At 45.1% G+C, this 72,089-nt stretch overlaps 1 long non-coding RNA gene across 1 annotated transcript; it reads right to left on the bottom strand.

Annotated features, from left to right (window-relative positions):
* Positions 1-31,137: 31,137 nt before the first annotated feature.
* LOC142818617 (uncharacterized) lies at positions 31,138-45,186 on the bottom strand. Its single transcript, XR_012896171.2, has 3 exons — positions 45,000-45,186; positions 42,501-42,582; positions 31,138-36,906 (listed from the first exon to the last, which is right to left on the bottom strand). It is a non-coding gene; the product is annotated as an uncharacterized LOC142818617 (long non-coding RNA).
* Between the last annotated feature and the right edge of the window lie 26,903 nt (positions 45,187-72,089).

Raw genomic sequence — 72,089 nt, 5'->3', positions numbered from 1 at the left:
CTTGTACCTATATTCGCTAGCAATGACTTACTTGGGCTTTTAGCATTGAACATCCCTCCCTGGAAGGCTGCCAGCTTGTGCTGTGTTCCTCTTTGCTCATCAATCTTTTTACCAAAACACTGTGATATATACTGATCAGCGTCCCCACGGGCTCCCAAGACAGCGGACAAATTACCAGATTATTTGTGAATTTTAGTTATCCAATGGGAATTCAATGCTTTGACTGTAAATGTGAAATCAGCTACTTCCTGCAACTTCAAAACAGTGAGCTGTTAACAAGTCAGGTAAATTAAACAGCAGACTCACTCCACTAACAGGCAAAGCTGTCAGTAGAAGACAGATGTGTGCAATCAGCGTGGAGTTCAGACTGACTCTGCAGGATCCAAACTCTCGTTTCACTGATTCAAGGAAGAAATCAAGAAGTAGCTGTAAACCTGGTGGCTAGGAAAAACTAGGGGATGAGGGATTGTTTCCAGAGGCTTGAAAGAGCTGCATACTGACGGCATGTACTTTCCTGGTTATTCACTGTAATACATGAAAAAACTCTATGGCCTTTGCCTAAACCTAATAAAAAAAAGACCTGAGCAGAGCCATAAATACAGTACAGGTGCTGCATAATCCTAAACAGGCAGCACAGTTCTGTAATCCTGGATGTATCTCCATGATACCAGCCAGTCTCAGAGGCATTGCGTAATGTTAGGCACCTGGCACAAGTGTGGGTCAATGCCAGGGATGCAGCACAATCATATGGGATCATCTGCACAACATACACAACCCACCCACAGTGACTGTTCAGAAACATGTGCATCCGAATATAGAGCTGTCGAAACACACAGGCACCAGATTTACTCAGCAAAAGAGGTGATTCAGAGTCACTTTATGAAGTGCTGTTAGGGACCTCACTTTTCGCTGGGAAGACTGGTACCAAAATCTCTCTCTGTTCTGGAGTCGGCACTTGAAACCCCATGCGAGTTTTTACTCAGTCCTTACGCAAAGAATTCTAGACCTGTATGTTAATCTTCTGTTCTGTAGAAGTTACACTGGCTTAAAACAAAACGGGCTTAAAACAACACACTACGACCACGATTTCAGTATTTGGAAGATCAAAGCTGCCATGGTCGATCTTCTGGGGATTGATTTATCGGGTCTAGTGAAGACCTGCTAAATCAAACTCAGTGGGAGCCCCTGTCGGCACCAGTACTCCTGCTCCTCATGAGGAGTAAGGGAAGCCGACAGAAGTGTTTGCTTCTGTCTACCTTCCATTGTGTAGATGGCATGGAACCTTGATTTAAGATTTAACCTTGATTTAAGGTAGCTGGAATTGCTTACCTTAATTCGACCTTCTGCTGTAGTGTAGACCAGGCCTATGTAGGTCACAATGAAGCAGATAAGAAGGGCAATGCCATTAATCAAAGCATGGATCAGGGATCTAATGCAGCCTGCTGTACTGGGAGAAACCATCTATCCCCCTCTCCCCTCCCCCCCCCAAAAAGAAGAAGAAGAAATTTGCACAATACATCAAAAATGGTTAAAATGTCTTTGCTTCCTGGAATCACATACATTTGGGATCCATTATGTAAACACAAAACCCTGAGTGCCAATCACCAGACGAGGGAGAATACAGCTACACTTGTGAATTTATTATGGATATTTTAAATACAGTAGATCCTTAACATGCTATATACATACAATTAATAAGGCTGGATTGCACTGTAATCCTGACAATGTAAAATGCACATTTATATACCCAAAAGCAAATAAGCAGATTTTAAAAGAGCCTCCCTATGTCTTAATATATGAAACACGAGATTCAAGTTTCTTAAGACAAATTCCTGACATGAGTTAATTCCTTCTGCACTGTTTGCTTCACCTCCACCAAAAATTAATATTGATCTTCTGTTTGGTAGAACCAAGTATATTCATTGTGCCTACAGAACTTTTTTCCACTGACTGGCTTGAGGTAGCTAGACAGGGTCATGCAAGCATGTCATTCCACTTGCCTGGAAGAAATAATCTCTTGTTAAAATATTTTGGGGGTGAGCAGGTAGGGAATTAAAATTTGTAGCTTTAAATGTTTTGCCCAAAAACGCTTACTGAAAAGTCTCAGAGGAGGCTTTTGAGTTGTGATTTTTTTAAATGCTTAGGAGTCCTTTAGATAAATGTCATATGTTTTATTGTTTTGACACTTCTGCAATGATAAATATTGTTACTGAAAGTCAGGAAGAACAGATGGATGTCTGCTTTTGTGAATTTCATAAAATCTCAAGCTAATTAAGGGACTGTTAAAAACAAATACGGAGATTCTGCATTATAATCTCTGACTTGTTACAATGGGGCACATTCGGCAGTCCATAGATGAGTAAAATTCCCAATGAAGTCAGTGGGCGTTTTGCTTGAACAAGAGAGACAAAATTTTGGCCAGTATATTGTAAAGTGGTTTCCTGATTTCATTTTTAGTGGAAATGACATAGTGAATGAAATTCTGATTAATTTAGACCTGGCATATCTAAGCTATGCTGTACATGCTCTTTGCAAACAAGCATATGCAAAACCATGCAAACAATAGTGTGCTATGATTTCAAAGCAGTTTTGCAACATATTCAACATTAATGTTTGAACTTGTAGATCTCCAGATGACTGATTAATAATTCACTACTATTATAATATGTTACGGTGGAAAGTAAACTTAGAACTAGAGAGGGACATGAGCCACAACTTCTCCAAAACTGCTGAAAATGCCTTTGTCAGTAAGTGTGTATCTAAACTACACCCTTCTACCAACAGAGGGATGTAGATTAGGCACATCGCTATTGCAAATGAAGCAGGGCTTTAAATATCCTGCACTTCATTTGAATAGAAATGGCTGCCACTTTTTTGCTGACGCAGCACTTTGCCGGCAAAAAGCAGCGGTCTAGATGGGGATCGGTCGACAAGGAAAGCCTTTTCTGACCGATCCTGTAAACCTCGTTGCACAAGACATAAGGGATAGGTCAGAAAAGGCTTTCCATGTTGACTGATCCCCGTCTAGACTGCTGCTTTTTGCCGGCAAAGTGCCGCGGTGGCAAAAAGCGGCAGCCATTTCTATTCAAATGAAGTGCGGGATATTTAAATCCCCGCTTCATTTGCAATAGCGATGTGCCTAATCTACATCCCTCTGTCGGCAGAGGGGTGTAGTTTAGACACACCCCAAGTGATCAGAGCATGGTCATGGGTCACTTTCCCTTGTAAATTTCCGGCTAGGCCTCCTTGAATCTCCCTTCTAATCAATGGTGCAAAAAGAAACCGAATGGAGCCAGAAGAGAAGAACGTCAGAACTATGAATGACAATACAGGTTGAAACTCTAGTCTGGCACTCTCTGGTATGGCAACATCTGTGGTCTGGCATGATTTTAGTTAGCTGGATGTTCACTTATCATGGGTGTGGCCAAGTTTCCCACAGTCCCATAAAGTTGGTTTACAGCCACCAGTCCTGGCTCTCAGAATTGGGTGCTGTTATTTAGCTCTAATTTACCCCTAAATGTCCTCTAAGAGCTCAGTAAGCAGTGGAAATGTTGATAATGTTGCTAGACAATATTGACCACCGGTGGTCCTACAAATTCTCTGGCTTGGCACAGTTGGGACCTGACTAGACTAGAGAAGTTGCTGGACTAGAGAAGTTCAACTTGTATTGTATATGATGCCAATAAAGAGAGAAGGGGAGCAGGATGAAAGGGCATAGTTATTTTAGGAGTGGACTTGTGCCGTCCATCTCAGGACCCAACAGGAAATAGTGTAGACGGTTGACAATCCATGCAGATGTCTGGAGAAATGCAAAATATTCCCCTGGCTCTTGGGGATCTGCAAGTTTGCATCCTCTGCAAGCTCCTCATGCCTTCTCAGCAAGCATGATATGTTCAAGGGGCATATCTTTCCCCTTCCTTGAATCATTTGTGGGAGGGGAATATCTAGCTTTTAATGACTAAGGACCCCCATAGATCAAGTCTTATCCTGAAAAAGGTCCAGTAGTAAAAGCTATTTTGGGTGTAACACTTTCTGTATTGCCATTTCTCTCAGTTTATTTACCAGGAACTGTGAATGAGGTCACTGACATGATGACAAATAGACAGCAAGTAAATTCTTTATCCGTATGGGATTCCGAGCCCTTCAAAGCTGGGAGCCACTAGGACTGGGAAAGTGCAAGTCCCTGTGTTCAACTCAGTGTGTGTCTCTGTGGGTAATGAGGGGGAGGGGAGAAGACTCCCCTGTTTACTGCACCTGGTTGTCTTTAACTGTAACCGCCACAACATCAGTAAAAAGTTACAGACTGGCAAGAAATCAATTGGTTCTAGAAATAAAGATTAAAAAACACTGGTGAACTCCAAGGGCTGGTGGGAAGGAGGGTTTTGTTTACCCTTTGAGTTTCCCACCATTAGCCAGAGGAGCTGCCGGTTGTTTTCCTTCCCGCAGCTTGAACTCATCTGTTTGTCTTCATCTGTATTTGCAAACAGGAGCCTGCATCCAGCTTTCTCTCCACTTTATCTTCAGCAGTAGCAAGAGGAGCAGAAAATAGAGCTGCGTCATCCCACCCTGTGACATGAGGGATGGGAAACAGCTGAGCCAGGAAGGCCCTGATCTCCCAGGGATGCCCAGGTTAAACATGCCCGGCATGGCTCCAGCCAGCAGCTACCCTATGCGCTCTCATACGCTTCCTGGCGTTGTGTATTATGTTCTAAATAGACTTATACCTTTGCTTACAGACATAACCCAGGTAAGTATGCAGCTACAGACATTTTTAAAATGCTAATTGCTTCTTAGAGCAATGGATTTATACAGAATCTTGATACTCTGTGGTGTAGTATGAGCATTTTCCAGGATCACCATGAGATGAACTTTGGTCACTTTAGGATTAGGGAGAGAAATAATGCTGAGAGAGGGTGGTGGAGGGTCATTGTAGAAGGGGACAGCCAGCAAGATTGAATGACAGGCAGCAGATCCCCAGAACCCCCTTCAGAGTCCTGACCCACAGTTTGAGAACCACTGCCACAGAGGACCTGATCTATCCGCCTTTGAGGCCAATGGCAGTCTTTCAGGTGACTTGACTGGGCCTTTAGAGAAGTGTAAACTCTCTTCACTAATCTTTAATTGTTTCATATTCATCTCATCATTAGATTGAAGGTTTCCATGTACCACCATTACTACTTGTTTAAAAATCCCATTTATATTTTCCACCATACAGTCCCTTTTTTTTAACCCAGCATGCTAATATTTCTTTCCACTGAAACTGATTAATGAACAAAATCTCAGGAATATTCCAGTTATTCACTTACCCTGAGCAATTACAATGCAAAGAACAGCGTGTGGACCCCAGTTTGGCATGCAAATAGCCATATTATGCAATTAGTAGACATGCAATTAATTGGAATGTCAAATGGAACTGGGCTGAGACTGTAAATAAAAGGTGTATGCAGAGAAAAGATTTAAGTGGAATGCATTTCGTAGGTGTCTAGAGTGAGCAAAGATTCTGTTTCTGAATAAGATATCTCACTCCTTAAATCAGACATGAATGAAACATTACAATGTAATATACCAAGTAATCAAACCACTGCAAGGAAGAATATAGGTCTACTTCTGCTCCTAGCCTCAATGTGGCCAATTCTTGTGACAGTGGTGTGTTTTTTTTAAGGTCCCAGTTCTTTTAGACAAGTGAATTTCTGACAATCTCAGCTTCCATTTTGAAAACCAGTCCATTTCTATCCCTCTTGGTTGGGGAGAAAAGCTTGAAGAGGTGACCAAAAGGTTCAAAACCCAGAGAAATAATTTATTAAAAAAAAACCCTCTTGTGATTTTGGGGGGGCTGACTCCAGATTTCAGGATGTTGGGATTGGCAATACTGTGTCCGAAACCTCAGCTTCAAAAGGAGCAGGACTAGGCTCTAAATCAGTTTAAAATTAACACAAAAATATTTCTGAAATAGGCTTGTTGCTTTAGGTGCACAGCGGGGGAAAGACGCTTTGCCTCAGGTGGGGAGGGGCGGTAGGATGCCACTCTGAAAGCTGCTGCAGCTGAGGGTGAGGGAAATGACAGCTAGGCCAGAGCTCTGTTCCTTGCCTTGGCTGGTGTCGACTAGGGATGTAATAGTATACTCAATTAACCGATTGACCGATAAGCAAAAGCTTATCAGTTAATGCTGTAGACGACACGCATTTCCCTGCCCATTCTTTGCCAGTAAATTTTTTAGCAGACTGGCCAGCTGCCCAGCTGCCCGGCTCAGTCCCAGCTTGCACTGGGTCCTGGACCTAACCCCACTATGGCTCTGAATTTAAAGTGTATTAGGAGCCAGGTGGACAGGCAGCCCAGCTCAGTTCTGGCTCCTGCCAGGTCTGGGAGCTCAGAGATCTCCCCCACGCTTCTCCCTGGACAGGGGCTGCTGGGGACTATAGAATAGTCAACCACCCGATAAGAATTCACGAGGTTAATCGACTATTCGATTAACCGATATTTAACATCCCTAGTGTGGATCTGGCCCTGTAAACATAACAAAGCAGTAGATCACAAACAGTGGTCCAGGCAGCAGTTGCTGGTAGTCCCTGGAAAACTAACTGGCCACATGATGCTGACTTTCCTCCTTGTTCCCAGACACTGAATTCCATGAAAATATTTCCATGTGAGTGTCCATGTGAGCACGCTCTGTAGTTATTCTGAGGAGAATACTCAGTCACAAAGGGGACAGGAAATGGGGTGTGCTGTTGCTTATTAAGGCCAGGAGTACTTTTATTTATATGTTATATAGCAGCTGGACCACAGTATTAGCTACAACCAGCAACCCAGAGCAGCTGCAGCTGCTCCCCCAGGCAGTCAGCGCAATAGTGCATGGGAGGAGATGTATTCCTAGGATAATCTCTCCCCTAGCGTGACAACAGAACGATGACAAAATGTGTGCATCCCTCTACTAAAGCAATAATAAATTAACAAACAGGCAGTCACTTGTTCTTGTTCTTCTGAGAATGTAGCTTCAAGGCCATGAAATTAATAGAGAGCAGGTTTACAACAAACAAAAGGAAGTTTTTCTTCACTCAGCTCACAGTCAACCTGTGGAACTCCTTGCCAAAGGATGTGGTGAAGACTAGGACTTAAACAAAAAAGAGCTAGATAGATAAAAGGAGTTCAGGTCCATCAATGGCTATTAGTTAGGGTGGGCAGGAATGGTGTCCCTAGCCTCTGTTTGTCTGGAAATGGGTGATAGAGGGATCTCTTTATGATTACTGTGACGGATCTAGTTCTGGGCATGAACGCATAACCCCCTCCGCGGGGTCACGGCCCAGCGAGCCCACCCATCTGGTTCTTATGGATTCAATATTTTGATGGGTGCAAGCTCCCGATGCCCTCCCTGGGGGGGGGCCAAGCAGGGCCCAGTGAACCCGGAGCTCCCAGTTCACCTCCCGGGTGCCTCAGTCCTTCCCCATGGTTCTTGAGGTGACGGGGCCTCCCATCTGCCTCTTACTCCCTTTTCTCCTGTGTTGTGCTGCATGGAGTAATCCAGGGAGTTAGGGGGACCCGGGCCCACCCTCTCCGCCGGGTCCCAGCCCGGAGCCCTAAGGGTTTGGGTGCTGACCCTCACCCGGCTGATGGGGTCCCACCCCGTAACGCGTCAGCCCACGGGCACCAGAGTGACCCTGCCCCGGGCGGCTTCCTAGCCGCCCTTGAGCCCAGGCCAGTGATCCTTACCTCTTCGTCGGGGTTACGCAGGATGCTGCTCCGCCGCTTTCCCAGGGTCCCATCTCTCTGTCTCCACCGGGGGGGAGGAATGGTCTCCCTGGCATCCTCCTCCTTGCCCTGGCTCCGGGGCGGCTTTTGAACCTCCCGCCGGGGGTCACGCCATCTCCCCCGTCCCCGTCCCCGGCGTTACCGGCGTCCCTACGTCGGGATGCGGGGGGGACGGAGTTTCATCACGGCATCCTTTGCCGGGGCCGCGCACGTCCAGCCCAGCCCGCCAGCCAGCCCTATTCCCCGCAGCCGCGGGGCTCCACTCCTCACGGTGTTCAGTGGGCGCATCTTCCTGGTGGTGCAGCGGCGAGGCAGCCCCTCCCAGGCACTCTGCCGGAGCAGGGGCCGCTGCCCGCCCCATTCTAGTGCAGGCCGCTGCCAACCCATCACAATTACCTGTTATGGTTCCTCCTTCTAGGGCAGCTGGGATTGTCCACTGTCGGCAGACAGGATACTGGGCTAGATTTGGTCTAGCCAGTATGGCCGTTCTTATGAGAACTTTATAAACTGAAAGATTCCTTCAAAATTTATATTCATTTTGCTAAGATACAAAAACCTCAAGTGATTTCTCTTGATTCAGTACGAAGAGAAGAAATCGCAGACACATCCATGATCTTAGTTAGGCTTCCTATTCCCAGGCCTCCCAACCGGATGGGGGGAGGTGAACATAAGAGCGGCCCTACTGGGTCAGACCAAAGGTCCATCTAGCCCAGTAGCCTGTCTGCCGACAGTGGCCGATGCCAGATGCCCCAGAGGGAGGGAACGCAACAGGGAATCCTCACGTGATCCCTCTCCTGTCACCCATGGTGAAGGAGGCAAAGGAGGCAACTGCCCCATAGCCTGGCAAGTCAAATGGTTCTGGAGCTGTTGGCCACTGCCATTGCTGCTACTGTGGCAGCGAAGGCATTCGGCACTCCAGGCCCTATTAATCACTGCTGGAACTCTAGGCAGCGCACTCCAGATGGTGCTAAAGGACTGGCAAAGAAGGCTAGCCTGCAGCTCCACCCCTTCCACGCAACTGCAGCCCCGCCCCTTCCACCCGAGGCCCCGCCCCTTTGGGGAGCATGGAGTCACTCCTCTCCCCCCCCACCTTGCCCAGGAGTCAAGCAAGTCTGTTGGCCTGATCGTGCTTCCACTAAAGTTAATGGACGTTCTTTTCCTCAGATTTTTTTTTAGATATTTAAATTTAGTCAATAAACTTTTCGGGTTTGATTTTATTCTGTAGAATGATTTCAGATATTTGAAATTTGAAGTGTGGTATTGAACAGCAATTGGTCAGATAAGTCACATGGTATTGTTTCTATTTCCTAGCTGGATGAAAGCACCAACATCTCCAGCAAACAAACATACTCTCATGCCTGAATCATACATACTTGTGTGTGTGACTTCTGAAATGGGTTTCCTATGTGAGTTTGGGCTAGTAAAGTTCAATCATTCAAATGTGGGTGGGAACTATGGAGTGGACATCAGCCTGGTGAAGCTAGTTAATTAAAAAATTAAAATAGATGTTTGGAAAAAATAGCTCTATCTACTATATATTTGAGAGTTTGTGCATCTATGTCCGTCCATCCAGCTGTTTGTCTGTTTGTTCAAGAACTCCTCATAAACGGTAAGAGCTAGGACCACCACATTTGGTAGGCAGCTTCCTCTTATCATAATTTAGAGGAAGATCAGGGTTTGGTTGTTCCAGGACAATGGAATGTGATTATTTCCCATCAAATGGAAAAGGAGGGATATGATAGCAGGGACAGTTATACTCACAAATGACCACAGGGGGGCACCCCAGCCCCAGGGAGCAGCCACTGGCTGGCAGCATGGCCCTCTGCCACGCCAGCCTGCCCTAGGACAAAGCTGCTGCCAGGGAGAAGCCAGCGAGCAGGCCATATGGCCCCAGCCACCACTCCAGGCCACCCCCTGCCATTGCTCCGGGCCAGCCCCAAGGAGCAGCCACCAGCTGCCCCCAACCCCTACCCTTAGTCCCCCCTGATTCCTTTTCCCCCATGCCTCAGCCTCCTGCCCTAAGCCCCCCCACACCGCTAAACCCTTGCCCTGACTCCTGCACTCCCCAGCCTCCTGCCCTGAAGGATCCAAATAATTCTGGGTAAGTCTTCTAGTTTGCTGTAATTTAGCAAGCAAGATATCTTTATAGGCTTCATATTTTAGCTTATTCCTTCCCCCTGCCCCATATTTACATGTACCAGAGGAAATGTTTACAAGGAGAGATTCTTTACAAATCTTTTTTGTAAAACAGTCTCTGCATTCTACCTCTCTGAGATGCTGTAGAAAAAATGATGATCTTTTAGGACCTGACTCAATGTCCATTGAAATCAATAGCCTCTGTCTGACTTTTGATAGGCTTGGGATTTGACTCAAGTCCTTAGTGTAGGTTTATATTATATACATTTTATTTGTACACGCATAATACTCAGCCTTGAAAAACTATTAGGAAAATTTAACAGCCTAAGACAAAAATCTGCTTGCTCACTCTTCACAACGATGATTGATGATAATGGGAAAAAATGAGTGCTATAATGATAATTTACTCGCCTGTCAACAAAAATTAGTCATCCCGGGTAAGCAGAATTTTTCAGGCAGATATATATGTGTGTGTTTATATGTATATACATATACTATACACAGCTATAACTGTGGGTAGGTGTGTATGTGTGTGTGTGTGTGTTTACTCACAGAGAAATGGATTAGATGTGCAGTGTAGTGTTAACACAATGAAAGGTGGAATTTCCATATTCTGTATTGTATACATTCATGCTGAATAATTAAATTATTAAATTATACCGGCAAAAATATATATATTTACTTTTTATCAGAAGAAATTAGAACATTGCCATTCTATCTGCTTATAAAGATATACCTCCTAACTGCCAATACGTCCCATACAAACATATGTCCCTAACATGTAAGAACATATAAGGCATGTCTACACAGCAGGGCAAAAGTCGAATTAAGCTACACAACTTCAGCTACGTCAATTGCATAGCTGAAGTCAAAATAGAGTAATTCAGCTTTTGGCGCTGTCTACACAGCAAGAAGTAGAAGGAAGTACACTTTTCCTTCGCCTTCCCTTACTCCTTGTGAAATGAGGGTTATAAGAGTCAGAGTAAGAAGTCCTCCAGCTCACCATTATTTCAAAATAATGGCTTGCTGTGTAGATGCGCTCTTTGTTATTTTGGAATAATGTCAGTTATTCCAAAATAACGCTGCTGTGTAGACACACACATAAAACATCTCAAACTATTTTAAATAATGCCTCATTTTACACTGTAGGCTAAAGCAATATATTTTAAACACATGATATTTGTCTGTTTCAGCCAAGGATTGTTTGTTATAAGAAATGGGTCTGTTTTGGTAATATTCCAATGCATTCCATATGCTGGCATATATTTTAAATATATGTGCAATGTATTTGATCAAATATTTATTTTTGCCACCTGGCTTGCAGAGGTTTCTGATATTGAGCATTTGGGTTCCTCTCTGCTGGTCTGGGTTGTTTTGGGAGGGGGGCTGGTGATGGGGGGAGGGGAATTTCTAATACAATTGCAGGCAGCACTATCAGGTGATTAATGAAAAACCTGAATCTCCCCTCGTATTTGAAACGAGCATCACAGAGATAGAGTGAACAAGACTATCCAAAGATTTGTTTCTTTACATAAATCAAATTCTTTTCCAATCCTTCAATAGAACACATTAAAATATGCCTCTCTCTCTTTTTCTCGCTGCAGCATTTCCCTGGATTGCCTGCGAGAGGAGTGTAGACCCTCGGGAATTGTTTAGCAGCGATTCACTGGGTCAGTGTATTAGAACAGACTCAAGTCTATCAGCCAGATGGTGACTTCAGAAAAAAATTGACACACCATTTCAAACTGATTTCACGCAAACCCTCCTGAGGGGAGCCAGTGGGAATCCAACAATCAGATCTGTTGTGAATAAATATTACAAAATTGCCAATTACAAAAGGGATGTTTAAAATGTTTGACTGATTCAGAACCCATTCGCTTTTGCCTTATACTGTGATGACAGAGCCTCTCAATATCAATGACTTATCGTTTTCCTTGTACCAGTCAAACCTCCCTTTTTAATTCTTTAGCAGCGGAAGTTACTGTGCTCCTTCTCAGAGCACTTAGAGTTAGAAAGGGACTGAGATATGAGTTAGTGCCTGATTAATACCATTCAGGACATGAGGGCTGCTATAGATAGGGGTGAAAAATAAGTATTGGGCTTACTGGGCATTTGGTCTGAACACTATTAAAAATCTATATTGGGCAAGATTCATTGTTGGTAAATACAAACAGCAGAGGATCATGTGGACTTTGGGTGAAATGAGTAAATGGACTATAATTTCAGAGAGTGGCTGTATACCATTATAACATTTTGTAATTCATTTTGAGGAGACACTGCCTTTTGCATCACGACGTAAAGTGCTTTTAGTCCCTTGCTATGTGTGTTGACCATTTAGCTGGGTCACTTTCTCATCATCTGATGGTACCCAGCTAAAATTCTCTCTTCCTTTTGGCCTTTCTCCCCCCAGCAGCATCCTTTTCTCCAAATACTCTCCATTCCTCTTTCACAAACAACCCAAATTTTCCCAACATTTCCATGCAGACGGGTTCTTTCCATTTTACTGCAATACGCACCTGTCCATTCCTTTCATCACCCGCGATATTCACAATATATATTATAGTAGCAATCCACAGCAGTGTTAAGATTTGAAACCAGTGCTTGCATCAGCCTGACCTTTCTGGTTACTGACATACATTCTTTTCCAATTGGTCTTCAATTTCACACGAGCTAATGGACCATTGTGAATCTCCTCTGAACAGCAATGCAACAGCCACCATGGAGACCAGACCACAGAAACGTTCACCAGTCATCCTCTCCAGTTTCCTCTTATACTAAACAGGATTTCTTCCTTCCCAAATGTGGTCACGAATTGTATATGTTTCTTTAGAAGTGTGTATGATAAATATAGGCCCATACCATTTCAGAGGTAATTTGTCACTGTTATGGCTTTTAGCGTCCTTATGCCCACAACAGTGCCAGTTTCAACATTCATTTTTCAGTCCAAAATGCTAGATCAGGAGACATACTACACACTTCAATTTTTTTTAAAAATTAAAAAAATGGAGTCAACTAAAATGGTTCCCTTTGTCAACAGAATTTTTATGAGAATGCCAGAATTTTTTTTACATGTATGAAGATGAATTGCATAAATTAACAGCATTACTAGTTACTGTATACAACTTTTCTCTCACACTAGAATATGTTGTACCTTCATGTTATCTTACTATATATTTTAGAAATGTGCATCTGCCTATCTGTCTGTCCGTCTGAGTCGGTTTGTTCAAGAACTCCTAAACGGTAAGCGTTTCTTCTTCTCATAACTTAAAGCAAGGTCGGGGCTTGGTCGTGCCAGGACAATGAAATGTGCCTGGAATTCGATTGTTTCTCATAAAATGGAAAGGGAGGGGTCTGGCAGGTGGGACTGTTAGACTGCAGAATGACCACAGTGGGACAGGAAAGGGCCAGCAATAGGAACCAGGACAACTATAACCCCATTGGGCCAGCAGGGGGTAGGGCTGGAGAAAGAGACGCCTATCTACTATATATTTTAGAGCGTTTATCTGTTGGTGTGTCTGTTTGTCTGTGTGTCTATCTGTCCCCCAGTCAGGGGACATACACTCCTTCCCAAGCTATGCCCGCTTCAGCTACAGTGACCAGGGACAGATGCTTCTCATCTAACCCCAACCTGCTGCACTGAGAGAGGGTGGGGGCTGTCTTCTCTCCCCAGGGCAGCCTGCATACTGAGCCCTTCATCCCCAGCCCCAACACAGAATAATGATTTAAATCTGGGGTGGGAAACCTTTTTGGGTAGAGGGCCACTGGACCACAGAAAAATCAGTCAAGGGCTGGAGGCTGTAGGAAGGGAGTGTGGGCGGGGGGGAGCTGAAGAGCCAGCATGGGCTCCCCAGTGCTGAGTGTCCGTAAGACTCGTGAGCCAGATCCAGGCAACCCAGGGGCTACATCCGACCCCCGGGCCTTATGTTCCTCACCTCTGATTTAAATGAAGTTTACAAAAACTTATGTGAATGAAGGGCCAATGTTCTAGCGATCAGTATAGCACCTAAGTATGTGTTTGAACACTTTCCATAAACACATACCCCAGTTCCCAAGGCCTAGCTGTTCAGTTTCCAGGTCTGAATTCCACACTCAGAATGACTCCTCACCGAGTGTTTGGTGAATATTCAATGACGTAGTTAAATGGATTTTGTTTCCCTCAGTAAGAGGAGTTTCAGATGCAAAAGAAGGGAGGAGTTTCAGATGTTTACACAGGTCTTTTGGGGGGCCTTAGGTATACAACAGTCTGAAACAGTTTAAGACCATTCCCAAAGAGGAGGGAGACATAAGGGTCTATTTCTCTGTACTGAAGGGATGTCAGGCAACTAAGCATCTGTGTAACACCTGTGATCCTTGTCCAGCTTGTCTCTAAATATCAGCTGTCAGCCAGAGCTCCCAAATGCTGCAATGTAGCTCCTCACCCAAGCAGACCATCATAATCAGGACTAGCTTGGGTCACTCTGGTTCATGAGAATCCCTTGTTACAGCTCTTCTCACCTTCGGAGTTTGTGCTGACCTTCCCAAGCGCTCTCTTACTCACTGACTTTTTTGTTTAATGTTTCTCACAGCCTTAACCTGGGAACAGCATCCCTGACCCTTGGATACCCCCAGCCAGGGCTCTGCCTCTTGGTGAACAACCTGAAACTTTATCTCTCCGCAGCATGCAGAGACCCGTGGGAGAGTCACATGCTGCGCAATGGCAATGTCATGGTGTGCAGTGCAGAACAGTGCCTGAGACCTGGCCGTTGGGTTAGTAATCTATCCAGCTCTCAAGGCATCAGCTTTACCTTACCTCCCTCTCTGCTCTTTCCCCTTCGCTGTATCCTAATTGCTTTCACAGGAGAACCCAGCAGCCAACTGTTCCTTGAAATCAATCAAATAACTGTGTAGCAAAAATGTCATAATTTATAGACCGTTTTCTTCACTCAAAGTTGAGGTTCATCTCTAAATTGACCTGGTCCTCTCTGAATGTGGCTGTGTGACCCCAGATGTCCCTTCATACCCTTCCCAGTTGATAGAGAAACTGTGCTGTGATACCTGAGCTCCGCCATCAATCTTCCTCAAAGATCCTCCTCACACAGGCCTTTCAACGACTTCTCAAATTCAAGAGCTCCCCTCCTCCTTCCCCCCCACCCTGTAAGGTCTCTCAAAGGCCATCTTGCATCCCGCATAGATCCAGTTAAGCTTCACTTCAGATGGTGGTAGATCTGCTAATCTGTGAAACTGTCTGCATGGAAGATGTGAGCAAATAGAGTTTGGAAAATAAATTGACTTGCATGGTCGTTATTTCCAGGAGCCTCTGGAGATCTGAGGTATGAACCCTAATGACAAAGGTCATTAATAATTCTAAACAAGATATCCACTCACTATTCCCCAGCCAAATCAGGGATTCCTTGAAGTCACATTACTTGAGAGAGGTCTCACTTGAGATACAGGAGGCATTTTCATCTTTAAAGACAAACTCCCGTCAGGAGTTTCATTAATAGAGAAGGACTTGTGCTGCAAGCTGGGTGGGGACCTAAGCATTCAGGGATATTTGGTCTGGTTCTTGGGAACTGCTTAATGATTCCCATTAATCGTAGGCCATCCACTGGTGAAACCAGACAGGGGAGCTAGTATAATCTAGTAGAAGGAGCACTAGCCTATGAGGCAAAAGATGGAGGATCTAGTCTGAGGTGAATGGCAGATTCTTATGTGATTGTAGACAAATTCACTTCACCTCTGTTCATCCTCCCACTCTTTAAATGGCTGAGTTGTGCAAGAGCTCAGACTAGATGACCACAATGGTCCCATCTAACCTTAAAATCAAAAATATATGCACCTGGGCAAACTAAGGAGTAGATGGATGTAAAGTTCTACTGAAACTTGGATTTGTTTCTGCCTGTCTTCCATGTTGCACAGGTGGGAGTGACAACACCAGAGGCAGGGCAGCAGGAAATCAGGCTCAATCATTGAGTTTTCTTCCCACTCATTTTTGCCACTAACTGTACCCTGAGCGTGCCAAATTGTCCACCCTAAGACAATGGATTAGAGCAGCAGCTCAACTAGAGTTTGAACACCTGAATTCCTGCACCTCCGTACACACCATAGATGGGATTTTCAAAAGCAACAATCCCTTAGAATCAACAGAGCTTGAGCTTCTAAATCCCTTAGGTGCTTTAGGACGATCCTCACCCTCATGATTATGTGGATTGTCCACCTTCCCAACATGCCAAGAACTGTAACAGGCAGATCTGTGAAAGGGCAACAAAGAATTAAAAACTCCCTTATTATTGACAACTCCCATAAAAGGTTGAGACTGTAGAAATGTCTTTCCCAATCACAGCAATCTGAGAACCCTTTTTGTCAGACAATTTATCTGCCAGCACCCTCCTTGGTTTTCTGAGGGCTTTCTGTTTGTTTGTTTGTTTGTTTGTATAATAAGATTTATTCTGTATGGTAGATTATCCCTTAGTCAGAGTCAATGCTGACAGAAATGTTAGTCATTTGGGCTCTGCTTCACCTGCTGAGAAGAACTGAATTTGCAGAAAGGGACGAGGCTTTTTATGATTTCATTACAGAGCCAAATCAGATAAGAATAATTATCCTCTCCTGGGATATTAGGCTGCACCTCACCAGGATGGGCAGCTGACAGCTGTTTTATTGGTTGACTCACTTGGGTCTGGAAATCAAGGATTAATTGTTCATGTGTCGTGGTGGCTCCAAGAATAACAAGCAAAAGGTTCTTTCTGGAGATTCAAGACAATGTATTTTCAATTGTGATTACAAACACGATTTCATTGCATAGGGAGAATTTTACAAATTAATAAAATCAAGAAAGTTAAAAATCCAGGGTTAAAGGTTGTTGTGCATTTCAAATCTGGAGCTTTTTAACACAAACAAGTGTTGGGGGAAAATTTTCTCCTTCCTTCAAAATCCAGTTTGTCAGAGAACTTTTATTCTAGCATTTATAATGAACAGATATGGCTGCTTCTGATCTCTCCAGAGTAACAGATCTCCTAGAATCACAACTGGAAGGGAACCGAGAGTCATCAAGTCCAGTCTCCTGCCCTCATGACAGGACCAAGTACCATCTAGACCAGTGTTTCTCAACCAGTGGTACGAGTACCCTTAGGGGTACTCGAGAGAAGTCTGGGGGGTACGTCAACACAACTGAAATTTGGAGAAAACTGAATTTTTGTTTTAAGTTTTATGGCATTTAATTATTTTTGTACTTTTTACACCCAAATATTTCATCGCCCACCTGGCAACGATTAAGTTGTTTAAACAAATGTGTTGCAATGGTAGAAAAAAAAAATGGTGTGTCTGAAAACTGTAGGCACTGGGGGGTACTTTATAAAAAAAAGGTTAAGAAACACTGCTCTTGACCATCCTGCCTAGCTTCTCGCAAAGGTGTGCATGAGATGCCAGCTGAGCCCTTTCCTTTTCATATGGCAGACAGAGGAAGTTAAAAATTGGCCTGGCACCAGGAGTACTTATACAATAGCACACAACAACATGGACGACCAGACCCTGCTAAGCAGCATCGCTGCACATGCTAGGTTAAAGTTTAAGCACACTGGACAGGTTAGAATAGCCGTGATGGCTACTTGTCAGTACCATAGAGAAGCTGAGGTCTTTGTGTGCAAAGTAGGGAACTTGGACAACCAGATAAAATTCCCACCTGCATTAGTGAGAGCCTCTGCCCACTTATGCCAGGGCTAAATTTGTCCCCTAGGAAATGACCCTGAGGCTTTCCAGCAGTTAAGGTCCGCAGTGCTGATCTGTCAGAGGAGGAGGTGATGAGGATGCAGTAGCGTGTCACAAAGGGTCTGACGAGAATTGATATGTAAGACCTGATCATTATGAGTTTGCCAGCCCGGTGTCATTTCACGGCTGGGCTGGCTCTTTGCAGTGTATGATACCCATCAATGCAAAAATGGAAATTATGATAAATGGGGGTGGTTAGATACATCTCACAGACTGATTGCAGCAGCTCGCTGTTGATTGAGAAACAGCACCCGCCATCAGCAATGATGGGAGAATTCATGATTCAGAAAGTGTGACTTAATATAATTTTCCATGGGATCAAAAATGATGCATTGAGGAGCATGTATACCAACAGAGGCATTTAAGAAAGTAGTTGCCAAACTGAACTTTACTAAGGCAATGATGTAGCTTCAATACAACTACTTTGCATTTTTGGGCCAGGACCCTACGAAAGACTCAAACATAAACCCGGTGTAGTTCGGTCACACTTACAATAACTGAAAAAAGAGGAGGAAGAGGAGACGATGAAACTAAGGCAAGTTAGAAAGGCTGAGAAAGAAAAGAACCTGGAACAAAGCAGAGACCTTAGTTCTACAAAATCTCAAATGCAATAACAAGATTTAGGAGAATGAAGGTTTCACTTTTCAGGATGTATGAAATATGATATTCTGTCTACACTAAGGCAAATTGATTGATCTAAGGTACTTAAATACCCCTCCCTGTACTGAAATAGCCTAGCATCTTAGAGCTCTTCATGTAAGAGCTATTGTCCCCTTTTGGGAAATTTGAGGGACAGAGTGGTTAAGTTACTTGCTCCTTTTAATTTCAGAAAGGGGAACTACACAAAAATGAGGAGGTTAGTTAAACAGAAATTAAAAGGTACAGTGCCAAAAGTAAAATCCTTGCAAACTTCATGGAAACTTTTCAAAGATACCATAATAGAGGCCAAACATAAATGTATACCCCAAATTTAAAAACACAGTAAGAGAACCAGAAAAATACCACAGTGGCTTAACAACCAAGTAAAAGAAGCAATGACAGATAAAAAGGCATCATTTAAAAAGTGGAAGTTAAATCCTAGTGAGAAAATAGAAAGGAGCATAAACTCTGTCAAATTAAGTGTAAAAATATAATAAGAAAAATCAAAAAGGAATTTGAAGAACAGCTAGCCAAAAACTCAAAACTAATTTACTAGAGTTCTTTGAAGAGGTCAACAAGCATGTGGACAAGGGAATCCAGTGGATATGATGGACTTAGATTTCCAGAAAGCTTTGACTAGGTCCCTCACCAAAGGCTTTTAAGTAAAGTAAGTTATCATGGGATAAGAGAGAAGGTCTTCTCATGGATTGATAACTGGATAAAAGAAAGGAAACAAACAAAATAAATGGTCAGTTTTCAGAATGGAAAGAGGTAACTAGTGGTGTCCCCCAAGGGCCTGTGCAGGGACCAATCCTATTCAACCTATTTATAAATGATTTGGAGAAAGAGGTAAACAGTGAGATGGCAAAATTTGCAGATGATACTAAACTGCTCAAGATAGTTCAGACCAAAGCATACAGTGAAGAACTTCAAAAGAATATCACAAAACTAGGTGATTGGACAACAAAATGGCAAATGAATTTTAATACTGATAAATACAAAGTACAGGCAGTCCCCGACTTACGCGGATCCGACTTACGTCGGATCTGCACTTACGAACGGGGCTTTCTCGCCCCGGAGGTCGAGGTGGCGGATTGCTACCTGCGAGCTCCGGGGTGAGAAAGCCCCATTCGTAAGCTGCTCCGGTGCCCCTGGTCTGCTGGAGACCGTCTCCAGCAGACCAGGGGCACCGGGCGGGTTCCCGCGCTTCTGAGGCTTTGCCAGAGCAAAGCCTCAGAAGCACGGGGAACCGCCGCTGCTGCCGCTTGAGACCCGGTGCCTGTGGTCTGCTGGGGACCGTCCCCTGCAGACCACAGGCACCCGGACTGAAGCCGCAGCCACGGGGGGGTCCCGCGCCTCTGAGGCTTTGCCAGAGCAAAGCCTCAGAGGCGCGGCACCCCGCTGCCGCCGCAGCTCTGCTCCCCGTGTCCCTGGTCTGTTGGGGGGGGCGCAGCTAGTGTGCCCCCCCCAGCAGACCAGGCTTTTGTTTTGGACCCTGGGGCAGAGCAGATGGGGTGCTGCTGGGTTGGTCCAGTAGCACCGAGGAGCGGCGCTACTGGAGCAACCCAGCAGCACCCCAGCTGCTCTGCCCCAGGCGTCCCCAAGTCAGCTTCTGCTGAAACTGACCAGCGCTGACTACAGGAAGCCCGAGGCAGAGTTGCTGTGCCCCGGGCTTCCTGGAATCAGCTGCTGATCAGTTTCAGCAGCAGCTGACTTGGGGACGCCTGGGATTCTTAAGTTGATTCTGTATGTAAGTCAGAACTGGCGGTCAGTTTCAGCAGCGGCTGAATCTGGACGCCAGTTCCGACTTACATACAGATTCAACTTAAGAACAAACCTACAGTCCCTATCTTGTACATAACCCGGGGACTCCCTGTAATAAGCTTTGGAAGAAATAATCCTAACTATACATACAAATGATGGGGACTAATTTAGCTATAACTACTCAAGAGAGAGATCTTGGAGTCATTGTGGATAGTTCACTGAAAACATCCATTCAATGTGCAGCGGCAGTCAAAACAGCAAACAGAGTGTTAGGAATCATTAAAAAGGGGATAGAGAATAAGACAGAGACTATCTTATTGCCTCTGTATAAATCCATGGTACGGCCACATTTTGAATACTGCATACAAATGTGGTTGTCTCATCTCAAAAAAGATATATTGGCATTGGAAAAGGTTTAGAAAAGGGCAACAAAAATGATTGGGGGTTTGGAACGGGTCCCATATGAAGAAAGATTAAAAAGACTTGGACTTTTCAGGTTAGAAAAGAGGTGACTAAGGGGGAATATGATAGAAGTCTATAAAATCATGACTGGTGTGGAAAAAGTGAATAAGGAAAAGTTATTTACTTGGGGTACGTCTACACTACAGCGCTAGTTCGAACTAACTTAGTTCGAATTAGTTAATTCGAACTAAGCTAGTTCGAACTAACGCATCTAGAACTAAAAACTAGTTCGAACTAGCGTTTTGCTAGTTCGAACTAGTAAGTCCACATTGAGTGGACTCTGAACAGGGCTTAATGATGGCCGGAAGCAGTGCCGGCAGGGCATAAAAGGAGGACTTAGAGCATGGAGATACTGTCTCAGGCTAGCCGAGGGCTGCGCTTAAAGGGTCCCGACCCCCACCCCGGACACACAGTTCTAAGGGGTGCCCCGCTTGCAAAGAAGTTCTGGCTTGGAGTGCCCTGAGTGCCCACACTGGGCACATCACACCACTCGGCCATCAGCCCGGCTGCACTTGCCGCAGGCTGCCATCTGGGGAGAGGGAGTAATTGGGGGGCTGCAGGAGAGCTTCCACCCCCAGAAGCCCGCAGAGCCAGCCCAGTCCTCCCCATCGGGGGCTCGTACCCCATTCCTCCCTCACCTCCTTCCACTTGCCCTTCCCTAGCCCCCCTTCTTATTGATGTACAAAATAAAGATAACGTTTCTTCCAACATTGACTCTGTCTTTATTGAAAAAAACTGGGGGAGACTGGGAAAAGGAGGTGGGAGAGGGGAAGAGAAAGGCTGGGAGAGGGGAGGGCAACTAACATGATCAGGGGTTGGGAACAGGTCCCAGATGAAGAGAGGCTACAGAGACTGGGACTGTTCAGCTTAGAAAAGAGGAGACGGAGGGGGGACAGGATAGAGGTCTCTAAAAGCAGGGGTTGGGTGGAGAGGGTGCATTCAGAAAAGTTCTTCATGAGTTCCCATAAAGAAGGACTAGAGGACACCAAAGGAAAGGAATGGGTAGCAGGCTTCAAACTAGTAAGAGAAAGTTGTTGTTCTTGACAAAGCAAATAGTTAACCTGTGGAACTCCTTGCTGCAGGAGGCTGTGAAGGCTAGAACTAGAACAGAGTTGAAAGGGAAGTGAGATCAAGTGATGGAGGTTGGGTCCATGGAGTCCTATTAGCCAGAGGGTAGGAGTGGTGTCCCTGCCCAAAGTTTGTGGAAGGCTGGAGAGGGATGGCACGAGACAAATGGCTTGGTCATTGTCTTCGGTCCATCCCCTCCAGGGTCCCTAGGGTTGGCCGCTGTTGGCAGACAGGCTACTGGGCTAGATGGACCTTTGGTCTGACCCAGGACGGCCATTGTAAGCTCAGGGCTCAGTGTCGGGGGTCTCAGTGGACCCCCTTGATTTTCATGCACACCTGGTCCTGGGTGGCCAGGCTGGCAGCTCTCCTGCCCTAGCTGGCCACTTTCCTGTGCCTAGTGCGGAGATCGTGGACGAGGTCCACGATGTCCGCACTAGCCCAGGAAGGTGCCCGCCTCTTGCGGTCCAGGGCAAGCTCCCGGGAGCCGCCAGCCTGGTCCCGGCAAGAGGGGGTGGGCTGGGGGGCATCGGGTGGGTGGCTCTGTGCCGTGCCAGGTGCAGGGTCTGCTAGCTGGGTGCTGGCAGGCTTGCACCTGGCACGGGCACCGTAGCCAGCCCGTGCCCCTTTAAGGGGTCCGGGGCCGGGAGGGGGGCATAGAGTTTCCCTGGTGTTGGCCAGAGTGGCCACCAGGGAAACCTGGGGAGGGCTAGCCTCCCACTAGTTCGAACTAAAGGGCTACACAGCCCTTAGTTCGAACTAGCTAGTTCGAACTAGGCGTTAGTCCTCGTAAAATGAGGTTTACCTAGTTCGAACTAAGCGCTCCGCTAGTTCGATTCAAATTCGAACTAGCGAAGCGCTAGTGTAGCGCATAGGAAAGTTAGTTCGAACTAACGTCCGTTAGTTCGAACTAACTTTCTAGTGTAGACATACCCTTGTTCCCATAACATAAGAACTAGGGGTCACCAAATGAAATTTAATAGGTAGCAGGTTTAAAACAAACAAAAGGAAGTTTTTCTTCACACAATACACTGTCAACCTGTGGAACTCTTTGCCAGAGGATGTTGTGAAGACCAGGATTTTAACAGGGTTCAAAAAAGAACAAGATAAGCTGATGGAGGTTAGGTCTATCAATGGCTTTTAGCCAGGATGGGTAGGAATGGTGTCCCTAGCCTCTGTTTGTCTGTAAATGGGTGACAGTAAAGAGATCACATGAGGATTACCTATTGTGTTCCCTCCTTCTGGGGCATCTGGTAATGGCCACTGTTGGCAGACAGGATATTGAGCTAGATGAACCTTTGGTCTGACCCAGTATGGCCGTTCTTACATTCTAAGGTCACGCAGGAAGTCTGTAGTACAGCAGATACTTGAACCTGGGTTGCTCAAGTCCCAAGGTAGAGCTTTAATCACTTCATAAGCCTTCATTTCTATTTGAGGGCATAGACTATGGAGGGTATGGAAAGTCAGGGTGTGATTTGGAGCATGTTTCATCATCCTTTATACTGGGACTGGGCTGCAGCCTCTGTTGTTTCTTCCGTGACCTGGTGCTGAAAGGGATTTTTGAAAAACACACCCCCTACAGAAAGGAAATGACATGATTTTACTAGACAAGGAAAGCAGAAGAGCAAGAGGATGAAATCTTGAGTGGATCTAGATAGGAAATTTGTCATCCGAGGCCAGAATCTAACCATAACTTTGTAGTCCAACTTCAAGACAAAAGCTCTTCTCCTTGAAAAAAGTGTTTTTGAAGAAGAAAACTTCAGGGAGTTCTAAAAACAAAAGCAACCAGGGAATTGGAAGCTTAGCACTGGAGTGCCAATCAGATGGCCAAGTGGCAGAAATGGCCAAGAGAAAGGCATCGGAAAAACAAGTCGCTTTCTCTTGCTCTCCAGCTCGTAAGGAAAGAGGTGTAGCGGGGAGGTTGACCAGACAATGACTTGATTTATTTGCAAAAGGTGATGCCCTCCTCATGCATGAGATATCCAGGAAATAAAGGCTCTGAAACATCAAATAACAGTGAGATTCCAATGATAACCAAGCAATTACTGCCACCTTCACTGGAGAAAAGAGACCTGATTAGGGAAGCATTGGAGGGTATCTTGGTAAACATGCCAAAGCCTGGTTAAGGGATTTGATAGAAACAGTGACCTTCATACTAAACCTCCATCTGTGAGAGAGGGGGTTTGGGTTCAGTACATGAGAAAACATTAACTCTTGTTAAATGTGTGGGCATGGAGAGGAAGTCCTTTGGGACACAGGAGATTGTGATTTTGGATGTGCCACCTAATGAACTTGTTCACTGAAGCTGTACCTGGGCTTTGCACATATTTACCAGTGAGATTGTCATGGCGCTTCTGATCAGGATGTGGCTTCTGATCCTTCACAGCTGAGCAGATGTGAGGATAGGGCTAGGATAGGAGAGGCAGCTTTATAAGTGAATCTGTTAACTAGAGAGGAGCTCATATTTGAAACCTTGATTCCAAAACACCCAACTTCCAAGCTTTCGAGGCTGTTCATAACTGAATCTAAATTTCAGGAGAACAGCTGGCTCCACTCAAGTCAATGGCAAAGCTGCCATTGGCTTCAGGATGGCCAGGAATTTACCTTGTGTCTCATCCTATCTCTGTAATAGACCAAACCCAAACACCCCAAACTTTGGGTAAATTCAAATGCAACTCCTTGGACTTGTGGTAAATGTTTCCTCTAATTTTTTCCATCCACGTGAGGAATATTTTTTATGTGCACTGAGGCATTTGCAGATGTACAGCACCAGTAGAAACGCATGGCTGTGGGCTCTCTGCTAATCATGGTCAGTTTAGTAGAACATTAAAAGCAGAGTCTAATGGCTCTGGGTGGTTATTTACTAAAAGTTAACTGAACATTGGTGGAAAATTCAAGTGTTTGCCTCGTTAATCCCAAGGAAGTGGACATGGAATTAGTTCCGAGTTGGAATGTTCTTATTTCCAGGCTTGGTTTAAAATGTGAAAATATCACAGCACACCCACTCTTCCTAGGATGAAAATTTTTCCCTTTAAACTCTCTGACAGACTAATTCTCCCTAGCTCTAACAAACCACTAATCAGGCACAAGTCTCTTTAAAATAAGAGGTGAGGAATCACTGGGAAACATTCCAAAAAATGGGTCAACGCTTTAAAACTGAAAATTAAAAGCTCCATCTTCCTAATTGTTTTTAAATTTCACTCTGCAGGAGGTAGTGGAAGCTAAGTGTGGTGTGTGATCGGCAGCCTGGGATGAAAGAATTCCTGGTTCTGCTCAGGTTTATTATATCCCTGGCAGTGTGGGCCTTGTAGAATGCATTCTAGCCTAGGATCTGGCAAGCCTGAATGCCATTCTAAATTCTGCCACTGATTTACCGTGTAACCTTAGGCAAGTCATTTAACTGCTTTTGTGCCTCATTTTCCCCATCTGTAACCCAAAGTGAAAATATACACCCACAAATATGAAGTGTTTCATCACAACTGGTACCACTGCCATTTGTCTGGGTGACCTTGAGCAAGACACTCACTTCATCTCTTGGTGCCTCAGTTTCCCCCTTTATACCAATGATATCATAATTCCTCCCCCACCAAGAGGGATCATTGTTGTCTGTAAAGCACTCCATGTTGCAGGGATGAAAGCAGAACACAACAGTGGGTGCACACCAGTAGTCTGGTTCTCTGTGTGTGACTTAATTTGCCACAAAGCGCCATGGTACATGTGACACTTACTATATTATATGAATAAATAATCAGACTAACGGGGCTCTGAGTGGACTAGAGTAACAAAAGCATTTAGCTGGAAATTTGGCTGTTTAAAATCAGAGCCAAGTCTATGCGTTCCAAATTCTCTGCTCTTAATATGGGACATTGCCAGTTTAAGGAGGGGGGCAGTGCGGATTTCTCATGCAAAATTCAGGACAGTTGAGAGGGGACATAATAATTGTCAGTCCAGAGAGCATCCCAATGCACATGTTCTAAGGATAAGAGTGTCACCGGAGACTATTGTCTGTCCCCTCTCTGTTAAAGTAGAGATAAGGCCGGGATAAATCTCACTGGGACATTCTGCCCTATGATGTTATTTCATGCCACATCACCTAATAGGTGTATTTTCACACTGCTTGCTACTGCTGTGAGGTTCTGCAGCTCCTAGCCAGGCTGACAATCTCACTATATGGAGAATGGAATAGTGACGGCTAATTGATTTTACAGCAGTACCGAAGGACAGACAATGAAAGTACCATCAATTTAATCCACTATTTAATGGTTCCAATTTAGCCTCTGTAAATGCTCACTAAACTAATTTCTCTGGGTTCAGCAATCTGAAAAGCTATCATATCTCTAATCTCCTTCAATATATTCATCTGGAAAAGGGAATTTAGCCAATTCTGATGTGCGGAGATGATCTGTTAGCACAGTGTAAATGTTTATAACACGGCAATCTAGTTCGTTTATAAGGATATGAAAAGTTTTATTGGGGAGGGCACTGGAGTGGAACCACGGGATAATAGGCAGTTACCCAGCAGTCTCTGGGAGCCAGGGAGCAGGCAGGCATGCAGAAAAATACTAGGATTTACTTTAATCCCAAATTGTAAGCTAAAGTTCTGCCCAGTACATGATGCATCTGGGACTTGATGGCACAAAGGATTCTGCTCCATCCCCCAGAGACCTAGACTTTCCATCCAGACCATGATAGTAACAGTCATTTTTATTTCCTCGCACAGGCTGGAAATGAGTTTCATTTTAGCACATTTGTGTCTCCTTATCCAATACGCAGAGCACCGGCCAGCAAGCCATCAGTGCAGTGCTGCGCTCCTATTGCCTTATAAAAGTTTTCACAAAGGCCACATTGGGTGGGCTTACCTGCCTTATGCCATAGGAGGGCAAGTGGTGCCAGTCATGAACCCCTACCGCTAACAGCTTCCTCACAGAATAAATGGACCCACCAGAGCCCTTCTCATGAACCCTGCTTTCTGAATAACCCAATTCTGCTCCCAGCTAAATTGGAACCATTGGCACACAGGAATTTTTACATTGACTTCAGTGTGGGTAGGATTGTCCAGCATACTTCGTACGACCCGCCACAAGGTTATAATACAAACCTGGATACAATGAAAAGATAGGTTGTATGACCCTTATGGTCAGCTTGCCTCATACTAGAAATAGGTCTGAACCAGTGTTCCCTGTAAGCTGAGTGCTTGGGCGGCCGCCCAGGAGAGAGTCAAATGCTGTCCAGCTTATTAGGAGAGTACCTACAGCTGGCAGCTTGTGTTTCTATTGGTGGTGCACATCCACACATGCCTCAGGGCATATAACAAAATTTATTCCACACACAGATAGAAAAAAATAGAGGAAACACTGGTCTGAACTAGAGCTCCAGATCCAAATGCCCTTTCTTCCCTGGAAACTGGGAGAAGTTCAGTCTTTGGTTTGGGTCCAAATGTCAGAGCTCAGAGCCACCTTTATACAACAACCTTGTTCTGCTCATCTGCTGTTGGAAAACAGATCAAATAACCAAACTTGCCCTCTTTCTTATCTTTAAAAACAAATTCCAAAGCTATTCAAACCAGGGATTTTATGGGTTAGTATCTCATGATCTTCCAGTGCTTACACTTAGCACTTCATCCTATTGCATTGGGAGAGCTGGGATTCTCACATGTCCAGTGAGACATACCATTCGCTTCTAGGCCTGAAGAGACATCTGCCCTTAAAATGGTCACTGATCTATGATTGATTATATCAGGCCTTGGACCTCAGATCAGTGTAACTTCCAATCCATCCTCCTACGCGATCTAGGTTGCCACAAGGAAAGAAGAATTTTTTTTAATCATAGAATCGGAAAGGACCTCAAGAGGTCATCAAGTCCAGTTCCCTGCCTTTGTGGCAGAACCAAGCACCATAGACCAGGGGTTTTCGAACTCTGGGTTGCAGCTTGTAATGGCAAGATGCTTTGTTTACCTGCACCTCTGCAGGTATGGGCAATTGCAGCTCCCATTGGCTGTGGATTGCCATTTCTGGCCAATGGGAGCAGAGGAAAGAGGTATGGACCGGGGCACCACTCCCCACAGCTCCCATTGGCCAGGAATGGTGATCCAGAGTGAATGGGAGCTGTGATCACCAATACCTGTGGAGACGCAGGTAAACAAAGCATCTCACAGCCAGCTAGCGGCTTGTCTTTACAGGGTGTGAACCAGAGTTTTAAAAACCCTGATCTAGACCATCCCTCCCGGGTGTTTGTCTGACCCATTCTTAAAAAATCTCCAGTGATGGAGATTCCACAACCTCCCTAGGCAATTTGATGGTTGGTTCTTTCTATTAAAAATGGTAGGTGTCGGGAGAGCTGCTGAACAGCATTGGAGGGTTAGAGAAATGGTTTAAAAAAAATTGGGAATTTAAGTAATGGTCCCAGAGAGTTAGATAACTGGGCAGGATTAAGAAGATTAAAGGTGAAAAATGTGTGCAATGTATTCCATATATAACTAGATGTATATGAGCAGGGAATAAACTACATGCATTGTGCCCTCTGTGTGTGTATGCGCGCCCATGTGTGGTATTATATTATTATATAATGGTGAGATTCTCATCTGGTAATAATTGTGTTTCTCTGTTGGCACCAGCGGAGGACCTGTTCCACATATTCTTGTAAATACATGTATATGTATATGTTTACGTGTGTGCATATCAATACAATCTCAGTCATCCAAGCTTGTGTAATATCACACACTTGTTCGCATACCTTTTTTTTCTGAAAAAGAAACCAGGTATAACATGTCAAAGAAAATACACTCCAGTTCTCTGCGATAGTCTGATCTATTGTACCAGGGTGGTAAATTCTTAACATTTCACTATGAACTGACAAAAATGTAGTCACAGTCAAAAAGCAATGATGGAGTTAACTGGATTGGGCTGTCAAATATCTTTTATAGCAGGAGTAGTTCAGGACTGCAGTGGTTTTACTTTGGCCATTTTTTTATTCAAAGACAATTCCACAAATGAGCTTCTGCTTGATTAGTGTTTTAATGAATATATCTGAATGTACCACAAGTCCACCAGCCGTGACTCGAGAGCCACAGGCTATGCTATCCAGATGCTGCCTTTGTGCTGTCAGTTTGGGGTGTTAATGTCAAATACGCCAGGGGAGAAGGAAGGGGCATATTCAAGAAATAAGCGTTCTGTGAGGCAGTGATTTCCTTGGACAGGAAACTCCAGCTTCGACCCAGGCACTGGAAAGTCCAGATGGACAATGAAGCATATTGGGCTGTGTTCCGAACTGATTTACACCCTGTGTAGCTCCAGTGAAGATAAAGGGGTGTAATGTCAGCGTGGACTTTGACCCTTTGTATAGCTCTGGATCACAGAATCCAGGCAGGGCCTTTGCGAGAGTTTTTGGCAATTCGAAGAGCTGCATGGCAGATTAATTAATGACTGTTTGTTAGACACAGTGTGGATAAGAAAGGCAGTATGCCTACTAAGTATGACTGTGATTACTTTGGGCAGTGAAATCCTGGCTGAAGTGTAGTAGTGCATGCTTCTTTCTGCTCCTGGACTGATACCTGGTAAGCGACACTGCACAATAAGGTTTATGGCACCAGGGAATGTATTTTCACTGTAAATTATTTTTAACATTCCACAGACCTTTATTGCATTTTGTGTTAGGCTTATGAAAAAAATCTGTATTTAACTTCAAGCCCTGGTAAACATCTTTGCTTATGTTGTTATTTGATTCCTTATTTGAGTATTTCGATTTAATTTCACAGTTCATATACCTTAAAGTTTGGGTCCCCCCACCCTTCCTGAATTCAGAAAAACAGGACTAACCAGGAGCCTGCCTCTTTCTCTCTCTCTCCCCCTTCCCATTGCACACTGCTGGATGGGTGAGGAGAATCCAGAGCATTTCCCTTTCTGCTTCACCCCACAATGTACCCTTTGGAGGCAAGGAACCATAAAGATTGTATACAAAATCTGTATGCCAAGCCCTATGCTTTCCAACAGTCCCCCCCCCTGCCCCCCCCCCAGCCCCAGCTTGGAGGGGAAGGGGAGGGGAGGGCAAGATGATAAAACGCCTGTGCCCCAGTAATTCTCTTGACACTCCAAGGACTTTACAGGGTAATGGGAGGGAGGCCACTGTGGGGCTTGTTTCAAAACAGAAGACCAGGGGGTGAGAGCTGTTCCAAAGTCTGTCTGAAATCAGGAGGAGGCTTTGGGCCTGATCCAAAGTCTATTTCCTAAGGTTCTACAACATTCTGAATGCACCCACAGCGCACTTGCCAAAGGTGGGGCAGGTGCTTTTGAAAATTGTACCCGTTAGAATAAAAGTGTAATAAGAGCAGCTATAATGTAGGATGGTGGCACGGGAGGGTCTGCACTGCAAGCTAGCCAAGAGGGCAAATTAAAGGGTCCTATTAATAGCTTCGGCCCCTGGGGAATGCCTGAGGCAGGTTCGTGTACACTGGGAGGCTGAGGCTGTGAGGCACAGAGTATCCCACTGATGAGCTGGCTGAGTTTACCCTCTGCTCCCCCCCCCCCCCCCCACACACACACCCTGCCATCTCCTCCAGCAGTTAGCAGTGGTTGTGGCAGTGGTCACAGTACTAACAACTCGCAGCAGTTACTGTTTCCCACCCCTGGTGAAAAAGTCTCAAATGCCCCCTTCATTGGCCAGAATGCCAAAAGACACAGCTTACTTCAGGTGCTCCTACCCTGCCAAAATGGCCTCTGTGGGACCATAGCTTTGGATTTGAGGATTGGGGGGGGTCACCCTTTTTTGGGTCACTTGGGAGACTTTTTTTAAGGGGAGTAGATATAAAACCTACACTAAAAAAAAAGAGAGATGAGATTCTATAATCCCCTTCCCCATCTGAGCCTTGAATGAACAAAGGCTGGCCTACCCTGCAGCCCTCACTCATTTACTCTTCCAGAGGTCCCAAATGTTGCCCATACAGTTGGGTCCCGTAACAAACCAGCACTGTGGCAGGGGGATGACGCTGCCTCTTGGAAATGGAAATATATCGCTCTGCTATTGCTACTGCTTTGTGCTTACGAACAACCTTCCTTGGTAGCTTTCACTGTGCTTTACAGGAAAGGAAGGATTGTCCGATGGTTAGCACTTCAGACTAGGACTTGGGGCAGCACACTTCTCCTTGTGCAAAAACGGCCCCTAATTAATTATGCAAATGAAGCATGGTAATATGCTAATCTGTGCTTCATTTGCATAGGCTTTTGTGCAAGAGAGGTGCAGTGTAGACGTAGCCTCCATTCCTTGCTCTGGCACAGAATCTCCTGTGTGATTTTGAAAAGCCCTTCTGATATTGCACTTTCCTACCTCACCGGGGTGTTGTGAGGAGAGACACATTAAAGCAGGAGTGGGGAACTTAAAAGCGGGATCCAGCCCCCAAAGCTTCTCACTTTTTTTTGCTTCTCACTTGTGTGTGGCCCCCGACTGACTTTTCTGTGGATCAGTGGCCCCCAGCCCAAAAAAAGTTCCTCACCCCCGTATTAAAAATTGAGAGGATCTCCAATACTACAGTACTGGAGATCATATACTCACCCATGACTGATACAGCCTCCAATTGATTAAGACCCTCCATCTGCCCCTCAGGTAGGTAAGTATTATTGCCAGTTTTACCACTAAACTGAAATTAAGCAATTTGACCAATCTCATGCGGCTGATGAGTAGCAGAGCAAGTGAGGTTTTGATTCCTTTCAGACCATTTTTAGGTACCTTCTCTTGGCAGGGAAAGATGTAACACTCATGACATGTTGGCTACAGTCTGTATTTCTCTGCACGCACAAATGTGTGGAGCCAATTCAACTAGAAACTCCTCTGAACTTGAGTTTTTTAGGGAATCGTCACAGGCAAGAAAGGGGCAGTTTTAGTTGTGCTGGTGGTATTGCCAAATGCTCAAAAATCATGACTGAAACCCCAAAATACCATGAGATCAGATTATAGTCATGAGATTTAAAACAACATAATTACTGTTGGGTTTTTCTTATTTGCCTTGGAGTTCATGTTTCAAGCTCTTTTCTGTGACCAGAAGCACTAAAAATTTACTCTGTACAATAAGCTCAGCTTTCTCATTTTAATCACCTGACCCCAGGAGCTGGGGTTTCAAGCAAAATGCCAAATGTTGTGATTCTCACCCAAAATGTGGCTCATCCATGGACATCTATCTTTATTCAAGTCATAATGTGCCTAACTCCTGGCTGGCTCTTTCTCCCCCTTACATGTCTGTGCACAGATCAGGGACAAAAGTAGTCCTTGAGCGTAAGGAATGAGCCAGATTAGAGTGGTTGTCAGAACTAACCACCTCAAGTGAGCAAACAGTTCATGGCTCCACCCTATCTGCAGCTGCACTGGACTTGCATAGAGGTGGGCATCTCTTGTATCGTATATAGGGGGAATAACCTCACAGCTCCAACTCCACCCCATTTCTGGAGAAACTAGGAGCCACATTCTCAGCTGATGGTGCTCCACTGAAGTAAACGGAGTTATGTCCTCAGAGAGAGAACTTGACCCTGTGCTTCTGGATGCTCTGACAGGGACAGGGAGCCTCAGCATAGCCCTCCTGCTATTGAGCCCCATTTGTAGAGAAATACATTATTTTAATACCTTGGCATATTTATCATTGTGAGTCTGAGCCTGCTGCCCCTCTAAGTGCCCTCTATAGCTCCTGGGACTGATGGAATATAGTTGTGTCCTTTGGAAATCTTTCGTGAATTCTCCTGCAGCTGAAAAGCAAAAGGAAGCTACGTGGAAAGAATTGTCTTTCTTCAGGATTTTCTGTTTTGGTCCTTAAGCCTGATGTTCAGAGGATTATCCATAGTGATTTGGACAGTTTGGGGTATTTTAGGGAACTTGTATTTAACTAGAAGGCGTCCCTCCACAGGGCCCAAAATGGACTATCTAGCTTTCCTATGTGTCCTTTTCCCCCCATGGAATCATATCTCTTCTTCTAATCCAGAACACAGTGACATTTTAGCAGCTGCTATGACTGGGAGGACGATACACTATTTTCACTGTATTTTGTAGAATCCAAATTTTTCAGAGGACCTGGGTTTAAGCTGTCTGATCCATGCTTGACTAGAAGGAAAGTTGTTGGTTGTTTTTTTTTAAAGATTTCATTTGTACACTTAGGGTATGTCTACATTTGCTCCCTAGTTCAGATGCTCCATTAGCATGATCTCACCAGCGCGCTAGTTCGAATCACAGCTGATTCGAACCAGGAAGTGCGCGCCGGGACGCATTAGTTTGAACCAAAGCCCTCATTTAGGAGTAACGTTAGTTCGAACCAAGGGCTTTGGTTCAAACTAATGCATCCCGGCACGCACTTCCTGGTTCGAATCAGCTGTGATTCGAACGAGCGCTCCGGCGAGACCATGCTAATGGAGCACGGGATATTTAAATCCCGGCTTCATTAGCTACTTCTCTCGTCTGCATTTGCATCCCTAGTCCGAACTAGGGAGCAAATGGAGACGTACCCTTATATCCTGCAACTTATTTTTGTGGTGGACAGAGCCAGTTGTGCAGACAACTTTTTTGGATTGACACTTATTTTGGAAATGCCTTGTGTGCAAAATCCTTGCAGTGATCTTTGACACTCACATTCAGGCATGGAAATGAGGACCCAATATTTTGAAAATATTGACTAGAATTTTTCTGTTATTTTACCTTCCCACGTCAGAAGAATCCTGGAAGAATTACCATTTATGCTCTAGACTGCCTGGGACTACATCTAGACTACAGGTTTCTTTCGGAAAAAGCTTTTGCAGAAGAGATCTTCAGGAAAAGCTTCATTCAAAAGAGAGCGTCCACACACCAAAAGCACAATGAAAAAGTGATTTGCTTTTTCGAACGATAGCGTCCACATTTATTGGATGCTAGCTCACATTTAAGCTGTGATTACTGTGGATGGAGTGGCCTCTAGGGCACCTGTGCTTTTTCCTGGAAGCCTCTTTTTTCAAAAAAACACTCTCTTCTGCATCCACACACACCTTTTTCGGAAAAAGGCTTCTTCCTCGTATAATGAGGTTTACCCATGTGGGAAAAAACCCTCTGTTCTTTCGACTTTCTGTCGAAAAAAATGCACTAGCAGTGTGGACGTAAGTAGAGTTTTTCTGGAAAAACAGCCATTTTTCCAGAAAAATTCTGCAATGTAGACATACCCAGGGTCTCAAAATAAGCATCATCACCTTCCCCAAAATGCATTTGTTGTTCTGTTACCGAGCTTCATCTCCTTTGGCCAGTAAGTTTTATACTTGAATATGAAAATCCTATCCCGGAATGTCAAAGGTTTCAATAAATCTGGCAAAAGGAAAACATATTTATTATTCTTGAACAAAATCAAAACAGACATATAGCTCTGCACCAAGCAAAGCCCCTCTCCCAATAAGGGGGGGAGGGTAAAGCTACATTCAAAATGCTGTGTCTCCTCACTAAACGAAGAACAGTATTCAACTGTTCATCTTGGTACAAAATTTCCATTGACACCAATTTCACTTATTTGTTGATTGATTTTTATGTGCTCAGTGCCATAGCAACTGGGTGCATTCAATAAATTAAATGTGACATTACATTAAGTTAAACTTCTTGTAGTGCATAGCACACACAGCATCCCTCCTTGTGCCCTCCAAACAACTAGAAACAAACCAGTGATTACTCAGAGTCAAGCAACTGTTTGCTGTGAACTCCAAAGATCTGTACATTTGAACCTCAGCTGATACAGACATACTTATGTGTAACACAGATGGGAGCATAAATATCACAATGAGACTTCGTAACCTATGATATAAAATGTAAGGCCCTGATCCTGCAGTCACTACAGATGTGCTATATTTGACACTAACAAATGATCCTATTGAGTTCAATGAGATTACTCTCATGGGTAATGCTCAGCTTACACATACACAGCATTGGGTGCCACATCATTTTATAAACTAACTTAATTCTCCATTATAGATGTCACTTACACTAGTGACATCATTGCTCCGTGATAACTAATATAATTCAGATTAAATAAATATGTAGCATGAAAAATATATTAATTTTAGAAGGCTATAATCTATTACCACTCAGCCTCAAACTCCTGGCTAATAATAAGGTAATTATATAGTCACACAATGCTTCTCTATAGCTATTTAATTAACATCTTGCATTTTATTTTATATGGTCATCCAAATTCACAGCACTAACAGTTTTATAATATTTCACGCAAAGAAATGAGGAACTGACTGGGAAGCTCAGGGAAAGCCTTTTTTTTTTTTTTTTTTTTTTTTTTGATCTCTTTAAGCTGTGGAACATAAAAGAGCTGAGTCCTGAGGAATCGTTAGTAAAGTCCTGTCCTGGAAAGGAATGCTGTGAATTTCTCGGACAATGATAATGTGTTACCTAGTAGACAGATATAGGCTGACACTGAGAAATAAAAAGGAGTGGGGAAGAGAGAAGTGGAGAGGGATCTGTAAATTTCTGGCATTGTCTTACCTGAGCTGAACATGCGTCCTGACTGACCACACAGCAATGATCAGAACTGAAAAGAGAGCCCCCTTATGTTGGTACGCGGTGACGTTCTGAGTCGATGGCGGGTGACAGCGCCGGTTTTTGGAACCCGAGCGATCTGTTTGCAGTTTCATTCTGACACTGACACCCTGACAGACTTTTGTTTTCAAATGGCATTTGGTGAAGCAAACAGAATAGGATCCCGTTAATTTGCCAATCTCTCTTTTTCCCTGCCAATCTCAGGATGGCACAGGCAGCTTCCAAAAGCTCCTTCATGTGCCATTTCCCATCCCTCCTCCTTTTTTTTCTTTTTAACAAAAAAGGACTACATTTCTGCAGCAGCCTATTGCAGCAGTTTGATATGCATAATAATGAATCAATTGAAATTGAAATTGACACCTCAGAGAATCAGTGTAAAAAAAAAAACCCAACCCCTCGATGAAACGAATTCTTTCCCTCCCTCTTCCCTCCTTACAGTTTTCTATCATTTACAACAATTTGCTATCACTAGGATCTTGAGCAGATTGCGGGGAGCTTGGTGTGTGCTGGAAAGTCAGTGATTGGGACTGAAGCTTGTACAGGCTCTGTCTCTTTCCTAAGCACAGATCAATTACAAGGCAGACAAGTCAGTGTCACATGTGATTCACAATGTCAATTTCATGCTAGTGGTAACCATTTAAGAAAGAGCAGGAGAGGTTTTACATTTGATAAGAAATCAACAGTGTTTGTGTTTGTAAAAGACCGATCACAGAGTGTGACAGCTCCACAAGATTGCTATGGAGCATCGGCTACACGTCTGTCATGGACCTATAAGTATTTATTTCAAATGTTTTTTTTTTAAAAAAACAGGATGTTGAAAATAAACTGTCAGTCTCTATTTACAGCTGCACATGTAGAAAATACAAAGCCTTTTAGGTTAAATTGTCAGTTAACAGAATTCAAAATAGAAAAAAAATATGTACCGCGCTTGCTGGTTTATTATCCATTTGGAAAAGGGGGAATCATTTCTAAATGTAGAGATACAGATGTCTCTGTTTTGGGTAAACATGGGTTGCATATTTTGGGAACTTTTGGTGCCTTTAATGTCCTGACCTCCATATGTACTTCAGTTTATTATATGTAATTTGTCTGGTACAAGTAGTTAATTAGGGCCAGACTCTCATCTGTTACATCAGTCTAAATCCAGACTGCCTTTAATGAAGGACATGGAGTTGCTCTGAATTTTGACTGATGTAACTGAGATCAGAATCTGACCCTTATGTTTTCAGCATGGAGCAAATACAGTCTTAGCAGCTAGATAATGGGAGCCAGATTCTGGTCTCAAAAACACTGACGTATATCTAGTGTACACTAAGGCAATGATCTTGCTCCAGATTTATACCAGAATAAAAAAGATCGAAATCTAGCCCTTAGTTTTCACTTCCTTTCCTGCCAACTTATAGGGTGCGTCTAGACTACATTCCTCTTTCAAAAGAGGAATTCATTGAGGGAAATAGAAAATGCAAATGAAGCACAGATTTATAAATCTCATGCTTCATTTGCATAATTGTGTCCGATTGCTTTTTTGGAAAGGTTTTTTTTTTTAAAGTAGTCTAGACGCAGTTCTTTCAAGAAAAAAAATCTTTTTGAAAAGAACCTTTATTCCCCCAGTAAAAATCCAAGAATCTGCTTGCAAAAGGAAGGAAAATTTGGAACATTTTTAGATGAAGGCTTTACTTAACAGCCATGTATTGTGGGGAAATATGGTCTTGTGTCTGAAGTTCAGGCCTGAGGGCCAGGAAATCTGGGATCTAGTCCTCCTTTCTGTGCCAACATCCTTTCCCTCATCCCAAAAAAAGTTCTTCTATGACTTTCTTTTCCTATCTGTAAAACAGAGAGAGTATTACCTACATGCCTTGCAGCTGTGAGGTTTAATTGAGGTTTAATTAATAAACAATCAAAAGGACTTAAAGATCCCGTGACAGAAGAAATGCAAAGTATTATTTGATAGAGCTTTGCATTATATAAGAATATAAGAAGCAATGGGCTTCAATTGCAGCAAGGGAAGTTTAAGTTGGACATTAGGAAAACATCCTAACTGTCAGGGTGGTTAAACACTGGAATAAATTGCCTAGGGAGGTTGTGGGATCTCCATCATTGGAGATATTTAAGAGCAGGTTAGAGAAACACCTGTCAGGAATGGTCTGGATGGTGCTTGGTCCTGTCATGATGGCAGGAGACTGGACTTGATGACCTCTCGAGGTCCCTTCCAGTTCTACTGTTACATGATTCTGTAAGTAAGATCAGGCAGAGTTTAGTTATTTTGGGGGGAATGAATGCCCATCTCTGTTCACAGTAGCTCTACAATAGGACGAAGAGCTGGATTGGAACTGGCAGAAATACCACGGTACATTCTTACAATATTTCAAAAAAGTGATCCCAAACGTTAAGTCCTTCCAGAGTGTGCATGCTCAAAAATACAGTAAGAAAGGCAGGCCTGTGGCATCACACACTATGAAATTGTGCTGACAGGACGGCTCAGCATTCTTGCGTGAAGGGAACTCTAGAGGGAAAGTGGAACTGCTGGAATAGAGAGGAAATATTGGCTCTGACCGTCACACAATTGCCATTGGCCTTGATGGAGGTACACCAATTTTTCTTCAGTGGAGCTGCATTGATTTACACCCACTGAGGATCTGGCCTTATAAACACCCATTGTGGCTCTTCAATACAGAGAGACTCATAGACACAGAAGGAAATCCACAGTTCTCCACTGCTCTTGGAAGCAATAGTCCAGTGGAAATCTGGAATAAGTCCATTGGTTTCATAGAGTTACTCTGGAGTTCCACTGGGGCCAACCGCTGGTAAAATCTGGCCCAATGTTTTGTCTTCTAACATCAATATCTTAGCAAAGGGGGTGAGGTGGCTCAGGAGACTGGTCATGGACTATAGAGCCCTTCACTCCATGCTAAGCTATTGGTTCTAATCAAGCTCAGCTTGACAGTGACTATGTTTATCATCTGCTGGCTACTCCCTGGCCTATGTGAAATGAGTTGGGCTCCCTCAGGGTATGTCTACACTACAACGTTAATTCGAACTAACTTAGTTCGAATTAGTTAATTCGAACTAAGCTAATTCGAACTAACGGATCCAGACTAAAAAACTAGTTCGAATTAGCATTTTGCTAATTCGAACTAGCATGTCCACATTAAGTGGACCCTGAAACAGGCTTAAGGATGGCCGGAAGCAGTGCCGGCAGGGCATCAGAGGAGGACTTAGAGCGTGGAGCTGCTGTCTCAGGCTAGCCGAGGGCTGTGCTTAAAGGATCCCAACCCGCACCGCAGACAGACAGTTCTCAGGGGTGCCCGGCTTGCAAAGCAGTCCTGGCTTGGATTGCCCGGAGTACCCACACTGGGCACATCACAGCACTCGGCCATCAGACCGGCTGCACTTGCCGCAGGCTGCCATCTGGGGAGAGGGGGCAATTGGGGGGCTGCAGGAGAGCTTCCACCCCCAGAAGCCCGCAGAGCCAGCCCAGTCCTCCCCATCGGGGGCTCGTGCCCCATTCCTCCCTCACCTCCTTCTACTTACCCTTCCCTAGCCCCTCTTCTTGATGTACAAAATAAAGATAACGTGTCTTCCAAAATGGAATCTGTCTTTATTGAACAAAACTGGGGGAGACTGAGAAAAGGAGGTGGGAGAGGGGAAGAGAGAGGCTGGGAGAGGGGAGGGCAACTAAAATGATCAGGGGTTGGGAACAGGTCCCAGATGAAGAGAGGCTACAGAGACTGGGACTGTTCAGCTTAGAAAAGAGGAGACGGAGGGGGAACAGGATAGAGGTCTCTAAAAGCAGGAGTTGGGTGGAGAGGGTGCATCAAGAAAAGTTCTTCATTAGTTCCCATAAAGAAGGACTAGAGGACACCAAAGGAAAGGAATGGGTAGCAGGCTTCAAACTAGTAACAGAAAGTTGTTCTTCACAAAGCAAAGAGTCAACCTGTGGAACTCCTTGCTGCAGGAGGCTGTGAAGGCTACAACTAGAACAGAGTTTAAAGGGAAGTGAGATCAAGTCATGGAGGTTGGGTCCATGGAGTGGTATTAGCCAGGGGGTAGAAGTGGTGTCCCTGCCCAAAGTTTGTGGAAGGCTGGAGAGGGATGGCACGAGACAAATGGCTTGGTCACTGTCTTCGGTCCATCCCCTCCAAGGTCCCCAGGGTTGGCCGCTGTCGGCAGACAGGCTACTGGGCTAGATGGACCTTTGGTCTGACCCAGGACGGCCATTGTAAGCTCAGGGCTCAGGGTCGGGGGTCTCAGTAGACCCCCTTGATTCTCTTGCATACCTGCTCCTGGGTGGCCAGGCTGGCAGCTCTCCTGCCCTAGCCGGCCACTTTCCTGTGCCTAGTGCGGAGATCGTGGACGAGGTCCACGATGTCTGCACTAGCCCAGGCGGGTGCCCGCCTCTGGCGGTCCCGGGCAAGCTCCCAGGAGCCGCCAGGCTGGTCCCGGGAAGAGGGGGAGGGCTGGGGGGCATCGGGTGGGTGGCTCGATCTGTGCCAGGTGCAGGGTCTTCTGGCTGGGTCCTGGCAGGCTTGCACCTGGCACGGGCACCGTAGCCAGCCCGTGCCCCTTTAAAGGGTCCGGGGCCAGAAGGGGGGCAGACAAGTTTCCCTGGTGTTGGCCAGAGTGGCCATCAGGAAAAGCTGGGGAGGGCTAGCCTCCCACTAGTTCGAATTAAGGGGCTACACTCACATTCAGGTAGGAATAAGAGATCCTCTGGAAAAGGGCTTTATTCCGGAGGATCGGGCCAGTCTAGATGCTTTTTTCCGGCTTTTCCCCAAGCCGGAAAAAAAGTGGCGGACATGTTGATTTAAATCCCGCGGGGGATATTTACATCCCCCGCGGATTTCCCTATTCTGACTTTCAAAATTAGCATGCCCCTTCCAAAGAAGGGGCCAGTGTAGACGTAGCCGAACTGTCCCAGCTTGAATTAAAGAGTCAGAATGGGTTAGCTGCAACATCTCATATGTTCTCTGCAGATCAGCAAAGAGGGAAACTTGAAATTCCTACTGAAGTTGCAGAGGTGCTTGGGGCCTGTTTTCCAGCTATTCTGGGCCACTGTGGAATCTAGAAACTTTTTTCTTTGTTAGCAAAGATTTCCCTCTACCCACATGCCTCCAGGACTGTGGCTTTCAGAAAAACATCAAAGATTGGGAGACTCACAATAAAATCATGAGCCGGCAATGCTGTGAAGTGGCGTGAGAGACAAAGTAAATCACACTAGGACTGAATGGAGAAGGATTTAGGCCTATATTGTCCCAAAACGGTCACTGATACAGCGGGCACATGTGGTGGATGCCTTGCACTCATTCAGCAGCCTCGCAATATGATTGCCACTTCAAATCAGGCAAGGAGGCACAGTGGAGCTGACAGCCATGCCGGGGCCCTGAGCAAGGTGGGAGGCTTAGTGTTCTTGGAAGGGCATAGCCTCAGGTGGAAGGAGTGGGGCTGAGGGCTCTCAGCACCTCCCGGAGTGCACCAAGCTGCTCCTCCCTGCCCTTAGAGCTGCCTGGCAGCAGCCATTTAAGGGGCTACAAGTGCCGCCGCCATCGCCAGGAGCCCCGGGCTCTTTAAAATCGCCAGGCCTTGGGGCAATTGCCCTCTTTGCCCTTCACTGTCAGCAGGCCTGATCAGGCATTATAATGGGGCTAGATGAGGATATAACGAATTGCCCCTACAAAGTGCAGACGCAGAATTGCATCCAACATATTGGAGGCCAGGCTGATCCTGTAGAAGTGCAATTGATTAGTGAAGTTGGTGTCAGTGTGACTTTTGTATCACAAGGAACTGCAGACTGTGACCCTCCATTTGGTGACACGATTTCTTGCATCTTTTTTTTAATGTGAGCTGGGAAATTTTGGGTGGTGGCTCTGACATGAGCTGATGGATTCCCAATTCTGTGAGCAGCTGGTGAAGTGTCACAGAGCCAGTCCCATGACAAGGGTGAATTCTGAATGTGACATTTAACATTCCATGGAAATTTGTATTTCAACGTTGACAGTGTTTTGGGTATTAGCTGTAAAATAGGGATAGCGGTCCTGAATTGCTTTGTGAAGCTCTTTGAGATCTTGGACTGAAAAACATACAGTCACTAGATATTATTATTTAGTAGGGGGGCTGCACCCCCTGCTCGCTATGCTCCCCAACCCCCCTCTCTGTGGGTAGGCAGCCCTGACTCTCTCCCTGGCAGCCAGGGAGGGCCAGGCCAAGGCGTGGCAGCCCTGGCCTGCCCCAGCTCTCTTCCCTTGGCTACTGGCTCCCACACCGAGGCCAGGCCAGCCCCGCCCCAGCTCTCCCCCTAACCCTGTGGCCACCAGTGGGTTGGGCCATGGTCATGGCTGGCCTGGCTCTCTTCCCTCCAGTCGCCGAATGGTTGGACCGGGCCAGGACAGGCTTGGCTTTCTTCTGGGCTGCCAGGAGGGGCTGGGCTGATCCCCCGCCAGGGATGGTCCCAGGCTGCCCTGGTCCTTCTCCTCTGCCTGACCCCAAGGCCACCCTGGCTCTTGCCCTCTGCCACTTCCTCCCCCCCCCCCCCCCCAGCCCTTTCCTCCTCCCCTGGCCACCGGGGAGTGGGGCTGGGGCAAGGTCACGCCTGGCTGAGCCAGCTCTCCCCCCAGCTGCTGGTGGGAAAGATGCTGCTCTGAAGCCTTGCAGGCCCCATGCTCTCACCCTCCACTACCACCCCCCAGCTACTGCGGGGGGGGGGGGGCTGCTCCGAGGCCTCACAGGCCCCATGCTCTCCCATTGGCCTCCAGGGGCATAGGGGAGCCACTTCTGGGCCTCACCATGCCCCGCAGTCTCCCCCGCACTGCTGAGCACCAGGGGGGGAGCCAGGGGGACGAGCGAGTTCTCAGCGCGGCAGCTGAGTACCAGGGAAAGGGGAGAGGAAGGGAGGAGTCAGGCGGGACGCAGAGTGATGTGATGAAGTCACTCTGTCATCCCACAGGAGAAGTTTTTTTATATATAAAGAATTATTATTATCCTGCCACTAGGGTTGCCAGGTGCCCGGTATTGACCCGGACAGTCCGGTATTTTCCCATCCTGTCCAGTAAAAAAAATTAAGAAAATACCAGACACCTAAAATGCCCAGTAGTTTTGGATTTTTTTCTTGGCCAGGAGGTGAAAATTCTGGGTCCGCAGGGGAACTGTCTGGCCTGGAGCAGGAAGACAAGATGGTGGATGGCCTGTTAGGGCCAAAAAGCCTCAAAAGCATTTCTTAAAGGGACTTTTTTTTTTTTTTTGGCTTAACAACTTTGATCTCTCCCTTTTTTTTTTCCTCAACAGAATTTTTTGCCTGGTTGGGTTGTTTTGCTTCTCTTTTTCTGGGGGGGGGGTTCGGTATTTTTAGTTAAACCATCTGGCAACTGTATCCGCCACTATAATATGTGCCCATGAATCCCAGTACACAACACTTATCTGCTTACCACACTGGGCTGACATATCCATTAGCTCCAAAGACCCTGTCTTGGGCTGACGACCAGCAATGTCTGAACCTTCTAGGATGATCTGCAAAGCGATGGAAGAGGGAGTCTGCATCCAAAGGCACAAAGCTTCATTTCTGACTCAATCCAAATGACACCCACACTTCTCTGTTTTTGTTGTTTCAAAATAATTAGTGAGTGAATTAGATGATTATGCAGCTAATGAAGGTTTACAGGCTCATGGTCTCGTGGGAAATGCTGCATACTCTCCACCTCCAGCAGCTGTGTTGCCAACTCTCATGAGATTTATGATAATCAGTGTTTGTATTAAGGCCCCAGCTCTTGGAGTCATGTGATTAAGGGAGACTCTCTGGTTTTTCTAAGTAAATGTTGAGCGTTTATGGTTGTGAAGTAAAACTTGAAAGTGTGAACTCGAAAGCCTCAAAAAAAGTAAATGAAAATAGATCAGAATTCATTATTTTTTTAAAATCTCATGGTTTTTAAACCAGCTTCATGGGGTTTTGTGGGTCTGACTCTTGATGTGTGAATGTCTAAGGCTGGCAAATCTGTGATTTGAGCAAAGTCACTTTGCATTGTCCCGACTGTGCTCAGCACCTTACAAAATATAGCAGTCACAGCACTGGCAAGTGCAGGCAAGAGATGTGAAAGCTTTCCCCATCCCCCACCACTATCGTGACCTGCAGAACCCTGACTCATCCGGTCTCATGCACACCATATTGACTAGGAATGTAAAAGATTAAACGGTTATCTGGTAAGCGTTGGCCTTACCAGTATGCTTGCCAGGTAACCGGTTAACCAGAGGGCCTACCTGGTGGGAGCAACCCCCTGCCCATGGTGGTCTGGCTGGCAGGACCTGGCCGCAGCAGGTTGGCGGGTCTAGAGCAGCTGCCAGCCTACACAGCTGGAGCAGCTCCCTGCCACCCACGGCCTGTCATTAACCAGTTAAACAAATTGTTAAACCAGTTAACTATTTTAGTCGGTTTTTACATCCCTAATACTGATAATATTTATGTGGGGCTCAAGCATTTTCCTTTGGCCTCGCTGACAAACTTCTTCCCTTAGATCCACTTATGCAATGGCACTTCCAGTTGGATCTCTAAACCTGCACACAGACCCCTCCCCTGCTACCCCACGAACACCAGATGATCACCTCAGGGGCACAGTTTAGGACCTTACCAAATTCTCCAACCCCATCTACAAAGTAGACACCCCTACTCTGAATCATCCCACACAATACAAGTTGACCGAGCAGACATACATCCATACTATCCTCGTGTCAACCTGCTAGTATCCCTACTGACCTCTATCCCAGTACACACTTGCAACTCCATTCTTATATACTAGGTTAAGCTTCACTCCATCTATACAACCCTCTCCCAGAATCAACCTAGACTGGCTGGCCTTTCCAATGGAAATTATGCCCTCAATTCCCATTGACTTTCAGTGCCTTACTCCCTTCAGGCCCTTTGGAAATGCCATCCACTAGCAACGACTTTTACTCCCATGACCATGAGCAATTTGACCAAATTTTACTCTCAAGCTCACTTGAGTAAATCCAAAAGAGCCCATCATTTCAATCACTATATTCCAGATTAACACTGGTGTAAAAAAGAGCAGAATTTACCCCTTAATTCCATGAGACATGCAGGTATTCTGAGGGACCAATTCTACTTGTTGTTACTTCAGAGTAACACACTAGGAGCCAATAGCAATGCATCAGTGTAACTGAGAGGAGACCTCAGACAGAATTGTGAAGCTTCATACTATGTACACAGGCTCGTCTCCTCAGAAATATGCACACATACCAACTAATTTTCATCCATGCAAGCCCATTAAGGTACATGGCTATCCTGTTGCTTCCTGCACATTCATTTGCTCCTCAAAGACCTCTATATAGAGCTCTCCTGTGGCTGTACACTCCAGAGCATGCACAAACACAAACCCACATGCTTACAGCGAGCGGCTTCTCCAAGACCACAATTGGAGAATGTCTGTTTGCAAGCAGTGAATTTTCTCCATGTTTATCCCCTGGAGGGGGTGTTTTGTGGGTTTATTGACTAAATAAGGGTATTGATTTGTTAAGAGCTTTTCTACTTCCTTTCAATGGGAAATATTGTTATCTCTTTCCTCTCCTCTGTACACAAGGTGAGAAGTTCTTTTAGTGAGACCATAAATTTCCATCTTGGCTTTTCTCTGCTGTGTAAACAAGTGTTTGCCTGTCCCTGGGGGTTAATTTGGTCATGTTAAATGCTCTGTAGATACCTCTTGGGCTCATAGATTGTAGCTCTAAGGAAAAGTCACATGCTTACATAAGACGTATCCTCCCTTCACACATTTTGCATAGTTACACTGTTATCCTCACCACCACTGACAAACCCAAGGGCATGGAGAAACAGCAACAAAATGAGACTCTTCTCACAGCACACACATTCTCCTATAAGCCTTTCATTCCCCAACAAAAGCACAGGGGCTGGTACATACCTCTCTCAAGGTTGCGACGCTGCGCCATACAAAACTCTGGTGACGGGCCCCTGAAAAGTCATCACTGACTGGAGAAGGGTTTGAGAGCCATAGAGGAGCATCTCCCATTGTGACCTCAAAGGACATGCAGCAAAGGCAGTTACATCATCTCACTGTAATTGAATGTCCCTCCCCTGGAAAAAAAGCACAACCATTAAACAACAACTTTCATGCTCTTGGGACAACTCATGGCAAATGTGATTAATAACAATCAAAGGTAACATTGCTGTAATCTTCAGCTTCTGGTGGAACAGTAGGTAATTGCTGATCACTAGTGACAGAGCTACACCTGTATTCATAAATACAGTAGACTTTCCTTCCTGAATATTATAATCGTGAGTGGTCTGGGAAGCTCCTAAACAGCCATGGTTATAATACTAACCTATCCTTTTTCCCAGGGAGAAAATTCAGGCTTGTGAGGAAATGGACATTTCACAGTATATTATTCATGTCCATAGCAAAGTTGTGTCTGCTCTTTGTTGGATCTGTCATGAGCATGGCTCATGAAGAATTTTCAGTGGCTAAATGTTATTGTTCTACTGTTCTACTGAAATCAGGAGTTTCCCTCAAATATGAGACATGCTGGGATTCTAATAAGAGTACCACCTCATTCTCCTAATATAGGAATGAACATAGAATATCCCTGGTGCAAGAGGGACAAGAGGAAGAAATGCACTTTCAGATGGAGCAGATCCTAACTTTATTGGGATCTGTGGTTCACACCACACACATCCAAGTCCTGATTCAGATGTACTAAGTCAAAAGTCTCTGAGGGATAGCCATGTTAGTCTGTAACTTTCAAAACAATGAGTAATCCTGTGGCACTTTAGAGACTCACAAAAATATATAGGATCATAAGCTTTCATGGGTAAAACCCACATCATCAGATGAGTTGGAGTGGAAACTCATCTAATGAACTGGGTTTTACCCACAAAAGTTCATGATCCTATATATTTTTGTTAGTCTCTAAGGGTATGTCTACACTACCCTCCTAGTTCGAACTAGGAGGGTAATGTATGCATACCGCACTTGCTAATGAAGCCCGGGATTTGAATTTCCCGGGCTTCATTAGCATAAGCGGGGAGCCGCCATTTTTAAATCCCCGCTGCTTCGAACCCCGTGTAGCGCGGCTACACGGGGCTCGAACTAGGTAGTTCGGACTAGGGTGCCTATTCCGAACTACCGGTACACCTCGTTTCACGAGGAGTAACGGTAGTTCGGAATAGGACCCTAGTCCGAACTACCTAGTTCGAGCCCCGTGTAGCCGCGCTACACGGGGTTCGAAGCAGCGGGGATTTAAAAATGGCGGCTCCCCGCTTATGCTAATGAAGCCCGGGAAATTCAAATCCCGGGCTTCATTAGCAAGTGCGGTATGCATACATTACCCCGCTAGTTCGAACTAGCGGGGTAGTGTAGACATACCCTAAGGTGCCACAGGACTGCTCATCATCCCCTAAATCAAGCCTTCAAACTACATTAGGTTCCTCTTTGGGATAATTCATTGTTTCTGAAGATAATGCTGGACATGACATCCATAGATCAACAGTGAAATAAACCATTTCAATCTATTGGGATGCCAATATGAGCAGATTACAGTGAGTCCCATTAAGATTCTCCATAGGTTAACAGTGAGCTACATTCAGGCTTCATTGGGCTGTACCAGAACTGGACTGGAAGCCATAGCACGACTTAATGGGCTGTGGGTTGTATCAGCAAGTGTGTCATAACAGATCCCAGTGGGCTGTGTCAGCTCCATTTACCAGAGCAAAGTCCAGTGGGCTGTGTAAGATTTGAACTTCATATCATACACAAGTTCATTTACAAGAGCATTGCATAGCTGCATGAGTCCCACTGATTCAAATGGGGATCTGGACAGCTAAAACTTCATGCAACACTTTGGACATTCTCTCCACTATGTTGCATCATTGGTGAGCTGAGTGGGCTGTCGGCATTATGGCTCCCAGGAACGCTGGCTGGAGGGGCACCAGCTTATTGGGACAAGAAGTCTAGTGAAATTATACAAAATGCATCATGGAAGGAACTGTCGTGCTGTGTCAGTCCCAGTAGGTGATGCCAGCACAGCTCCAACCTTGGAGAAGCTATTAAGGCTGGATCAACATCATAGATGAGATCTTGGCTTGATTGAAGTCAATGGCAAAATGCCTGCTGACTTCAGTGGATCCAAGGTTTCACCCCATGCACCTAATGCACACAGAGCCCACTAGATAACATCAGCAGAGTGTGCTGGAACACATCCCACACTGGCCTGTGTCAAGAGCAGCTATTCATCTCTGGGGTCTGTAGCAGCACCATAGTGCATCACAAAGTGGTGCTGAGCAGTACCAGAACTGGAACCGGTGTCGCAGGACACGTGAGCCGTCGTGAGGGCTGAACTGTGCACCCCATCATTGCCACATGATGCATCCAGCACACATTCCATAGTCACAGGAGGTTCCTGTGGACTAGACAAGAACTCTGTGAGGGAGGGTGTCATAGACTAGTGGGCTGTGAAAAATTCAATGGCTTTTCATGGGTGCAAAGGAGTAGGGCCATTTCTAGGGGCAGGCAAGCAGAGCAGTCAATGTGGGCACCAACCTTCAGGGGACACTGTGCCACTCGAATTTAGTGGGTTTAGTGGAGCCAACAGCCTCTGCGGCCCCTTGGGCAAGGTGGGGAGGCCGGCTCTATGCTCTTGAAAGGGGTGGGGCTGAGGGCAGGTGGGGCAGGCCCCCAGCACCACAGCACAGCCCCTCCAGCCCTTAGTGCTCCTGGGGTGTGTGGCACAGCACTCTGACAGAAATTCAATATAGTCCAGGGTTCCAGCTCTCGCTGCCGTGATAGTGATGGTGGCTGGAGCCCTGGGCCCCTTTGAACTGCCAGGCCCCAAGGCACCTGCCCCCTTCTCCCCTTCCCACTGCTCCCCTCCCATCAGCAGACGTGGGTGGGGGTTTTGTTTTGTTTTGTTTTCTTCACTGATTGGCCGGCCATTTTTGTTGTTCTTCTTCAAGTCATTTGTGAGAGCACCAAACATGTCTTCCTCCCTGGCTGGCAAAACACCTCCTGCAAAGAAGAACAAGATGCAGCCTGCTATAGCATCTGCCAAAGGGTTGAACCAATACTGAATTTTTTTGGGTTGAATGCATTTCACAGCTGTGGTTAATAGGCACCACATAAATTAGCATATTAAATAATAAGCAGTCTCTATAATATCGTACTGACCCAATCTGGTTGTATGAGAAATGGATCAAGTGACAAGCAGATTCCAGGTTGCTATCCCAAGACAGAAGTTTATGTCACAGCCAATCTTGTGTCTGTTAGAAACAGGAGGATAAAAACAGGTTCCAGGGTATTGCACGTAAGAGGAGCAGAACATCTGCTGTATGAACATGTCTCAGGATTCCAAGGCCTGACACTGATCTCACTGGCTCCTGATTTACATTGGTGTAAGTGAGAGGAGAATCAGGCCCTTAATATGCACTTTGAACATATGTCACAGCAGATGGGTGCGAGCTGTGCTAGAACCCAGTTGTGTGGAGAAGCAGGTTCTGCTGAGTTTTATCAAACCTGAAGTGTCGGAGGAGGAATTAATAGGCTGTTCTCTGTGTGTATGAAAGCACCTAGAGGATAGCGGAATCAGAAGCAATAAACAACATTGGTTTACAAAGAACAAATCATGCCAGACAAAGTTGATAGCTTTTTTTGATCAAATTACAAAATTAGTGGATGAAAGGCATACAGAAGATATAATACTTCTGGACTTTAGCAAGGCATTTGATAGAGTGCCTCACAAAATGCTACTTGAGAAATTAATCCAAATTGGCTTAGATATGAGCACTAACCACACAGATTGAAAGAAGTCTGAAGGACTGTAAACAAAGAAGGAGGATAAGTGGCTATGTACTGACGTAGAGGAATGTGTCATAATGCGACGCCATTGGACTGGGGCTAGGCCAGGGGTTCATATATTTTTATTAATGGGCTGGGGGAAGAAGGAGGGAATGGCTTATTGAAACAGAGTTGGGCCAGGTCATGCCTTCAGTGGGGCTACGTCTACACTACACAGTTATTTCAGAATAAGCTATTCTGGAATAGTTATTCCGAAACAGCTTATTTCAAAATAGGCATTATTCTTTACAGAAGTTGGGATAAGCCGTCTGTTATTTCAAAATTATTTTGAAATAATGGAATGGCTGTGTAGATGCTCGCATAGTTATTTCAGAATAACAGCCACTATTCCAAAATAACTTTGCTGTGTAGACATATCCTGGGAGACCTCCAACGTATACACAAGGGCTGTGTCTACACTGGGCCACTTATTCCAGAAAATCAGCTGCTTTTCCGGAATAAGCTGCGAGCTGTCTACACTAGACCTTGAATTTCCGGAAAAGCAACGACGCTCTACTGTACAAAATCAGCCGCTATTCCGGAAAAACTATTCTGCTCCCGCTCGGGCATAAGTCCTTATTCCGGAACACTGTTCCGGAAAAGGGCCAGAGTAGACAGCCCAGTAGTCTTTTCCGGAAAAGCGCGTCTACATTGGCCACAGACGCTGCCTGCCAATGTAGATGCTCCTTTTCCGGAAAAACTGAAAACGGAATAGTATTCCGTTTTAAGCAGTTCCGGAAATTCATGCCAGTGTAGACACAGCCAAGGGCTGTGTCTACACTGGCCGCTTGCTTTTCCGGAAAAGCAATGATGATCTAATGTAAAATCGTCATTGTTTTCCCGGAAAAACTATGGTGCTCTCGTTCGGGCAAAAGTCCTTTTCTGGAAAAACTGTTCCGGAAAAGGGCTAGTGTAGACAGCACAGTAGTTTTTTCCGCAAAAAAGCCCCGATCGCAAAAATGACGATCGGGACTTTTTTGCGGAAAAGCGCGTCTACATTGGCCACGGACGCTTTTCCAGAAAAAGTGCTTTTCCGGAAAAGCATCCTGCCAATGTAGACGTGCTTTTTCTGGAAATACTTATAATGGAAAACTGTTCCGTTTTAAGCATTTCCAGAAAAGGGTGCCAATGTAGACGTAGCCTAGGAGCTGCAAGAAGGAGTGGTACTGGTGCTTCAGTAGGAGGTGCTCATCCTCTGAGTTAGAAATAAAGTAATTCTCCAGCACAGGGCTATGGAGCACTGCACGGCTAGAAGTGGCATCTTTGGGTTTAGATTGAAAACACAGGGATGGACGACTTATGGTATCTCACGATCTCGTGGCAGTTAGTCCTGGTGTCCTGGCCAGGCTCTACATCAGGAAATTACAAATTGCCTCCTTTCCATCTGGGAAGGGGCCAGGGCAAGGTCTGGTTTTACTTGGCCTGGTCTAGTACTTTGCTCTTTCAACTGTACTTTCATGGCTTGCTTTTACCATTGCCTTTAAGGAGGGCAGCAAGCACAGAAATCTTTAAGAACTCTGGATTAAAAATGAAAGGAAGCTGAAGCTTTATCACCGTTGAGGACTGGCAGGATTGCCCTGTTCCCCTGTAACAATGTCATAGAGCAGCTACCACATCTCCGGGCCAGACAGTTATGCATCGGACTAGACTGGTGTGGCTTGTTGGTCTCACCTGCACCCTCATGCTTCACTGCCCTTCTCAAGACTTTTATGTCTTGCACTTGTACATGGAATATTTTGCACTTGCTTTTGAGAAAGGATCAAACCTTACACATCTGATCCCACTTCCGCTGAAGCCAGTGTCAGAACTCCAGTTGATTTAAATGGGAGCAATAGCAGGATGAATGTGTCCTGTCTGGACATCCTAATGAATCTGATTAGCTACTATGAATGTTTTAAATTGATTGCTTCTGCATCCAGAGAGATTGAGAGCCCAGAAAGATCAGTCCCATCGAGCCAAATCTGCAGCTTTACATAAAGGTGCTTGATTTCAGCATACAAACACACTTAGCAGGTCAAGGACTGAGTCAGCACCCACATCCCAAGATGGAATTCAACTGCTGGGATTAGGGAGGGCTGACTCTCATGAGAGAAGCTGGAACAACCTGAGCTAGGAGGGGTAAGGCAGGCTGTGATGGAAATCCCACAGGCCTGCCAACAGGGTAGGGCAAAGAGTACAATTTCTCCAGGGCCTGGCGATTCAAAGGGGCCTGTTACAAGGGCAGCCAGGCTGGATTATCTGTTAGGCACAATAGACACAGTGCCTAGGGCCTATGAAAAATCTTAGAGCCTACAAAAAATTTAGGTCCGTAAAAAAAATCATAATTGACTTGAAAATCAGAAAAGAAAACTGCTAAATCAAACTTAATAATTTGCTGTCTTTAGTCAACAAACAACATACAGGTAAAACATACGTGTAACTATTAGGCAGGTAGACAATAGGGCATTTCTCCCTGATATATTTATATATAATCTAATTTAAAGGTTTACAATTATGAGAGTGCCTAGGGCAGTGTTTCTTAAACTTTTTAAGACCAAAGAAGATCAAACAATATTTTTTTATGAGGAACACCAAGGATTTTTTGTTGAGCAAAAAAAAAAAAGGTCAGAGGGAAAAAGAGTCAGGGGGAAAATTACTGAGAAAAAAAAAAGTCGCCTGCCCCTTTAAGGGCAGCCATTTTGAGTTCTGTAGTTCTCCGCGGCACACCGGTGTGACGCAGAACACAGTTTAAGAAACACTGGCCTTGGGTCTACGAAGACCTTAATCCAGCCCTGGTGGCAGCTGCAGCAGTTGGAGCCCCAGACCCTTTAAATTGTCACCAGAGTGCCATGCTCTGAGGGCTTGGGGTGGCGCACTGTCAGTGCAGAGGGTTGGCTGCCCTCAGCCCCGCCCCCTCCCCCAGAAGCCTCACTCCATCTGGAGGTGTGGAGCGGTCCCCCGCCACACACACACACACCTTCCCCAGGGGCCCAGCGAGGCTGGATGGGATTTGTTGAATGATTTCAGGGGGATTCCAATGAAAGGAAAGAATTGGCAGCGGTATTGAATGCTGTAAGAAGGCACTGACAACATTGAGAAACAAACCTGCCAACGGGGGTGGCAGGGGGGCAGTTGCCCAGAGCCCGGCAATCAAAGCTGGAGCCCCAGGCCTTTCAATTGCCTACAGAGCACTCCAGGAGGTTCTTAGAGCTGCCAAGGGATGAAGGCATCATGCCCTGTGCTCAGGATGGTGCTGAGGTTTGGGGTGGCTCCATGAGCTCTGGGTGACATGGAGGGCTGGATGCTCTACCCCCACCCCTTCCGTCCAAGGCCCTGCCTCTTCCACCCAAGCCTCCCCTCCTCCCTTCCAGGGCACTACTCACCGCAAGGGAGGGTTGGGTCTCACTTTGGTACGACGTATCCATCTTCACAAAGACCTGAGCGGGGAAGCCCAGAATCCAGTGGCAGGAGATTTCTTGCTCAAGCGAAAGGTGAATCTTGGCAACCCTTCCTGCGCCACCTGCCCACAATGGCCAAGCTCTTCCCAATGGCACCCCGGCGGCATGTGTCCCGTGCCAGGCAAAGTTTGCACAGGCCAGCACAGCAGACAGCAGAGTCCAAACTCGGATCACTTCAGCAGCTACCTGACACATGGTCGCCATTTCGCACAGCCATCACCATGACACGTCGCTGCCACGCGCGCGCCACGCCAGACAGCTGTCAATCCAATAACCCAGCCAAATTGCCTTCAGTTTGGTCCCTGCGCCAGACATCCCTCCTGCTGATCCCAGCCCCCCTGCCAGACATACATGGCAGGAATCACATAGCACAACGATTTCTAGAGCAGGCAGCCATGACTGTGACCCCTACCCCAGGCCTCTTTTTGATTCCTACATCTGACAGATGTTTCCTCTCCCTCTGCCATGCACCCCTCCCTCCAATTCCCATCCCCTAAATAGCCCTTGCTCCCGATCTCCAGGCCAGGCAGACATCATCTGATCACCAGTCCAGAGCAGGCTTTGGGGGCTGGGAAGGGAATCAGGTTTGCTTCCCAGATAAAGCCCGGGAAGGCTTATGGGCTGTTTAAGCTGGTCTGTGCAGTTGTGTTGGCTCCCTGTGTGCTGACCCATTCGTGTGCTGTATTAGAATTGTAGAGTAATAAATGAACAGTGGAGGGGTTTGTAATGATGATTAGGGACTGAAATTGGCTCAGATTTACAGTGTCACTCAGGAATGGAGGGAGAGGGGGAAAGCATTCTGAGCGGCCTAATGGATCCATCAACTCGTTTTGGCTGCTCAGTGGGCCGAGCAGGGTCACCAGGCTTTCCGCTGGCAGCACAAAGCACTTCAATTTTGTTAGGAAATGTATCAATTTAACTGACTTGAGCAGCACACTGAAAAACCTAATGAATCTGGACTCAATTTTCCGCCACACTGCTTCTGCGAACTGTCGGAAACAATGTCTGTGGTCGGGGGTGAAGGCTGCCTCGGATAGGCTGCCTGCTCTTCCCTTCCTCTGTCAGGGTTAGTGGAGAGAGACAAGCCTGCCTCCTGCACGCCAGTGACAGCCACAGACCAGGCGCTGCCACTCTCCTAACAATGATGTCATTAAAGGTAAATTGGCCTCTATTTCAGCAGGATGATAGTGCTAATTGAGTGGGAAAATATAATATAGGGAGCTGTTGTCTGCAGTTAAAGGGAGGAGGGGGACAGATTAAATGGCCTACAATAGTGGGTGTCAGGCATGGCAGATGTTGCTTTCTGCTGATAACTGCACTGACATATCTCTAGCTTGTCAAGGCTGGGGTTTTCAGAGAGACTTACGGCAAAAGGCAGCAGATGGCCCTCCTGAATGGGAATGAAGTGCTTAAACAGCCTGGCGGCTGAAGGCAGCTAGTTTGTAAATAGAAGAGTTGGAGGTGTCTTATTGATCCCGCTCGCTGCCCACGAGCGCAGCTCACCAACAGGCAGTGGAGAGGGCCCCAAGCAGCAGGAGTCAGGTTTCGCGGAGGGTCCAAGTTCCTATCCGGAGTGAGTGAAGTTGGCCTTCCGGTTGGATAAGCTGCTTGCACTATGGGTAGTCTTGGCACCACACCCTGGATAATTAGGACCTACCTGTGCCTAGCATCTGAGGTGCATCATCTTAACGTTGGAGACCATCAAACTGGAAAGCAAAATTCAGGGTTTCTAATCCAGCAGCTGCTGACAAAACAGCAGCGCCCGTGAAACATCACAAAGAGACATACCCACCCCCCACAATGCCACACCAACATCACCCCCATAGATATACTGCAGTGTCCCACAAACACCCTCCTACAGAAACAGATAGACATTCAAAAATCCCACCAGCAATCTTGCAGAAGAACCATATAACCACTCCCAAGCCCACTTCTCCAAATACATGCAAAATACATATTGATATACACAAGGTATATCAGGTTAACGTGTAGATTGAATACATTAGCTCATCTCAGTAACTGTGAGATATTAGGTTTTCCCATTCAGGAAGACAGTAAATTTAAACAGAAAAATAAATACAAATTCTTATGTTTTTTTGTTGTTACAATATTTATACATCTCTTAAATATATGTAGGTCAGGATTCAGATTTTAGTCCTAGTTTTCCACAGAGGGATATTCACTGACTTCTGTAGAGAGAGTCCTGATTTACATCAGCATGCATGAAAGGTGAATCAGACCCATATTGTTAAACCATGTGAATAAAATGGGGAGCTATAGACATATGTATATATGGTGGGTGTGTGTGTCTGTACTCAATTTGTGTATGGACTCAAAAAAAATACCATATATATAATTTTTTATCTATAATGTATTTGTCTATCTGTGAGTCCATTTGTTCAAGAACTCCTCCTAAACGTTAAGACCATCAAATTTGCTATGCAGCTTCCTCTTATCATAACTTAAAGCAAGGTGAGAGTTTGGTTATTCCAGGATAATGGGATGTGCATGGAATTTGATTATTTCTCATCAAATGGAAGGGGGAGAGTCTGATAGGAGAGACAGTTATACTGCAGAATGACCACAGGGGACAGCAAGGAGCCAGAGGGGGGGACTGGGACAGCTATAACCTTATTGGGCCAGCAGGGAGGAGAGGTGGAGAAAGGGACAGCTATCAAGTATATATTTCAAAGAGCTTGTCTGTGTGACTCTGTTCCCCACCTGGGGGCCATGCACCCCTCTCCTGGCTATGCCTGATGCCGCTGTAGTGGCCATGGACAGGCATGTCTCACCTGGTCCCAAGCTGCTGCAGTGAGAGAGGGCTGGGGTAGTCCTCTCTCCCCAGGGAAGCCTGCATAACTGAATCCCTCATCCCCAACCCCAAAGAACAATGATTTAAAGGAATCAAACTAAAACTTATTTGAGTTAAGGATGTGAGCAATGCCAGGTAAATGTCTAGTGTGTATATTATTATACACACACACACACACACACACACACACACACACACACGTGGAGATTATAAATAATATATAACCCCTGAAGGCTATGTGGAAGTAGTGTATGAATATAAACATGTTTCATTGTTCATAGAAATGCAGAGGGCAGACCACCAACGCCTCTTCTAGTGATGTCACACAAAGGCCTACCAAACAATTCACAAGCACAGTCGCTGATGAAATCATGCAAGCCAGATATAAAATCCTCTCCCACGCAGTTCTGTGAACATCCCCCCACACACAGGCACACAAAGGAATGGTCCGAATCCCAGGTGCTCACACTCATGCACACATCGGCCTCCATAAAGTCCCCCAGCCATCCACAAGCACATTCATACATACTGTCCGGCAAATGGTACTCGCACAGAACAGCAGTACCATGCTCAGAAATTATACATAAATGTCATCCAATCACCCAGATTCAGCCTCATTTCCTGTATACATAGGCCTCTCCCACAAGCCTCTCCAAATATAAGCACACACACATGCACCCTATTATTAAATCAATCCAAACATCAAGCATGGCCTTTCACAAAACCACACAGAGTCTGGCGCAAATGCTTATCTGCTTACAAAATGACATAAATTGAGTCTGTATACACAAACACATCCACTGATGCAGCTGGAGAAATACATTGCTAATATCCACACAGACACAGAGTTGCCTCTGATCACCTGACAGGCATTCTTCCTCACACGCACATTGCCACTAACACAAGTAGGCATCTAGGGACAATTTCTGCTCTTGCTGAAGTCAATAGAGTTGCTCTGGTTTTATAGCTGTGTAGCTGAGAGCAAAATTTGGCCCCTAAAATCCATATAGACACATACACACGTGTGACACACTGAATGGAAGAGGTTCTAATTATGATCCGACTTATACCGCTGTCAATCAGGAATTAATTTTGATGCCCTTAATGGAAATAAACAGGAGAGAGCTCAAAGTTGTACTGTCATTCTGGTGCAAGCATTTCTACCTACCAGAACACACTAATGCTGGAAGACCCTGAGATCTGTTGTTTGCAGTATGGTCTCTTTCACCAACAGAAGTCAGTCAATAAAAGATATTTCTTCACCGACTTAAACCTCTCCCTACAGAGATATGGCACTAACTCAGGCTCAGAGACTGTACAGGGAAGTAGAAATGTTCAGAAGTGTGTCCACAAACATGTCACATACATGTGCACCCTTAACATCCCGGTTCTGTTCATGCCCCCGTAGTCACAGAGGCTATGTCTAGACTGCAAGCCTCTTTCGAAAGAGGTTCTTTCGAAAGATACTTTCGAAAGAGCCTCTTTCGAAAGAAAGCGTCTAGACTGCACGCGGAACTTTCGAAAAAGCAAGCCGCTTTTTCGAAAGAAAGCACCCAGTGAGTCTGGATGCTCTCTTTCAAAGAAGCCCTATTTACATTCAAGAACGCCTTCTTTCAAAAGAGCACTTTCGAAAGAAGGCGTTCTTCCTCATGAAATGAGGTTTACCGCCGTCGAAAGAAAAGCCGCGTTCTTTCGATTTAATTTCGAAAGAATGCGGCTGCAGTCTAGACGCAGGTGAAGTTTTTTCGGAAAAAGGCTACTTTTTCCGAAAAAACCCCTGAGTCTGGACACAGCCAGAGAGACATAGACCCATTCATTGAAATGCTTCTGCATGCACACATTCATGCAAAAGAGGAAAGCACATGTAATTCCCCGCCATGCAAATGTCCACCCAAGTAGGTTTACATGCGGGGTTTGTTTTCTTCCGAATTACAGGTTCACATGCGGTGTAACAAACCTCCCCTCAACTGGGTGTAAGAACATTCTGCATAGGTTCCTCCTAGCCAGGAAAAAGGAAGCAAGGTGGTGCTTGAGCTGAGAAGAGAAAGGAAAGAGTATCTCAGTCATTCTGCTACAAGTAATGTGCCTGGCCAAACTCCTGCTCCTGCAGGGACACATACAGCTCCTGTTTGAAGTCAGTGGCTATTGGGCCTGTCTCCTTTCCTTGTCCTATTTGGCCCTCTGAATAGTTATTGCTGCAAACCTCATTGATGTCAACAGGTTTGCTTAGGTATAACTAAAAATATTATTCAGCCCCTTGCTTCTTTTAAATGGGAATCTGTCACAGCTGCAGGGTCTTGTTCTTTGCCACTGCAGAGTTTTTCCAGGAAAACAGCTGTTTTTCTGGAAAAACTATACTTACGTCCACACTGCTATTGTGTTCTTTTGACAAGAAGTTGAAAGAACAGAGGGGGTTTTCCGACAGTGGTAAACCTCATACTACGAGAAAGAAGCTTTTTCCCGAAAAAGCTTTGTCAGAAAAAGGTGCGTGTGAATGTGGAAGAGGCCTCCAGGAAAAAGCACAGGTGTCCTGGTGGCCACTCCATCCATAGTAATCACAACTGAAATGCAAGATAGCTTCCAATCAATGTGGATGCTATCTTTCAAAAAAGCACATCGCTTTTTCATTGCTCTTTTGCTGTGTAGACACTCTCTTTCAAAAGAAGTTTTTCTGGAAGATCTCTTCTGGAAAAGCTACTTCCAAAAGAAGCCTACAGTCTAGACGTAACCTGAGTCTGCTTTCCGTCAGGCACAAGCACTCAGGAGAAAAAAGACCACCCCAATAAAGTCATCCCAAATGAAAGGCCCCGGGACGCAGAGAGACCTTTCAGCTACATCTACACTGCAGCGAAATAGCAATCCTGCATCTTAACAGCAAGCCTGTTATTTCAAAATATAATGGGTTCACCATTCTGACATCCCTGTAAACCTCATTCCATGAGGCATAAGGGACCTTTCAGAATAGCGGATTATTTTGAAATTTGATACTGTGTAGACAGCGCCACATTACAAAATAAGCTATTTCAAAATAGACTCGAAATAAGCTGTGCAATTTGCGGAGCTCAAATTGAGTAGTTTATATCAAGCTACGGGTGCAGGGCAGAAACACCTTTCCAGGGCTACCAGATTTAAAGAGACACGTAACTTACAGGAAGCAGATGCCCTGGTGATCCCACCTCATGAGCAGTCTTCTGATGCCTGTGTCCATCTCTGTGTCCATCTCTGTGTGGGTTAAACCACCCAATCTCATACCACTGCTCCTTCTCCTGGATGTGATCAGACAATTTTAGCACTTCTCAAGAAATACAGGACCTTGTCATTCGCTGAGAGAGTGAAGAGAATCAAAAGCCTCCACCCCTCCTGCAAGTCACACCCAGCAATGTTCTGGCATTGGACGGAAAAGTTTCTTTTCCTGTGGGACAAAGATGCTGTTGTAAATGTTCTCCCCACCACCACTCTGGGGAAAGCATTCTCACAGGGGCTGGGGTCTTCTGTGGCTATCTCTGGTCTAGAAGCTGCCCAGCCTCATTTAGGGTTTGTTTTGCCATGTCTAAGTCAAAGCAGAGATTGAAGAGAAGACAGGATTAGGCGTTCCCTTGTTCCCCTCTCCTTTTTTCTTTTGCAATTTCCTTGTCTGGCCTTCTTGGGTTTTGAGGTCGTCTTTACCTTCCCCACAAATCTCTCTCCACTCATCTTTCTTCTTCTCGCTGTCCCCCTCACACCATTCCCTTTGTTCTTCGTGTCTTCCCTGCCTTACTCTACCTCAGTACATACTTGCTTTAATCTTTGTTCCTAGTCTCTTCTTACTCCTGACTTTCTCTTCTCTGCTTTGCCTCCTCCTCTCCTTTACCTTTCCTTTTTTTTTTTCCTTTCCACACACCTCACTTTCTCTTTCTTTTCTATCCCTCTCTATCCTTTCCCCAACATTTATGTATGGCTTCCATAGGTCCCTACCCTTATACACCCCTATCCTCCTCCATGCAGCATCTAGACTCAGGAGGTTTCACTCACTGAACTAAACCTACAAGCTGGGTTTCCTTGATTCATGGCCATGTTTACTTGGACTGCTCCTGCAATGACATATCCTAATTCTGAGTCACCCTGTAAGTCATACAATTACACATACAGATACAAACCTAACTGAATTTTACTACCACATTGCTGAAGTTTAGAGACGTGGCTGCTTTTCCGTTCAGCAATAGTCAGTCCATCATTTTACATATGATCAAGGCTCAAACGTGAAAACAAACATGGGCTAGAGAGATGTTCAGCCAAGACCCTGTTTCTCACCCATTGCTCTGCTTATTACACAACACTTTTCTCTAAGCCCTTTCTACAAACCCAGGTAACCTTCTGCGATCCAAACTCATAACCACCAGTTTCTTTGACATCACACATTCCTAGCTCTGTCTCATCTGTGCTGAGTGGAGTTTTTGGTTCAATATCCCTTTGCCCATATAATGCGGCTGGTACAGGCGGCGGTGTCCTAGAGATTCATAGGGGGCTTTGATTGAATAACTGGTAACGCTCAAGCAAAAAGGGACACTGCAAAATAGCAAGAAAGGAGAATGAAGGCAGGTTGGAGGTGTGATTCTGTTCTCTAGTTTGGATGGATGGGTAGGATTATAGATTTTATGTCCCATCCATAAATATCGATCCAGCACTTGGAAAGTCCACTGTCCATCATACAAGTAAACAAACATGCCTTGATCCCCCCCCCCCCCGCCCCCCGTTTGGCAACAGCCCCTCCCAGGATGATGCTGGGAAATGGATCCTTAGATATAGTAAGTAAGCAACTCGGGCTGTCCTGGAAGAACATAGAGAAGCTCTTGCTGTCAGTTTAGAGAGGAACGCTGCCCTCTTTATGTACAGTACATAAAGAAACTTGCTCTGCACTGAGGGAGCAGGTTCTTAACGGATAGCCCAGCATTTACAGTAATCAAGAATGATTCAATTGACAGGTTTGTGTGGTGTTTGTTAATTTACTTGAGCTTCATTCCTGAGAACAGCTGGCTGTATCCCAGCAGGACTGTGCCTCTCACTGGCCCACCTGCTGCTAGACAGACGGGCTTTGGGTACAGTTGTAGTTAAAGTTTAGCAGGCAGATCTTGCTGGCCATTAAAAATCTAAAACTTCTTGAAAGACTCATGCGTAGAAAATGTTTTGGAAGCAGAGACATTGGCTTTAGGCTTTGCTAAATGGTTTCACTTGGATTTGCAGAGCAGTGGAGGTGCTTTGAGCTCATTCTGCCATTAGTACATCGCCAATTGAATTACCAGGGTGATGCCACTGAACACAGATTTCATAAATAAATAACTTAATGGTCAATTATATGCTATGACTGGGGCTTTTTCAAAGGTGCCTAAGGGAATTAGACACTCGATCCTCATTGAAATTCAACAGGAAATGGACACCTAAACTCTTTAATCATCTTAAACTCCAGCCTACATATCTATATAATATTAATATTTGCCTACTTATTCCTATTGCATTAAAAACAGCTTTCTCTTTTACTGTCAATGTGGAAATGGATTTTTAAAAAAACAAATAAAAAGATGCAAAATTCCAATCTTGGAAATATTTTTTAGCACATTCCTTTTTTTTTTTAAAGTCATGATTAGGTTTCAGTGTAATTTATTTTCCCTTTTTTGGACTCTCCTGAACCTCCTAAATTTCTTTGAGAAGTCAAAACTGGGGGTTGCATAGATGAGTGGCTAGTCTACATGGGCCTGGGAGTCAGGTGACTTGTGATCTAGTCCCAGCTCTGCTACTTCTTGTCTGTGTCTGTAGGAACTTTGGCAAGTCACTCCACCCTCTGTGTCTTTTTCTTCTGTAAAATGGGGACAATGGCACTAACCTTCCCCTTTGTAAAGAGCCTGGAGATTTAGGAATGAAAAGGGCTGGGATAAGTACTAGTTCCATATCATGCCTAGTGGGTATCACCTCCCACCTAGAATGATGGTCCAGTCTCCCTGCACTCACAGTAGGACCAAGCACCATCTAGACCATCCCTGAGAGGTGTTTGTCTAACCTGATTTTAAAAATCTCTAATAATGGAGATTCCACAACCTGTCTTGGCAATTTATTCCAGTGCTTATCCACCCTGACAGGAAGTTTTTCCTCATGTCCAGCCTAAACTTCCCTTGCTGAAGTTTAAGCCCATTGCTTCTTGTCCTATCATCAGAGGCCAAGGAGAACAATTTTTCTCCCTCTTCCTTGTAACATCCTTTTAGATACTTGAAAACTGTTATCATGCCCCCCGTATTCTCTCTTCCAGATGAAGCAAAATAAGGCCTTGTCTATGCTAACCCCCACCGCTGATGTGATCTGCGTGACTTCAGCTATGCAAATAGTGTAGCTGAAGTCTTACTTACCGTAGCATCTTGCCAGCGGTAAGGTCAGCGAGGGCTGCTCTGCCATGGACGCCAGCTACTTGTCTCATCCTAGTGGCATACCATCGTTGATGGGAGAGTGCTCAGAGATTGATGTATTATGTCTAAGCAGACGTGATAAATCAAACGGCCGGTGAATCGAAGGCTGCAGCATTGACCCCTGAGGTAGTGGAGACCAGCCCCTAATGCTTTCAGTCTTCTCGCGTAGATCATGTTTTCTGGAGCTGTAATAGTTTTTGTTGCTCGTCTCTGGACTTTCTCCAATCTGTCCACATCTTTTCACAGTGACAGTGAAGAAACTAGTGCTACTGAAGCTGCCCCCTGGATACCAGCTTTGCTCACTGCACCATCCCATTACTGCCCCCTGCTACCTAGGCAACTAGAACTGAATCACTGAGCCAGTCCATCCTGTGCTCTCTGCTTCCTGCCACTGATTGCTACACTCCCTTTGATGCTGGAGCCTCTTCTGGGGACGTCCTTTCAGCATCCTGGGTCCCACTGGATCACTGCTAAAAAGACAGTTGCTGTAAGGGATCCCATTCTCCAGCTGAAATTAAGACTTTGCTGTGCTAAGCACTTTATCGCCACAAATTAAACAACAGTCCCCATCCCCAAAAAACTGAGTTTAAACAAGACGGAAAAAATTGGAAATGAAAATGGAGGCCCAGGGAGCTGAATAGGACTTGCCCAAGATCATGCAGCACTTCGGTAGCAGAGTTGGGAATAGATTTCTTCCCATGCCTCCCAAGTCCAAACTCCACTGGCCAAGGCTGCTTCTGCCATGCTGTTAACCATGGCATTTGGAGAAATATAAATTTATTTATTTAGTCTGAGCACTTTCACAGGTCCAAAGAACATATAAGAGATCACATCTGGTGCCTCTAGAGAGAGAAACAATACTATATATTTGTCCAAACATGCTATATACATGTCAGGATATATTAATTATATTATTTATTATTGTTGTTATTATTTATTATATTGTATTATTATTTTATTTTATTATAGTAATAGACAGTAGCCATTCATGGATCAGGCTCTCATTGTGTTACTTGTTCTACAAACACAGAATCTAGACAGTCCATATAGCAAATAAAAACAATCTTTCACAAAATGTCTAAATAACACTGAATTTATTATTGTCACACTTTATACCAGGGGTTCCCAACCTGGGGTACATGTACCCCCAGGGGATACGAGAAGCTTGTCAAGGAGGTACGGGGAATATTTGGTAAATAACTAGTTTATCCTAATTGAAATATTCCAAAAGTGGTACTGTTAGTGAAAAAAGTTGTGGAGTCTAGAGTCTAGAATTTATTTCCTTTCATATTGAATAGGGGGTACAGGAAGGTTTACTTAAAGCCAAGGAGGTACGGGGACCGAAAAAGGAACCCCTGCTTTATACTAAGGACTTGTTCATCAAAAGTCAGTAAATAAAAAGATGATGTAAACATGCTACAGGCCTGGTTTAAAGATGGTTGTGAGCCTGTTGGCCTGTTAGATTCTGACAATTGATTTATTTGTCTGTGTATTTAAATAGCTATTAATCATTTATTTATCTATTATAAACAGACCTCTCTGTGTGACCTATATACTATTAAGCTAGATGTATTTAGCACATTTGTTTAAGTAACCTTTATAAGTAATATGTTAAATTATATCCTGTAAATAGGTTCATTATATTTAGGTTTAGTTGTATTTAGTGTTAGTTATTTTATCACTAATCTCAAACACAGATGTCTCCATTAACTTGGTCATTTAAACTGGATACATACATTCCAGAGTCTCCTGCATGGATGTCCCAAGAGCGCTGGACTGACCTATGCACAGATTCAAGGACATTTACAAAAGGGACTTGAAAACATTCAGTATCAACCCTGCAAGCTGGGAAGATGCAGCTAGCAATGGGCTCCACCGGAGGGCTGCACTCTGCCTGGGAGTCAGAGGCTAACGAGAAATGGTTGAGAGAGAGAGGAAAGCACAGCAGGCCTCAAGATCTAATCTGTGCCAGCTTCATCCTCTGTCCCTGCCTTTTACGCCTGCACTAGTTGTGACACAACTTTGCTCGAGAACTGGTCTTTTTCGCCACATGCGATCAGTAGCGCTGCAACAATTCTTACAGTGGGGGTGCTGAAGGCAGCAACAGTGTATTTGGGTGGTTGCTGCCACTTCAAGCCAGCATGCCTAGTTCGAGCACCTGCTCGTGATGCTTTAGCATGGCAAACAAACCTGCGTCCACCACCATCTTTTGATATGGGCAGTTGCCACCACCAGCATTTCATTATGCTTTCATATATACAGCTCAGTGGGAAGTAGAGTAATGTCAACAATTACGGTGCTAATTTTCCCACTGTCCCCTTAATTGCATCCTCTTGCTTTTTGGTAATATTCATTGAAAGGGGTTGTGACACGTTCTTTCCACTGATGCCTATGCACTTGGCTGTGAGCCACAGGATTCCTTTGCTGCTCCTGTGCTTGATGTGAGATGGTAAAGAGTCACAGAAGAATGGATAACAGGAATAGAACAAAGTGGCTGTCAGACCTATGCTAAGGCAACACCTAACTGCATTTATAAACTTAGACCAATGTCACATACTGACTGAAAACCAGGAATGAAGTGTGCCGCTGTGTGAGCTGAACAGAGTCCATTTGTTACTTAACAAATCCAGGAGGATTAGCCAGTTTGTAATACATTAAACAATTCATCATTTCGATCCCAGAGCACTTTTAAAGCGGGTGTCTCCTGTGGAAAGTGCAGCACGGGTCTAGCTCCCCAACCAGGAGGAGCCCTGTGTAATCTTGGGGAAATAAATACAGAGACTGGAAAGGTGGAGTGGTAAGCACTATTACTGATGGGGAACAGACAGTTGAAAATGGCTTGGACAATACATAGCAAACGGGAAGCAATTGATTATCTCCATCCATTACGTCCTTCCTTTTTTCCTTACTTGTTGCCCAATAACCATTTTCTGTATGACTGTCATTATCACAGCTTGAAAGGCACTGGATAGTCCAGTGTTAGATTTAAATTAACGCACACTGTCAACAGCTGATGTTGAGACACAGGTGGAGTCCTGCAGCAGAGAAGGAATTAACCTAGACTGGCCTATTTGTGAAAATGCCTGATTGTACTACCCGGCTAAGGCTCAGTCACTTGCTGGTGTTCATATCAAGTCTTCAGTGCTTTGAAGTTGTTTCCCCTTTGAACAAAGCAGGATATTTTAACCTATTTAATATCTAGATGGAGGAGGCTCCCCCCCCCCATTACTGACAACAAATACTGAATACCGGGGCCAAGCATATCCTTGGTGCAGCTCCAGCACAAGCAATAGAATTACAGCAGGGATCATTTTTAATACCAGCTACTGCACAGCTTGTCTGAACAACAGATCTCAAAGCACTTTACCAAGTTTACAGTATTTAAAAAGGAGTGACTTGGGTAGTTATGGGCTGGTTGGCGTGCCATCAGTCCTGAGTAAGATAAAAGAAGAGTTGAGACAGGCCTCGATTAATAACGAATTAAAAGAGACTATACAATGAATGACAAAACCCATGGATTTAGGGAAACCAGAGCTTGTCAAATGAACTTGAGTCACAAGCTTATGTGGTAAAAGAAATAGAGCTGCTGTACTACACTTAGACGACTATAAGGCATTTGACTTGGTACTAGATAACATGTTGATTACAAAATTAAAGTGCTAAAAAGATCAACATAGTGCAAATGTTACCAGTTTATAATCGCAGGACCTGTCAGTCACTCAGATTTTAAAACAGGGCCTCATCTAGTTGTTCCCTGCAGGGATCAGTTCTTGGCCCTATGCTATTTAACATTTTTACTAATAACCTGCAAGGAAACATAGGGTCAAATAATTGCTGACATGGTACTATGCAGAGAATGGTAAAAACCAGAGACGGTGGGCCACTGATCTATCCCAATCTGTATCCGTTGGTAAACTAGGCACAAGCAAACAGTATTCATGTTAATAAAGCCAAATGTAAAATCATACATCCAGGAACAAAGAATGCAGGCCATGCTTATAGGATAGTGATTCTACCCAGGGAAGTAGTGATTGTGAAAAAGACTTAAGGGTCATGGTGGATAACTAGCTAAATATGGGCTCCCAATGCAACACTGTGGCCAAAAAGGCTAACATGATTCTTGGCTGTATAAACAGGCATATTGAACAGGAGTAGGGAGGTTAAATTAACTCTGTATTTGGCACTGGTACTGCTGCTACTGGAATACTGTGACCACTTCTAGAGACCACAATTCAAGAAGGAAGTTGGTATATTGGAGAAGGTTCAAAGAAGAGTCATGAGAATTATTAAAGGATTGGAAAACTGTGCCATATAGGTACATCTAGATTGCAAGGGTCTATCGGCAAAAGATACACATTTTTCATATCTTTTTCTGATACTTTTGTGAGAAAAGGCTTTTCCGAAATTTGGCCTGTCTAGACTGGGCCAAATTTTGGGAAAAAACCCTCTTTCGAAAGCTCTCTTCTTCCTCGTAGAATGAGGAAAAGGGGGGCTTCCGAAAGAGTGCATTTGCTCTTCTGCAAACAAAAGTGGAAGAGCAAATGCATTCCCTGGACGCGGCAGAGGTTTTTTGGGATACCTCTGGTATCCTGAAAACCCCCCACAGTCTAGCCATACCCATAGTGACAGATTCAAGGAGCTCCATCTATTTAGCTTAACAAAAAGACATGTAAGGGGTGAGTCAATCACTGGTTATAAGTACCTGTACAGGGACAGAATTTGATACTAGTGGTCTCTTCAACCTAGCAGACAAAGGTCCATTGACTGGAACAATGTCCATTGACTGGAAGATAAAGCTAGACAAGTTCAGAGTAGATATAAGACATATATTTCACATTCAGGGTGATTAAACCAATGCAACAATCCTCCAAGAGCTGTGGTGGATTTTTGATCAGTAAAAATATTTTCATGGGCTGTTTGTCTGAAAGGCTCTTGGGGAGTGCTGTGGTCTGTGTTGTACAGCATGCCGATTAGATGGCTGTTTTGGCTTTACAATCTATTATTGCCTTTTATGGATGGGGAAACTGAGGCAGGTATATGTGAAATTACTTGCCCACGGTCTCCTGAGTTGCCATCCACTGCTCTTACTAGTATGAAACACTGCTTCTCTGTTACTGATTTTTTTTAACTAAGGCGTCTTACTCTACAGAAATGCAATATTTCATTTATGCTGGAACTAGAGATGGACCCAAAGCAAATCCCTTGAACCAGAGACCCAAGAATCTGAGGATGGATCCAACCCAGCTCCAGTTGCAAACTGCACTGGTTAGAACCATCTCCACTTGCCCCTCCCCCCAGTAGAAGAAAAGATTTTTTTTTAAGAGAAGCAGAACACACCTGCTGCAAATGAGAAAAAAAATCCCCATCCTATTCACAAGCAGAGAAAAAACGGGTAAAGCAGGACAGGATGGTTGGAGGGCTAAAACCAAACCACCAAAATGGCTTACTGTGGCATAGAAAAGTGGGAGGGTCTCCAGGAAGACTACAGCTGCTGTAGTCTTTAGAACACACATAGTATGAGGGACCACACATGCACATTGAGGGGCAATTAACTGTTTACTGAATATGTACAACACATAATTGCCTGTGACACTGCAGCTCTGATTATGTACTGTCAGCTTTTATACATGGAACCCAGTAGGCACCACTAGAGGGCTTGCAACCTATTGAAAGAGATACCACCCCATTCCTGGACACTACAACTGCCCTTTGAGAGTGACTTGAAAAGACAGACATTAAGGTGACCTGTAACTAGTCTAGAGGCTGGAGCAAAGAGCGGGGAAGTAAGAACTCTGATATCCCAACCCTAAGTCTCACTCTGAGGGCTTGATCTCATAGTACCTTATTCACACACATAGTTCCACTCTAATCATGAGACTAAACGCTCCAGGATTGGGCCTCGGCTTGCTGCATCACCTTGGGAAACAATTTAGCCACTCTGCCCTGCCTCAGTTTCCCTCCCTCCAAAAAAGGGGTGATATTTTACTGTCGAGGGTGCTATTGTGAGGATTAGTTAAAGGCTCTATGGATGAAAAAAAGACCATGCCAGGCTGCAAGGAACAACAACATTTTACTTTGCACAAGAACACTCTTCCTCATGCAATCTTTTTGTTTAAAAAAATACGCTGGGTTGTTCTCAGCCCACATGGCAAGAGGGCTGGCTTTTAGCCTTTGGGCCTGACAGCTGGGCTGTGACGGAATTACTGGGCAGAATGAGTTTTCAAGAGATGGCCAAGGGTGCCAATAGGAATAATGCTCTCCCCCTTGGGCTGGTTACACTAAGAGAATAATGAAATCCCAGGAAGCACAGAGACTATTTAAAATGTATGTGTCACATGAATTCACCCTCCACACAGCTGTCCTACTAATAATGCACTGGGCACACCTGCTAAACCAGCAAAGTGTTCTGCAAATGTCTGGGCTCTTTGGAAACCTTATCTAAGCGCTCAGGGTCAAAAAATTCAACCAGTGTAAATCTGGAGTAAGTCTGCTCCCTCCAGTGGAGTTCTTCCAGATTTACAGCCTGTGTATCAGGGAGCAGAATTTGGTCCTGTGTATTTAGCCAGTAAGAGAGCTGATGTCTCGTGCGTAACTGGCTGAAGGAGAACCGTAATTGTTGCAATTCTACATCTTCAAGGCTATTAGATCCTTGTAGCGCTTCATCATGCTGTGTTTGGAGTAAATAGAGAGTGTTTAGCCAAGCTGAGAGATCCTCTAATGGAACAGACAGTTCTTCTTCTCTTCATCTGCTTGTCCCCACAGCTTTGTTATTTAAAGTCAGGTTAAAAAAAAATCAGTAGACAGGTTTGGTTTGGAAGCCGGAGGACAGGAAAAGTTAGAGATATTTATTTGACAGGGTCAAGGTTGCTGCTTTTCTTTTCTCTTTCCCCAGGTCCCATAGGTGTTAGACTGAGAGACATTTAATCGAGGGAGTAGCGGTTTCATATCTATAACAAAAATCAAATAATGCAAGATGATTTACTCCCCCTAGCAACCAGGGAGCTTACCCTTAGCAACCAGCCTAGCCTCAGGCAGCGGTGTAATCAGCTTGAAAATATTTCAATTATTGTGTTGATTTTAGTGGATTTGAGAAGCGCTGTGCGGAGAGACCAGGCACATTCTGCCCACGACCTGGAGAGGAAGATATTGATTTAAACAGGTGTCAGAAAGGAAAAGTGGAGTAAATTTAAATGCAATAGGAGAACAGCGCATTGAGTGTGGTTCAGTGTGGGGGTGACATTTTGCTCATCGCCTTGAATGAAAGTGACTCAACTGAACTAGAAATTTCACCTTGAAAATCATCTCCCATCGACACAATCAAGAGAAAGCTGTTCGCCATCTCCTCCTTGATCGGGGAATGGGGAGGAGAGGGGGATGGCAGCAAACACTGAGGTTTCTTAGGTGGCTTGGGGAAAGTAGCTATAATACATCATTTTAAAAAATAAAAAGCATCAGTGTATCCCATTCGTGATATAGAGCCGCGACCTAACCAAAGTGGAAGAGAACATGAAGGAAAGTCCCTATAAACCGCAGGCTATAGAAGTCAAATAGCCATCACCCCATGGACTGATGCTATCAGAATCAGCCCTAGATAGCAACCAGCATAGTTGACACGGGTCCCAGATCGGACTGTTGGGACAATACCAGGTATCGCTAGAGGAACTGCTCATAGGGACAAAGTTTGGATGATATTGCTGTCTGATCCACAATTATATGTCTTCAGGAGCAGTTAGGACAGGTACTAAATCAAAGGAGCCTTAGTCATGACGACTAATTAACATAATGCTAATAGTAGCAGGAAATGGGATCATTACACCCACAGGCCTGAAGTGGACTTTATTAAGAGGAATCAGCTGAAGTAAGATTTTAGTTTTCTGTGCGAGTCCCACTTCCTTCAAGTTTATTTTAGCGTTAGCAACTGGCTGGGTGTTGTTCCTGTTGGTACCTGTGGAACTCCTTGCCAGAGGATGTTATGAGGACCAGGACTTTAACAGGGTTCAAAAAAGAACTAGATAAATTCATGGAGCATAGGTCCAATCAATGGGCTATTAGCCAGGATGGGTAGGAACAGTGTCCATAGCTTGTGTTTGTCTGAAGCTGGGAATGAGTTACAAGGGAGGGATTCCCTGTTCTGTTCCTTCCCTCTGGGGCTCTGGCATTGGCCACTGACAGAGGACAGGATACTGGACTACATGGACCTTTGGTCTGACCCAGTACGGACATTCCTATGTTATGTTCTGTAGGGTCTTTGAGCACTAGTAGTAGCCTAGAAGATCTGCTGAGGTATAAGATTTTGGGTGAGGAGTAACACTGGTGTAACACCACTGAGCAGGGTCTACCGCTGTATGAGTATGTGCCACTATGTTGTTCTAGGTCTATGCTGAAGCTTGTTCAGTTGTAGCCAAGTACGAATTACTAACCAGACCTCAGTAGTTCCTAAAGATTCAGCAAATTTTCCGTCCCTTCATAAATATTATGGCCCGAGGAGGTCAATAGAGGTGATCCCACCTCAACCAGCAGTGTAGCTTCAATACGTTGTACTAACCACCTCCCTCTCCAATTCAGTAAAAGCGTCGGGACGGTTCAGTGGAAACCAGAGACATCTCTGTACACGCTGCTCTGACTAGCAGCTTTCTAATGCAATGGACGCCTGTAGACTTATACACCAATAATAGGGTTTCATGTGTTTCCAGCGAAGTGACAACTGACGTGCAATTTTTCCGAGGAGACCCTTTCCAGGAGGGCGACATCTGAAATAGATTAAAATCCTCATTCTAAACACAGTGACACAGCGTTTGTGAGAGTCTGAGCTGCAGGATAGTGGAAACTTTTCTCCAGTTCACCGGTAAACTGCTTTCCGCATGCCTGTGACAGTTTGGAGCCAGCGTACTTAGCACCTGCTTTCTAGGGCAACCAGACTGCAACATGCAGTGTAATGATGACCTGGAACACAGAAGGATGAAATCGATACCAGATGGAGAAAAACATGTCACAACTGCTGAGTGGTCAGAAAGCTTTGGACACCGGTGTCACAGCCCCCACCTCATACTGTTGTGCCCAATGAAACACTTCTCTCCATTAAAAGGGGGACTGTGCTGGCAAAGCCAGCAACAACACCCCCTGTACTAGCAGGAGAGGCCTAGGAGCCCTTTTACAAGTCAGGGCATTTGGGCAGTCAGCCAGCTCTGTGTTGCCTCCATTTCTTTCTTATCTTTGGAAATTCCTTCCTCACTTATCGAGTGGCCAAGTAAATCACTTGTGTTTGAAACAGTTCACACTTCTCTGGGTTCAATTTCAAAGTGGCATTTTAGAGCTTATCACATGCCATTTATAAACGTATCGGTTCCCGTTCAAAGGCCTGGCTGAAAGAGGGACGCCACGCAGCGCCCTCCCCGGGTGAAAAGAGCAGGAATGTTGCACAAGCTTCAGACAGTGACGCTATCTCGGGAGAGCAAAGGGCATTGCTGTACATTGCTGCAGTCGCCACCCTGCTGCAGAGCCAGCATCCCCGGGATTTTTGGGCCCATGCTGACTTGCCATCAACACACAGATTCTAACACTGCAGCCAGTGAATCATCTCGCCAGGGAAAAAGAGAAGGATCCTGTCACAGGGTGGCTGGCTCCGGTGACTGAAATTGGTGCAGCTCCCGTGGGCCACAGCAGGTGCTCCCAGCTGAGCCAGTGAAGGCGGCAGGAATGCACTGGGCTCGAACGGGTCAGAAGGAGGTCACTGAGGGCAGAGCCCAAAGGGACACTGGCTGCTGGTACCCTGGGGAGCAAGGGCTGTGCTAAATGTAAGGCTGGGTGGAAGGTTTGTTTTTAGAACTCTGTGTTCACAAAGAAACCTGAGCCCCAGCTGGGCTGGGAGCAGACAAGCCGGACTATCTGTAGTGTTATTGAAGGAGCCCTGATGGAGGGGAAAATGGGATCAGCACTGCATTGACACCCTTAGCTAACAGGGGGCACTGAGGTGGCAGCCAATCCTGTTACAAATCCTTTAAGCATCACCCTTTGGTTGTTGGTTGCCCACAAGGACCATGTCACAGCCAACCCAACCTCTCTCTTTACTAGAATGGTTGGTAAGGACGAGGCGCCAGCTACTTATCTAGCCATATATTTTCGAGTATCTCTGTCTATGTGTCTGTGAGTCCGTTTATTCAAGAACTCCCCCTAAACCAGGGGTTCCCAACCTTTTTTGGTCCCCGTATCCCCTTGGCTTTTAGTAAACCTTCCCATACCCGCTATTCAATAGGAAAGGAAATAAATTCTAGACTCTAGAATCCACAACTTTTTTCATTAACACTACCACTTTTGGAATATTTCAATTAGGATAATCTAGTTATTTACCAAATATTCCCTGTACCCCCTTGACAAGCTTCTCGTACCCCGTGAGGATACGCGTACCCCAGGTTGGGAATCCCTGCCCTAAACAGTAAGCGTTAGGGCCACCAAATTTGCTAGGTAGCTTCCTCGTCTCATAACTTAG

The sequence above is a fragment of the Pelodiscus sinensis genome, chromosome 15 (genome assembly GCF_052426305.1).
Source record: "Pelodiscus sinensis isolate ZL-2025 chromosome 15, ASM5242630v1, whole genome shotgun sequence".
Lineage (NCBI taxonomy): Eukaryota > Metazoa > Chordata > Testudines > Trionychidae > Pelodiscus > Pelodiscus sinensis.
The sequence above is the reverse complement of the archived record's forward strand: the minus strand, read 5'-3'. Positions and strand labels throughout refer to the sequence as shown.